Consider the following 64,043-nt stretch of genomic DNA (forward strand, 5'->3'; position numbering starts at 1 on the left):
GTGTGGTCCGGGACTTTACCAGGTTAAGCACACGAGGCAGTTGTGCTGCACTGCACTTCATGCTGAGGGACTTTGCTCTAGCAAGGAAACACACCTCCCGCTGGCCACCCTTCACTGTAGTTTTCAAACCCCACTTAATCAGTCACCGTCATGGCTGAAATTGGTAATTTACACTTGTTACCACTTAGCTCTTCACCAGTATCCTATGTGTGTGAACCTCAAAAATTCCTGGGAGATGGGAAGACTGGAAGTGCATTAAGGTAAAGAGAGGTTGAACAGCTAGTCAAGGGTCCTTCTAGCCCTCATAACCTCTCTGAAATGCCTCAAATCAATCCATTATAGAAGCATCCTCTAGAAGTTGGGAACATCTGATGTATAGGCAACCTGTCAGAAGCACAAGTGACAAGAAGACTTGCTATTGGCATCTGAAGTGGGGGGCTGGAGGCTGCCTTGTGGGACTGATCTCTTAACCTGTGGGATCTGATGCTATCTCTGGGTAGATAGTATAAGAATTGAGTTGAATTGTAGGACATGCAGCTGGTGTCAGAATTACTTGGTGAGGAAAGGACCCACACACTGTGATTGGGAGCATAATCCTAGTTGGTGTCAGAATATTATGGAGTCAGTGTTTAATGGGGACAGAGTTTTAGTTTGGGAAGATAAAAATTTCTGGAGATGGACAGTGGCAATGGTTGCACAACAATATGAATGTACTTAATACCACCTAACTGTATACCTAAGAATGGTTAAGGTGGTATTTTATCACAATTAAAAATAAAATAATAATAAAAGAAATTAAAAGACCTGCTTAAAGCAGCTGTCTCTCGGCAGTAAGTAAGAGAGTTATTAGAAACTGGCTGAAGAGCACTTTTCTACTTGCTGGATGGGATGCTGCCCGATTCATGAATCATTTAATAAATCCAATTAGGTCTTAAAAAAAAAAAAAGACAGAAAAAGACAAAAGAAACTGACTGAAATGTTGTTCATTTTCCTGGAGATTTAAAATGTCCTGGGACTCTCAGCTGGGCTCAAAGTGCAAGGCCATCTCATTGTTAACTAGAAAAAAATATTCACAGCTCAAAAAGACTACCCAAATATGCCTCTGTTTGCTATGATTAAAATCGGAAACTTCATGTTATATATCTTACCACAATTTAAAAAAACCTCAAGGCTGCCCTGTCCAATGGGCCTTTGAATGTCCCGTTTCCTTTATAAACCTCCACAGACTGAGTGTGGGACATGCAAAGTGTCTGAGGAAGGACTTCTGCTGCTGCAGAGGCCAGAGACCTCGGGGGCCCAGATGTGACTCATGCAGAATAAAAAGGCAATGATCATAATTACAGAGGAGGCTAGCTTTATGGTTCACATAAAAAAATCTTGAAAAGGATTTTAAGCTTTATTTCATTTTATTTTGCTTCAGACTAACCAGGTGTCCTTTCAAGGTCTCCTTGCTAGCAAGACTCCAGATAAGTTATTTGGATCAAGCTGGAATGAAAATATTTTCTTCAAGACTCAAACCATCAAAAGAGCCAAGATTCTGGCTTTCTGTCCCAGGTCAGCTGCTGATTTAGGAAGTCATTTAAGCTCTCAGTCTTCTTAGTTAACTTCTGTGAAATGGGTGTAATGCTGGCAATTAAATGTTGTTCACAACAGCTACGAAGCGGTTTCCAGTATATGGACAAGGCAAAGTACACTGAGCACCCTCCTTGCTTGGCACAGTGTGTGGGTTAAGTGCTCAGTAAATCATTGAAAATTCCCATGCCGTCAGTGCTCGGAAGTGCTCAGACTGAGGGACTATAGCTCCCACCTTCTGCCACTCCCTACTCATTTCTAATACCGTGCCATCATCAGGGAGGGGAAAATTTCCCCCCTACCCCTCCTGAGTTCTTGTGGCTGGACTAATAATTAAATTGACACAAGACAGTTTAACAGGAGAAAAGTAAACAAATTTTAATTTGTGCACACACAGATCTATAGAAATGGGACCTAAGAAGTGGCCAAAGCAGGCAGCTTTTAAACTTTTTAGACAAAGAAACAATACATTTGTGAGGAATTGACAGGATAAAGAAACTTAGGTTTTGGGTGCTCAATCAGTGAAGAATCTAAACAGAGTTGGGGCTTGTGGTAGTAAATGTTAAATGTAACAAGGCTTGTTTATAGAGGCTTCTCAGCACCAATTCCCTATCTCTGGCGATAAGGGTATTCTTTCACAGGGGAAATTTATTTCCTGCTTTTGGGGAGACAGAAAGGAGGGTCCATGTGTTCCTCTTGCACTGGCTGTGTACAGTCCTTAAGTTCTTAAGCAACTTTAATTCAAAATAATCAATACACCATTGAGGCATATTTTGGGGCAGCCTACTCTGGGCCCCACCACTGTAAAAGTAAAGTATAAAATTACAACAGAGCTAACTTGAGGAAATTGTACATCTAAAACAAATATTCTTTATTTGCAAAAAACATTCACAGAATTCCTAGAAGTATATTGTTGGCTAATGTGTTACAGATCATTAACTCTTCATAATTGGAATTCAACACCAAATGAAGGTCAGAATTTTCTTCCATGACCATCTACCTGTGAAGACTGACTCCTCTTTCACCTAGACACTGACACTTGCATCCACAGATCTCAGCAAATGGCACTTGGTATATTTACCCCTACGCTGAACTATATACCTCTTAAGAATATTGTTGAAACATCTTGACTCCATTTTATCCTTCCTTCCTTTCTTCTTTTTTTCCCCCTTCTTATGGAAGGGCTTCTAGACACCATGACTCATGACTCCAGTCAAATAATCCATACATCTCATTATAATGAAATATACAGTCATCCCTCAACATCCACGAGGGATTAGACCCAGGATCCCTGTGGATACCTAAATCCCCAGAGGCTAAAGTCCCTTACAAAAAAATGACACAGTATTTGCATATAACCCAAGCACATCCTCTCGTATACTTTAAAGCATCTCTGGATTACTTATGCTACCAAATAAAATGTAAATGCTATGTAAATAGTTGCCAAGGTGACAAATTCAAGTTTTGCATTTTGGAACTTTCTGGAATTATTTTTTTCCGAGTATTTTTGATCCTCGGTTGATTGCATCTGTGGATGTGAAACCCATGGATATGTAGAGCCAACTGTGTTGGTAATTCTTTTTTTTAGAAATCATAATAATTTGATAATTAGACTAAGGGTCTGGGAATCAAGTTTTTATTGCCTGTACCAGATTATTCATCCCTTTCACAAGAAAGGCCCTTAGATATTCCTGATGACACATCCATTACCTCACAAGGGAACTGTAGGGATCACACACTCCCAAAGCCCTTGGCTATCTGTACAGGGAATGCACCATCCTCAATATTTAGGCTCAGGCAGATTTTGAGGGGAGGGGGGCAAGATGGCTGGAAAGCAGGACCTCGGTCCTCATCTTCTTTGAAGAAAGAATTCAGCAAAGAGACAGAGATTGTGAAGCAAACAAAGCATTTATCAGAAGGAAAGTATGTGCGGAAGAGCACACAGACAAATTCTGAGTTACGTACAATAGGGGTGGCATAGATTGCTTATATGGGGGCAGTATTCTGGGTTGTCTCCAGCCAATCATCTTGTTTGTGCCCATATTTGGCCTGACTTAGGGTCCTTCCTGGTGGGAGCATGTGCATCTCTCAGCCAAAATAGATTCCAGCATGAAGGTTTCTGGGAGGTTGGCAGGACATGTTATGGACTGGCAGCCCCTCCCTCCTTTTGACCCCTTCCCTAGACTGAGGACCTTCCCAGTGCATGTGTGGGCTGGGAAATCCTCTTGACAACAAGAATGAGGAAAAATGTGGTCACTTTGTCTTTTACCTAGTCAGGGCCTGATGTTCCTGCTAGTGTCATACCTTGGAGCCTCAGCAGGAGACCTGTTGCAGTTGCTCAGCCTGGGGCTCATCTATCTCCTACCTCAAGGACTTTGTCCTTACCATCCTTATAATCATTATCAGGGAGAGGAAATTCCCCAGGAGGCGGCTCTCATCCTGATGACCTAACGTAGCTCCTGTCAAGATGGTGAATGCTCACAGGCAGGACAATATATAGAAGGCCAAACTAGCTGAAACCCAAATGCTGACACCCCCAACAATCTACCCACTGCTTCTGATGTTCTCCTCCGTGCCATGGGCTCCATTAAACATATCTTTCCTCTCTCTAAGACTAAATTAACACAACTACCCTCTTCTTTCATCCCGGTTCTGGGGTTTAGGACTGTTGGTAGCCAGCTGGTTTCTTCTACTCTGTTTTGATATAGTAGGAAAAGCTCTGGCCTGGGATTCAGGAAACTTGGTTTCTTTCTTTCTTTTTTTTTTTTTTTTAACATCTTTATTGGGGTATAATTGCTTTACAATGGTGTGTTAGTTTCTGCTTTATAACAAAGTGAATCAGTTATACATATACATATGTTCCCATATGTCTTCCCTCTTCCATCTCCCTCCCTCCCACCCTCCCTATCCCACCCCTCCAGGCTGTCACAAAGCACCGAGCCAATATCCCAGTGCCATGCGGCTGCTTCCCACTAGCTATCTACCTTACATTTGTTAGTGTGTATATGTCCATGACTCTCTCTCACCCTGTCACAGCTCACCCTTCCCCCTCCCCATATCCTCAAGTCTGTTCTCCAGTAGGTCTGCGTCTTTATTCCTGCCTTACCCCTAGGTTCTTCATGACATTTTTTTCCTTAAATTCCATATATATGTGTTAGCATACAGTATTTGTCTTTTTCTTTCTGATTTACTTCACTCTGTATGACAGACTCTAGGTCTATCCACCTCATTACAAATAGCTCAATTTCGTTTCTTTTTATGGCTGAGTAATATTCCATTGTATATATGTGCCACATCTTCTTTATCCATTCATCCCATGATGGGCACTTAGGTTGTTTCCATCTCCGGGCTATTGTAAATAGAGCTGCAATGAACATTTTGGTACATGAATCCTTTTGAATTTTGTATTTCTCAGGGTATATGCCCAGTAGTGGGATTGCTGGGTCATATGGTAGTTCTATTTTTAGATTTTTAAGGAACCTCCATACTGTTCTCCATAGTGGCTGAACCAATTCACATTCCCACCAGCAGTGCAAGAGGGTTCCCTTTTCTCCACACCCTCTCCAGCATTTATTGTTTCTGGATTTTTTGATGATGGCCATTCTGACTGGTGTGAGATGATATCTCATTGTAGTTTTGATTTGCATTTCTCTAATGATTAATGATGTTGAGCATTCTTTCATGTGTTTGTTGGCAGTCTGTGTATCTTCTTTGGAGAAATGTCTATTTAGGTCTTCTGCCCATTTTTGGATTGGGTTTTTTGTTTTTTTGTTATTGAGCTGCATGAGCTGCTTGTAAATTTTGGAGATTAATCCTTTGTCAGTTGCTTCATTTGCAAATATTTTCTCCCATTCTGAGGGTTGTCTTTTGGTCTTGTTTATGGTTTCTTTTGCTGTGCAAAAGCTTTTAATTTTCATTAGGTCCCATTTGTTTATTTTTGTTTTTATTTCCATTACTCTAGGAGGTGGGTCAGAAAGGATCTTTCTGTGATTTATGTCACAGAGTGTTCTGCCTATGTTTTCCTCTAAGAGTTTGATAGTTTCTGGCCTTACATTTAGGTCTTTAATCCATTTTGAGCTTATTTTTGTGTATGGTGTTAGGGAGTGATCTAATCTCATACTTTTACATGTACCTGTCCAGTTTTCCCAGCACCACTTATTGAAGAGGCTATCCTTTCTCTACTGTACATTCCTGCCACCTTTATCAAACATAAGGTGTCCATATGTGCGTGGGTTTATCTGTGGGCTTTCTATCCTGTTACATTGATCTATCTTTCTGTTTTTGTGCCAGTACCATACTGTCTTGATTACTATAGCTTTGTAGTATAGTCTGAAGTCAGGGAGCCTGATTCCTCCAGCTCCTTTTTTCGTTCTCAAGATTGCTTTGGCTATTCGGAGTCTTTTGTGTTTCCATACAAATTGTGAAATTTTTTGTTCTAGTTCTGTGAAAAATGCCAGTGGTAGTTTGATAGGGATTGCATTGAAGCTATAGATTGCTTTGGGTAGTAGAGTCATTTTCACATTGTTGATTCTTCCAATCCAAGAACATAGTATACCTCTCCATCTGTTTGTATCATTTAATTTCTTTCATCAGTGTCTTATAATTTTCTGCATACAGGTCTTTTGTCTCCTTAGGTAGGTTTATTCCTAGGTATTTTATTCTTTTTGTTGCAATGGTAAATGGGAGTGTTTTCTTGATTTCACTTTCAGATTTTTCATCCTTAGTGTATAGGAATGCCAGAGATTTCTGTGCATTAATTTTGTATCCTGCTACTTTACCAAATTCATTGATTAGCTCTAGTAGTTTTCTGGTAGCATCTTTAGGATTCTCTATGTATAGTATCATGTCATCTGCAAACACTGACAGCTTTACTTCTTCTTTTCCGATTTGGATTCCTTTTATTTCCTTTTCTTCTCTGATTGCTGTGGCTAAAACTTCCAAAACTATGTTGAATAAGAGTGGTGAGAGTGGGCAACCTTGTCTTGTTCCTGATCTTAGTGGAAATGCTTTCAGCTTTTCACCATTGAGGATGATGTTTGCTGTGGGCTTGTCATATATGGCCTTTATTATGTTGAGGGAGGTTCCCTCTATGCCTACTTTCTGCAGGGTTTTTATCATAAATGGGTGTTGAATTTGGTCAAAAGATTTCTCTGCATCTATTGAGATGATCATATGGTTTTTCTCCTTCAGTTTTTAAATATGGTTTACCACATTGATAGATTTGCATATATTGAAGAATCCTTTCATTCCTGTAATAAACCCCACTTGATCATGGTTTATGATCCTTTTAATGTGCTGTTGGATTCTGTTTGCTAGTATTTTGTTGAGGATTTTTGCATCTATGTTCATCAGTGATATTGGCCTGTAGTTTTCTTTCTTTGTGACATCCTTGTCTGGTTTTGGTATCAAGGTGATGGTGACCTCGTAGAAGGAATTTGGGGGTGTTCCTCCCTCTGCTATATTTTGGAAGAGTTTGAGAAGGATAGGTGTTAGCTCTTCTCTAAATGAGGAAACTTGGTTTCTGCTCGTAATTTGCTACAAATAGTTATCTGTCCATCTCAGTTTTCTCATTTGTAAACTAAGGGACTTGAAGCAAGTGATATTCAAAGTCTTCTTAACCTCAGTTGTGTATAAATTTTTCATTTCTTTTAGTTAGGGTTGCCAACTAGTTCTTGTGCCCACCTCAAACTCTCTCCTTCCACCCATAACTATATCACTGAAAAGTCATTTAAAACCCAGAGTTTATTAAAATGTACAGACTTACATCCAAAAATAACTATGTGATATGACCATATGACTATAGACTATGTTTTCAATTATTTGGGTAGCTTGGGCTAAGTGTTTATGCTTGACACACTGTTTCAATGGCAAAGATGTTGGTGATTGATGCCAAATTCTGGGTCACATCATCACGATGTGCCCAGCAAACAGAGCCTAGAGTGGCAGGATCCTGTGTGGTCCCAGGACTGTTGGGATTATGGAGAAGGTGGAAAGTGAGGGGTCTCTACCAGTTGTCAGGGCACAAGTTTAAGTGAGGTGCTGCAGGGGAGAGTGAAACAAGTGGTCAGAGTGAGGAATACAGGATTAGATCTGGAAATGGTGGAACAGTTCTGGGCAATAAGACTGATGAAGGCAAAAGTATTTGGGGCCAGCGTGGAGGGCGGCCAGCCAACTTTATGTCAAAAGTTTGGGCTGGCTACAGAGTTAGCTTATCATTATCACATTCATTTATTGAATCCTTACAGGCACTGGGAAAAGGATGGAGGCTAACATTTTTTGAGTACCTGTCATGTTCCCAGCTTAGTTTATAGATTGTGTTACTGTTGCTCAAATATTCATCCTTCCCTCCCTCCACATAGGGACTTATTTTGTACAATGGACTGGGCTGAAGTGACAACATGCTAGTACCAAGTCCAGGTTTCTGCTAACCCTCTTCTGCTCCTGTCCTCCATCATGAGACAAGCATATCCCATAAAGGAGCTGCTCCTTTAACCTTGGTCCCCAGATGAGAAGACATCTAGAACCCAACCATAACCTACCTGCAAAACTCTGAGAAATAAATGCTTGAGTTGTAAGCCACTAAAACTGGGGGATTATTATCACAGCAAAATCTGACTAATAGACACAGTGTTAATCACTTGACATGTATTTTCTCACTTTAGTCCTTTGAAAACAGGAAACAGAATCTCAGAAAGGTGAATATCAGAATCCCTCAGGTGCTGGGATTTAGGCCCAGGCATATTTGACCTCAAAAGCCATGCTTTCCAGGGAATTCCCTGGTTGTGCAGTGGTTACGACTCCATGCTCCCAATGCAGGGGGCCCGGGTTCAATCCCTGGTCAGGGAACTAAATCCCACATGCATGCCACAACTAAGAGTTCACATGCTACAACTAAGGAGCCTGGCTGCTGCAACTAAGGAAACCACGTGCCACAACTAAGACCTGCTGCAACCAAATACATAAATAAAATATATTAAAAAAAAACATGTTTTACAGTAAAACATAACAACTCTAGTCCTTGATGAGCAAAGTGCGCTAAGTTGACTTAGCATAGAACTGTGGTCTTAGAGAAAATGTTAACTGAACATGCCTCCAGTAACCCTAGGTACAAAAGTCTCAGACTCTTCCACTGAGCAGATGTCCTAATATGAGTTCTATATAAACAAAGCAGCCTCAGATGCTCAGATGCTGGCAGCCTCTTCTCTCCCTTCTCCCTATATGCCAAACATACATAATATAGTTAGGAATAGACCACAAAGTGGCATCACAGCTAACAGATGGTCAGACTGCTTCCAATACCTTTAGAGAGAATAAAAACAATATGACCCTACCTCACAGATCCTACATTCTTCTGTCAGAAAGCCATGGCTCTTTTGCTTTCATGAGTCATGCTTGCAGGTATTTGTGTGTGACTCTCAGGGGTGAAAAATGATGCTCTGGCATGGAGAAGAACTGCAGGGCTTACTAGTCCCTTACCAGTGGAAAGTAGGAAAAGGAAAACCATGTAACATGGAATGGAAAGGCTGTTTGGTAATTGGCTGGGGAAGGACAGCAGGATTTCATGGAGTCAACCAGAAAAGATATTTCAAGTATATTTTTCAAAGAGCCTGAGTAACTTTTCCAAATGTACTGTATCCAGGGTCAGACTTGCTCCAAGAGAAGTTGAATATGGCCCTGTGGTCTACTAAGAAACTTCTTTGTTAGTGTCTTTAGGGCTTAAAGGAAGGGTCTACTTCCCCTATCCTGCTGCTCTAATGTCTAGGAATTCACACAGCCTGTGCCTGGGTCAGAATCTATTTGTTCTTAGTTATGCAGAATTGGGAAGTTTCTTCTTTCTAGAACATGCTAAGTTCTTTCCTTTTCCTAGATGGCTCTTCAAGCACAGATGACTGCCTTCAGGCCTCAGCTTAAATTTCACATCCTCAAAGTCTTACCTGGCCATTCTGTGTAAGCAAGGCTCCTCAGGTACACCTAGGTTAGAGCACCTTTACCCCAACTGAGCTGTAGCTTAGCTGTTTATCCTGTGTCTTTCCCCATTAGAATTTGGGCTCTCTCACATTAGGGAGTAGATCCAGCTTGTTCATTGCTGAGGCCCTTATGCCTGGCACCTTATGAGCTTAATAATTAGGGACTTAAATGAATGATTGAGTGAATGAGTGCATCCTTGCATCAAATCTGAAAAGCAAGTATAATTTTTTTATTAACTGCTGAATTCTGTTAAAAAGATTAAAAAAAATGTTGCCTTAATTTTATCACATAAATAATATATAAATACTTAACACTACAGAAAATTCAAGTATTTTGAGGAAATGGAAGACAGAGGGAAAGTACCCCTTTCTTTATCCTCTACCTTTAGTCCCTCCCCCTCCCCCCAAGTAACGATTTACAAATGTTTGCTCTCTTTTCTATAAATGTGGTGATTTATAATAAGAAATATATATTTGGTCTTCAACCTCATTCCTGGCCCAGAGCCCCTAAAATCCTTAGAATTTCCTAAGAGATGAGAGTGACAAAGATATTTTTTGTTATATTAATGAAGTGACTTTTGAATCACATTGACAGATGGGGGCTAGTTGTCAAGAGAACCAACCAAGTGATTGGAGGGTTAAAACTTTCAGTCCCACCCCTGACCTCTGAGGAGGGGAGAGAGGCTGGAGCTTGAATCAATCACAAGTGGCCCATCATTATTTAATCAATCAAGCCTCTGTAATGAAGTCTCCATTAAAAACCCAAAAGGATGGGGTTCTGAGAGCTTCTGAGTTGGTGAAAATGTGGAGATTTGGAGAGTGATGCACTCGGAGAAGGCATGGAATCTCCCCACCCTTTCCCCCTAGCTTGCCCTGGGTGTCTCTTCCATCAGGCTGTTCCTGAGTTATATCTTTTTATAACAAACCAGCAATCTAGTAAGTAAAATGTTTTCCTGAGTTCTGTCAACCATTCTAGCAAATTAATTGAACCAGAAAGCTGGTTTTGGGAACCTCTGACTTATAGCCAGTTGTGTCAGAAGCAGAGTTAACAACCTGGGCTTGGAATTGGCATCTGAAGTGGGAGAGAGGCAGACTTGTAGAACTGAGCCCATAACCCATGGGATCTGATGTTATCTCCAGGCAGATAGTGTCATAACTGAGTTGAATTATAGGACACTAGGGTGGTGCCCAAGAATTGCTTATTGGTGGTGAAAATCCACCACACATTGGAATTGAATGATCAGAGACTTCACTAACCTTCTCGTTTAACACATTTATGTATCTCCGTGTCCATAGAGGTATCCTTTAATGTGAATTTTATTTTTCTTCAAGGATGACAGAGCCATCCTTTGTCCTATACGGTGCTTATTACATGTAACTTGTTCCATTTCCCTATCGACGGAAAAGTAGCAAATGGTAACCAAGTATTTGGGGACTATTTCTTTTTGATCTTTTGCAATTAGCTTTTTTTTTCGGTTGTGCTAGGTATTAGTTGCGGCAGGCAGGCTCCTTAGTTGCAACAGGCAGGCTCCTTAGTTGCAGCAGACGGGCTCCTTAGTTGTGGCATGTGAACTCTTAGTTGCGGCATGTATGTGGGATCTAGTTTCCCCGACCAGGGTTTGAACCCAGGCCCCCTGCATTGGGAACACCTAGCCTTAACCACTGCACCACCAGGGAAGTCCCTGCAATTAGCTTTTTTTTTCATCCAAAAGCAGAATTTACAAAGATTGGCTGTTTCCCTCAATAGTAGACAATGTAAACTGGTTTGCACTATCTGTAAACAAGTTACTTTTACTCTATAAATAATTATTTTGCAATTGCCTCTTGTAACAGGGAAGAACTAATCTGATTCCATATTGAATCTATTTTTTTAAAGCTCTAATCTTTGCACTCTATAGCTAATTACCTTGCTAATTCTGCACTCAGGCACATTAATTATAAAAGGATTGTGACCTATAGCTTGAAGTATAAATAATTGCCCCTTTCCTTCCAGAAACTCTGCCTCCTATGCTTAACCTTTAAAGGTAAAATGCCTTTGCTTAGCTCACAGGTATCCTAATTATTAGAAAGATAATTCTCCTTTGCTTATTGATCACGTATCCACATAGAGATAAGGAGTTACAGGACAGGAAAGAACATTTGTCTTAGGACAGGAAATAACACTTGTTGAAGACTTACAGGAGTATCATGACCAGGCCTCTGTTGAACACATGCAATATCAAAGAATTAACATGTCCCCTTCAAGGTCTGGCTGGCGCCAAGAATTCTGCAACCACCCTTCACCTCTTGATCTCATTCCCTCCTGTCTTCCCCTCTGCAGCATAAAAGAAGCTTGTATTCAAGCCCAAACAAAGTGGTTCTTTAAGATGTTAGTCTGCCATCTTCTCAGTTTGCTGGCTTTCCAAATAAAGCTGCTATTCCTTGCCTCAACACCTTGTCTCTCAACTTATTGACCTGTTGTGCTGCAAGCAGTATAAGCTTGGACTCAGTAACACTTTCAACAGAAACTCATGATTATGAGTAATTCAAAATTTTGCACAGCATTTAATCCTTATTATAAGGGAAATTCATATTAATAAAAGCTTACCTTAGTGCTTCTGTAGTTCCCATGTTTCATAAACACATTGACAAGTAGGTTTAGGGTCCTCGTTCTGTCTAGCCATTTTTCACACAAACTGAGTTGACTTGTGAAATAGCAGGAGGGAGGCCCAGGGATTGTAAAAAGCCATGCTTGATGTCTTCCCAATCCTGACTGTTCTTTTGGTCTGTAGACAGAGACCACTAAGCACGTGCAGACTCACTGCCTCTGCTGTAGGCAATGACCAATGGACTTGCCAAATCCAACACAAATCCTGAGACAGAGCAACAGGAGACATACATTGGAGCTTTTGTCTCTTCCTCTGACATTTCTTGAGATGTCTTTTGATTTAAGGATAGTTTGAAAATCTTATTCATCAAGTACTTCTTTTTCTACTCTAATGTCCTGGCCAGCACCAGTCTTAGATCCCTTCCTATAAATTTGCTTGATGGATTTCTAGGAGGGGCATTATAAAAAAAATACATATTTTTTCCTTGAGAGCCCTGTTCAAGTACAGTATTAAAATTTTCAGTCACCTTGTCTTCTGTGGATACTTTAATCCCAGTACCTGGCACACAGCAGGTTTCCCATTAAATAATAATTGAATGAATGAAGTGCTAAACCTGAAGTATTCAGATTTTCTGACTACATGATGGTATATTATTCTACTTTTACTAGTGGTTGTTTTATTTAAAAATTCTTTCCTTCTCCCCTCTAGTCACAGTTATGCAAACTTGACCACTCTAAAAAAATAATTAAGAATATAATTTTCCTTTCTTTTTTAAAAAAACTTCAAAAGATTATTTTTATTTAATAAACATTTATTGAAGCTGCTATATCTAAGGCCTCATGCTTAATCTAGTTCTTGTCAAAAGGAGCTCACTGTAGCTCATCAATAACTATACAATGGTTTTATGTTATATTCTTCTTAATTTTTTAATATATTTAGGGGTGTGTGTGTGTGTGTGTGTGTGTGTGTGTGTGTGTGTGTCCTAGGGTAAGTGTCCAGCAAGAGTGTTAAAGACTATGAATTTCTTTTGGAATTCTGTGCTAATAGTCTTCCCTGAAAGATTTTATCAAGTGACAGCATCATTAGCTGTATAGGATATCCCTGTAAACACATATGAGTTAAAAGATTAGTATCAGAATATATAATGAATTTCTACAAATCAATTAGAAAAATAAACAACCAAAAGAAAAATGGGAGAAAGACATGACTAGTGATTCTTAACTCTGGCTGCACATTAGAATCACTGAGGGGGCCTTCCCTGGTGGTCCAGTGATTAAGAATCCGCCTTCCAATGCAGGGGACATGGGTTCAATCCCTGGTTGGGGACCTAAGATCCCACATGCACAGGGCAACAAAACCCTCAGGCCACAACCAGAGAGCCTGTGTGCCACAACTGCTGAGCCCACGCGCTCTGGAGCCTGCATGCCACAACTAGAGAGAAGCCCACACGCCACAACAAAGACCTAGCACAGCCAAAAAGAAAAAAAAAAATCACTGAGGACTTTTAAAAAACAAAAATGCCTCCCATTGACTAATGACTGAAAAAAAATACACAACATGAGAGATGTGAGTTAAGTTTTATATGGGACAAAATGAGGACAATAGCTAGGGAGACAACATCTCAGATAGATCTGAGGAACTCGTCCAGAGAAGTAGGGGGGAAGGTCAGTATTATCATGTGATTTTGGTGAAGGGGGATACATAAAACTAAGCACACATTTAGGCAGAGGGTTGCTGCTAGTCATGAGGAGCAGATGTCACCATTAATGATTTAAGTGCTTTTCTAGATATGAGGAGATGCGAAAATTTGGGCTCATAAAATCTTCTCCTGAAAATATCTAGCTAACTGAAGGCCTATTCTTCCAGCTTTTCCCAGAGCACAGAGTGGCTCATTCCTGATCTCAACCCTGAACTCCTTTTAGAGTATGTTGAAATTCAATGGCTGCAGTGGCTAGTGACTTAATCCTTGTAGAGTCGGATGGCAAGTGACAATTTTCTGTTGGCAGCCCCAGATTCTGATTTAATTGGTTGGTTTGAGACCTCGAATCTGCATTTTTCTTAAGCTCTTTAGGTGATCCAGAATGCATTCAGCGTTGAGAAACACACAGATAGAAGATGTACCTGCATCTGGTCTTGAAATATCAGTAAATTCATATAAGAAGAAAAAAAGAGGAATAAAGTGTTTTGAAAGGGCATGGGAATATATGAACAGGAGTCCTATAAATCAGCAGGCAGAGATGGGGCGTACTCATGCAGAGGAAGGAAATCTTGTAATCTTAGAACTGGAAGGGGGACTTCTTTGGTGGTCCAGTGGGTGAGACTCCACTCTCCCAATGCAGGTGGCCTGGGTTCAATCCCTGGTCGGGGAACTAGATCGTGCTGCAACTAAGAGTTCACATGCCACAACTAAGTCCGCATGCCACAACTAAAGATCCCACGTGGTGCAACGAAGATCCTGCATGCCGCAACAAAGATCCCGCAAGCCACAACTAAGATCCAGTGCAGCCAAAATAAATAAATATTTTTTAAAAAGAACTGGAAGGAACATAACGACAACATAATTTCTGCTTATATCTCTCCTACTACTATGTTTATCACTACTGTTGCTACTACAAAAGTTGTTGTAAAAAATGTGTGTGTGTGTGTGTGTGTGTGTGTGTGTGTGTGTGTGTGTGTTGAAGGCAGCAGAAAGTGCTTCCCCAAAATATGCCTCCTTGGCATAAGAATTACTTTGAGATGATTATTTTGAGAGACTACAGACACAGAAGCAGCTATGAAAACAGAGTAGAAGTTACCCTTTTGCAAGGGAAATTTAGGACCTTGCCACAAAGGGAGCTATTACCAGAGACAACTTCTTCACCTGAGAGACTTACCTGCTTGGCAGGGCAACCTTTGTTTTCCAAATATGTCTTCCTCTCACCTTCCCATGAATTGCCTCCCCTACTTTGAAGCCCCAGATGCCTATCCCTTTCCTTAGCTCAGGATGCTATATAAGCTTCAATCATCTGGCCGCCTTTTGAGTCTCACATCTTTGTGCAGCTCCTGTACAAACATATGTACTCTCTTTTTTTAAAATTAATTAATTAATTATTTTGTCTGCGTTGGGTCTTCATTGCTGCATGTGGGATTTCTCTAGTTGCGACAAGGAAGGGCTACTCTTCTTTGTGGTGTGTGGGCTTCTTATTGCAGTGGTTTCTCCTGCTGAGGAGCATGGGATCTAGGCATGTGAGCTTCAGTAGTTACAGCACACGGGCTCAGTAGTTGTGGTTCGCAGGCTCTAGAGTGCAGGCTCAGTAGTTGTGGCGCTTGGGCTTAGTTGCTCCGCAGCATTTGGGATCAACTCAGAGCAGCGATTGAATCTGTGTCCCATGCACCGGCAGGCAGATTCTTAACCACGGCGCCAGTATGGATGTCCCATACTCTTTTTTTTTTTAATTTTTAATTTTTTGGCTGTGTTGCGTGGCATGTGGGATCTTAGTTCCCTGACCAGAGATTGAACCTGTACCCCTGCAGTGAAAGCTCAGAGTCCTAACCATTGGACCACCAGGGAAGTCCCAAAACATATGTACTCTTAAAAATAAGACAACAGGCCCAAAATGGAGTTATGTTAAGCCCCAGATCACCAAACCAAGACTTAATTAGTTGGCTCTCCCAGAAAGGTAATTTTAAATGGAATTTTAAACCAGTCAATCAGGAATCATCCGATCAGCAGATTAGTGGGGTAATCTGCCTGGTAGACCCCCTGCCATTCCTAAAGGAAAGTGACCTTACAATAACCGAGCTGCTTTTTTGCCTGGTATAACTTCCCTATTCCCACTCTCTTCTGCCTATAAAAGTTTTTCATTAGTTACAGCTCCTTTCTATCTGCTTGATTGGGTGCTGCTCAATTCTAATTGATTTTTGCTCACATAAACTGTTAACATTTTTATTTATTTTTTTTTTTATGGTACGCGGACCTCTCACTGTTGTGGCCTCTCCCGTTGCGGAGCACAGACTCCGGACGCACAGGCTCAGCGGCCATAGTTCACGGGTCTAGCCGCTCCGCGGCATGTGGGATGTTCCCGGACCGGGAACACGAACCCGTATCCCCTCGGACTCTCAACCACTGTGCCACCAGGGAAGCCCCTGTTAACGTTTTTAATGTGCCTCAATTTTTTTTTATTATTAATTTATTTATTTATTTTTGCTGTGTTGGGTCTTCGTTTCTGTGCGAGGGCTTTCTCTAGTTGTGGCAAGCGGGGGCCACTCTTCATCGTAGTGTGCGGGCCTCTCACTATTGCGGCCCCTCTTGTTGCGGAGCACAGGCTCCAGACGCTCAGGCTCGGTAGTTGTGGCTCACGGGCCTAGTTGCTCCGTGGCATGTGGGATCCTCCCAGACCAGGGCTCGAACCCGTGTCCCCTGCATTAGCAGGCAGATTCTCAACCACTGCGCCACCAGGGAAGCCCGATGTGCCTCAATTTATCTTTTAACAGTTTGTAATTAAATTTTTCTCCTCTAATTTGTCTTTTTACAGAGGGATCTCAGCCAAGAACAATGAAAAGTAGGAAAAAAAATATCTTTCCTCCCCTACACTATAAAATAAATATCTTTATTATGTATAATATGGTTATCATTTACATAATTTATTATATATAAACATTATTATATATATATGGTATTTATGATTTGTTGAGAACTTTGTTATTCGAGTTGCATAATTCTACAAGGTAATGAAAATCACTAACCCCACTTTATAGTTGAGAAAACTAAAGCCAGTGAACCGCCATGACTTTGGCAGCTGTTGTGGCAGGTCACAAAAGCGGGAGCCAGGAAAGAAATATAATTTGAGGGACTTCCATGTCAGGTAATGGGAACTGGGGGGTGTCTCGTTTATTCAGATCAGCATTCCCACTGAAAAGAGATGAAAATGCTGGAAGACATCTGAAGACTTCTTAAAGCATAGAAGGAGCATACTGAAATATAGTGAGGAATGCAGGCCAAAATCTAGGAGGAGGAAGAACAGAGAGGAGAACAGGAACTCCACAGTTGACTTTTGCCCTTTGGGCATTTGCTCGTCTAGATGAAAACAGCTGCTAAATTGACAGTGGGGAGAGGCTAACAGAGGTAAAAGCCAAAGGCACACTACAGAGAGGAAAGACTACAGATGTCTCCCTCAAAATCAGACAAAACAGCAGAAAGCCATTCCCCTTTCCCATCTTTCTAGAGTTGTAGCAAGAATTTTCTCATTGTTGGGAGAGATGGAGGAAGCATGGGTGAAAAATGTGTCTCTGAGAGTTTATAAACCTAATGCCCATCTTTCCTGGGAATTGTATTCCATTCATATCAGAATCAAATGGTGAATTTAAAGTGGTTGCAGACTGGTAATGCCCCAGGAATTTAAGAAATACAAATGTAAAACGTCAATAGAGGAATAAGCCTATGCTTCTAGGAACACCAGTAACTATTCCAGAGCTATCAGAAGCTTATCATCAAAGATAACTAAATTCATTTTGAATGGGAATCAGCTAAAACAATGGATGACATACACTGACCTCCGATGACTTTGACAATTTGAATGAAAAGACATAAATTATTCTAAAGGATGATTGTAGTGTTTAAAATATAAGACATACTGGGTTTCCTTGGTGGCACAGTGGTTGAGAATCCGCTTGCCAATGCAGGGGACACGGGTTCGAGCCCTGGTCCGGGAAGATCCCATATGCCGTGGAGCAACTAAGCCCGTGTGCCACAACTACTGAGCCTGTGCTCTAGAGCCCATGAGTCACAACTACTGAGCCCATGTGCCACAACTACTGAAGCCCACATGCCTAGAGCCCATGCTCTGCAATGAGAGAAGCCACTGCAATGAGAAGCCCACGCACTGCAACAAAGAGTAGCCCCCGCTCACTGCAACTAGAGAAAGCCCACACACAGCAATGAAGACCCAACACAGCCAAAAATAAACAAATAAAATTAAAAAAAATAAAAGACATACTAAAAATATCTGTGAGAAACAGAAAATTATAAATTGGATTCTAGCACATTTGAAAAAGAAAGAAAAAGGAACTTTTACAAAGGAAAAAATTTAATAACTAAAATTCAAAATTAATGTACTAAATGAGTTTGGAAAACAAGAGAAAGTTACAGATTTAGAAGATAAGTCAGAAGGAACAATGCCACACAGACAAAAAGATGGAAAATATGATAGTGAAACAGGAAGGAAGGGGGCAGGGCACAACCTTTGAAAGAATGACATAGCCTGAAGACTTGACATAAACGAATTAGAACCAAATGGGTCCAAGATGGTGGACAAGTCAACTTCTACTAGACCTTGAGCCTCAGTATACGCTCACTGTAACACATCAGCAAGCTAAATGACACACCCACAGGTGCCATGACACTTCTAAGGCAACCATAAGGATCAAAAAGCGGGCGGTGGCCCAATTCCTGGAAATCCCTGCCCCTTCCCGAAATAGCTGTAATACTCCTCCCACTCATTAGCCAATGAAATTATCCACCACTATAAAAACTGACAACCCCATACCCTGGTGCCTTTCTCACCTTCTGAGTTGACCCACCTTCTGTCTGTGGAGTGTGTTTCTCTCTAAATAAATCCACTTCTTACCTATCACTGTCTCTCACTGAATTCTTTCTGTGATGAGACATCAAGAACCTGAGCTTCATTAAGTCCTGATACCAGATGTGTGACCTCAGTTGGAAGATCGTGGGTTTTGGCTGGGTTTGAGTCCCGGCAGCATGGGTTCAGGTCCCAATCTGAGGTGCATGGTCTCAGCAGCAAGTATAAGAATTGTGAATGATGGAATAGATGATCTAATATACATTTAATTAAAGTCCCAATTTAATTGAGCGAAGAGAGAGAATTGACAAAGGCAATATATGGAGAAATAATGACAGTGACTTCTCCAGAACTGATAAAAGATTCAAGATTTCAATTCAAGAGCCCTCATAAATCCCTAGTTGAGTAAATTTTTTAAAAACAATACCTAGATATATCATAGTAAACCTGCAGAAAATAGAAGTTAATGGGAATATCTTAAAGCAGTCAAAGAAAAAGTAAAATATTATCTACAATCCTATATTGGATGAAATATCTTTCAAGAACATGAACAAAACAAAGACATTTTCAGAACAAATGAAAATTGAGAGTTCATCACCTGTAGACTCTCATCTGAAGGAAATTCTAAAGAAAGTGGTAAATATGTGGGAAAATCTAGACAGATGTCGACTTTGTCAAACAGAAAAATAATGTAATGGAGAGTTTTTTAAAAAGGGTAAAACTAAAAGACATGAAATAAAGAAGTAACCTATCATGGTAAATATGTGGGAAAATCTAGACAGATGTCGACTTTGTCAAACAGAAAAATAATGTAATGGAGAGTTTTTTAAAAAGGGTAAAACTAAAAGACATGAAATAAAGAAGTAACCTGAAGTGGTAAATGGAGTTAAAGTGTTCTAAATTTCTTTTATTATCTACAATGAGGTAAATAAATTAAATTTAGACATTAATGAATTAATAAAGCACATTGTAGTTTCTCATTCCACCACAAAAAGAACAGAAACACATAACTTCTAAGCTAATAAAGTGGAGAAAGGTAGATTAATAAAATATAATAGATGTCAAATAAACTATAAATGGAGACCAGAAAAAAAAACTGGAAAACAAAAAGCATAAGCCTTATGGTAAAACCCAAATGTGTCACTATTATGCAATAAAGAGAGATACATCTAAAGCATACATATAGACCGAGAGTAAAAGAGTAGAAAAATATACAGACACTGATTTCCCCAAATCTGTATAGCTATGTTAATATCAGACAAAATTGACCTTAAGACAAAAAACATTATAAGAGATAAAGGGAGATATGATAAAATGTTCTAATTGGCAGAGGATAAAACCATGATGAGTCTCTGAGCAAAGGAAGGCAGGGTTTTATAAAAGCAAATCTGGAGTCTATGGATTAGTGACCCTCTCCACCCAACCATATGGAATAGTAAATTAATTGTCTTATCAGTATCATCCAGGAACACACCTGCAGTTAAAGTTGAGTTTATTAATTCCTTACAACAAAGGAGAACTCACATCATGAAGAACTGTAGGGCATTCTAGTAGGAGGGGTTAGAAAAGACTTAAGGGTTTAGGCTTGTGTGAGGGGCTGCTCTTCTCTTTCTCCAGCTGAAAACTATCAAGCAGTAGAGGAGCATTGTTAGGGAAAGTAGTTCAGTTATTTATGTTTTCCAAGAAACCTTGTGATTTCAGCTGCGGAGTAGACTTGAGGTAGTCATCTCTGCTATAGTCCTGGCTTTGTCCTTCTCATTAGTTAAACCAGATCTACACCATTTCCTCATTGTAAACCCTCAGTTTTAGTTTTTTGGTTTTGCACAATCAATATAGTTTTTGAGAGGCAATTTTCCTTTAACCTTATCTTTTTATTCATGAGGTTAGAGACAAGTTTGATAAAACAGGAGGCTTAATCTTGGGGGCCCAAATGAGTTGCAAATATTTAATACCAGGGCCAACTCCCATGAAATATCTTTATTCATACATTCCATGTTCTCCATTAGCATGAATCACTGACTTGATTGCAATATTCATAAACTGGATGCAACTGCTCCCTGAACAAAGTGCTTTGTGTGAGTGAAGTGTTTTAATATCCTCTCATAAAAGACATATGCAAGAGTAAAATAAATTCCGAGTCTTTTCCCTTCTTTTTCAGCCAAAAGTTCTGTTCAAGATTTTGTGGCTGTAGCTTAATAGCTGTGACTAATTTTATTCTGTTACCAGAAATTCCCTCTGTTTTCTTCCCATGGTTTCCATTTCCCTCCTGGTGGTTTGAGCCTTCATCCCAGTCCCTGCCCCCACCAGTCACCTGGGCCACTCCCCGCCTTTGGGATGACCTCATTTGGGCCCCAGTTGCCATGGCAATGCCAGGAGTTGGGAGGACTGTGCTTTCTTTTATGAAGTTTTGTTACTTTCAAGGTCTCAGCTATTCTTTTCTCTGGATGACTAATTCAGGATCCTCTTGGTTAGTGTTTACATCAATGACACTCATTTAATTTTCCTAGCTACACTTCCCCCACATCTATATGTAATCAGGCCTCCCCCATGCCAGCCTTTCAGAGGACTCTCCTCTGAAATACACACCCACTAAGACATTTGAAATGGTTTGGATCTTTACATGTTTATTGGACAACAATCCAATGCTTCCCACACTTCTAGACGTTAAAAGCTAGATTGGTGCCAATTGGTAGTGGTGGTTGACACTAGCTTACTCATGGAGAAAATTCTGGGTTCTTGTAACAAGTTGGAACTTTCCAGATACCTACAGTGGTTCTAGAGAGAGAAGGGCTGGAAAACAGTGGGGACTCTAGGGCCCACCTCATCCTGATTCCAAAGACTGACTGCCTGCTCTTTTCCCCTCTGCCATACCATCCCTTTGTGTTCCCCTACAGCCTGACCAAGATAGGAATTTTAAGGACTTTAACCTGGATCCAGACATAATAATAATGAGGGTAAAAGTACCAATGAAGGCCTACATACCACATACTTAAATAGTTAATTGTTTAAATCAAACTAAAAATTTAAATAAAAATATGTTCTATTGAAACTGTACCCCATAGTATTAATAGAAACGGGAATTCTTGAGCTTGTGTCTTACAGAACAACAGGTAAGGGAACAGGTTGTTAAAAACCCCTCAGCTTATAATCTGCCTTCACTGCCCAAGCTCACCTTAAGTATTTTTTGAACTGCTGATGTATGACATTTTGACCTCAGAGGGCTGAAAACTCCACCCTTAGATCATGCTAAGTGCCTCCAGTTTTGAACATACATCCCATGAAGAAGCATGTAACTCAGGTATGCCCTTCCCCATGCCTAAGACCACCCTGCTTCTTTATCTTTTTGGGGAGGCGTACCTGAGATTTGTTCTCCTATCTTGCTTGGCTGCCTCGTGACTAAATCCTTTCTCTGCTGCAAACTTGGCGTCTCAGTGATTGGCTTGTTGTGTGTGGGCAAACAAACCTGGTTCTGGAATACCATCTTCCTACCTTGAACAATGTACCTTCATAAAACCTTGAAAGTCAGGTTCAAATTTGGAATTGTTTGACCCATTAGTAACCTGCATCGTGATGTGGTGGTGAGAGGGATGTGTGGGGGAGATACTGTCCCGGTTCACAGATTTGGTCTCTCTCCTCGCTCTAACCAATAACATGAGGTGCCTTACTTAGACAAGGAAGGGTCCAGGCAGGCCCTGGAAGTGGGCTGTACCAACTTGTGTAGGTAATTCTGGGGCCTCAGTATCCTAGCACTGTTCAGAAGGGTCAAGGGTTCCAGGTGGGCACCGTGGACTAGGACCCATGGGGAGGGCTGTGGCTAGAGAGGCTCAGAGCAGTATGCTTTAAGTCAGTGGCCAGGGAAAGGGCTTTACTGGCCCAGATCTAAAGGTGGGGCTGAGGACAGGGCTTGTCAGAGGGCAGAAGCCAATCTCAATTATGCCAAGTTTCAATTCAAATGATAGCTTGGAGATATGTGTCTCAGTGGATTCCCATGATTTTTGTTTCTTCCATTTTTACTTTCCCTACCTCCTTCTTATTATTTGGTCCCCACCCCCAGCACAATTTAGTCCATACCCCAGCATGAGTCAGAGAGCCATCCCTGAGCTCCAACTACAGGGAAAATCTGTGCACCTGAGGAGTGGGAGGTTCCCCAGCTGGAGACTTGGGCCTTGCACAGGAGCAGCCCCACGTGCAGAAGACCCTCAGGATCTGCGTTGACTTTAATCTGCTGCAGTGCTCAGATGTGAGTGATGCTGGAGGTGAGGGCAGTTCAGCTTACAGAGGAAGATGCAAGACAAAAGGGGAGGAAGGGCTCTCCCAAGCTCTGTACTCTTAAACCCAGCTGCTTAGGTGGGAGTCTCCCTTGGATGTTGTCGACATTTTAAACCTAGGAAGTCCAAAAAGAAGTGTTGGTTTTCTCTAAAATGTAGTCTTCCCACTGCCTCATCCTGCAGGTCTTTCTTCTGCAGTAAATGGCAGCAGTGTCCATCAATGTAGTACATCAGGCCTGACATTGAGCTTCACCCTGCATTTCTCTCTTTCCCCCAATCCCACACCCAGTGCCTCAGGAAGCCCTGACAGTTTAACCTCCAAATTAACCCTTGGATCTGTCACTGCTCTCCATTTTCCCAGCCACTCCCTTATCCAAACCACATGCTCTAGCCTTGGACCACCTACATCTACTCCTGCCTTCAATCCCTTCTCTGCACAGTCACAGAAGTGACCTTAAAGTGTCAATTGGATCATTTCACCCTGGTGCTTGCAACACTTTCATGACTTCTTACCATATTTAGAATAAAATCCTAAGAAAATAAAGGTTCTGCCCGATCTCTCCCCTGCCCACCTCTCCACCTCTTCTACTTTTCCCCTTCTTCCCTTTGCACCAACCTCCTGGACTTTCAGTTCTCAGAACAAAGGCAGCATATTCCTGTGGCTATAGGGGATAGGCAGGGAAGGCAGTGAGGGACTGGAGACTGAAGAGACTAGGCTGCTCCCTCCCTCATGCAAAATGTCCTCAAAAAGGAGAGCAAAATGGTGTATTTTTTCAGAGCCAATTGGGTCCCTCAAGGGAGATTTAAGAGAAGTGGTAACAATGTTCAGGTGATGGAACAGAGACCCAGAAAAACCCTTCTCTTCCTCTAAGATGGGATCATAAAGTAGAACCAAATTGTAAAATGTTTAAGGACAGAAAGTACAGGTGCTTTTATTAGATCTGATCTCATAAAAGCAAAAGAGGAAAAAGAAAATTCCACATGACTTTTAGAATAATTTATCAGAGAATAAAATCCAACACAGGAAAAGTGAAGGTCAGTATCTGAATAACCCAGTTAATTCCTTCAACTCTTGAGGATGTTTTCTCATGACCTATAAATTCTACAGTATTTGTGTGTTGTCTTTGATTATTCTCTGGCTTCCATGACTATGTCCCTTCCCTCAGAGTGCATTATAACCCTCTTGTGGAAGAGTGTTGGGAATAGTAAGTATGTGGGTAAGTATAAAAGACTACTTTTTCCTCCTCATTCCTTTAAAGTACATATGAGTATGTGGTGGGGTGTAGGATATATGCAGATATATACATATAACAATTACAAAATAAAGGAGAAAGGGGTGGGAACTGGTCCCGCACAGTTGCAGGGTTCTTATATTTTATGTGAAAGGGTGCATTATTAATTCTATGTAGACTGTGAAAAGTTAAGGGTCTATGTTTCAATATCCTTAGCAACCACTAAAAATAATAATAATAACACCAAGAGGTATAGCTAAAAGTCAATAAATAATTTAAAAAGAAATTCTAAATGATGCTTAATTAATCCAAAAGAAAGCAGGAAAGGAGAAGGAAGGGGAGGAGAACAGGACAACCAGAAAACAAATAACCTCTCTGAGTACAGAAATCTTTGATGTAAGGAGAGGAGGACAGACAGAATAAATATTGCTTAGCACACAGCAATATTTCCAGGAGAACTGCCGGGTGCTTTATGCCTGGTAGTTTATCTAATTTGACAGTAGCCTAAGAGAGTGAGTGGTGTTGCCTTGGAGGGGCCTTAGGATGCCCCATAGCCTGCCCAGGGAGCCTGGGATGGGTGGGGAGGGGCTGCTCCTGTGCCTGTCCTTGGATCAAGTGTCTGTGAGCTAAGTCAGAGCAGGACACCCAGAATCTATCGCTCACTGATGGGCTTACAACAGGCCAATGTGAAAACCATAACACAAAACAATGCACTAATTAAAGGCAAGTAAGTCATCAATGTGATCTGGACATTCTTTCCCTGCAGGCCTATTTACATGGGAAACCACTTCATAACAAGAAGATTCTTGCAAATTATGGGATTAGCACCTTCCAGTTATACTCTGGAGAGAAGCAGAATACTTAAGAAACCTTGGGAATGACATTGGAACTCCACTGATTTGTCACATTCTCTTTTACCCTTTTAGACCAATTATCAGCTATCTAACTCCCTTGCTACAACCTTGCATAATACTTGGTTTTGTATCTCTAGATCTTTTCAAATGTTTACACAAAAAGACATACATACATTTCAATCTTTTTATAGAAATGAGATTATTAATATATTGTTTTATGTAATTTTATTTCCACTTAATATATCACGCATACATTTCCAGATTTGTACCAGTAGGTCTTCTCACTTTTTTGCAGCTCCCTGTAATATTCCAGTGTACAGATGACACCAAGAAAGGACTCTTTTACCCCTTTATTAATGGTTATTTGTTGGTTATACTTCTCTTCCTGCTGAAGGGCCCTGAAGAGCCACTGTTTTCCCTCTGGGCCCTCTTTGCCCTTGTTGCCTTCACTGGATGACCTTCCTATAGAGGGAGCAAGCAGGTCCTCCTTTAGGTCTCTGCTTCAGTATCACTTCTTTAGCAAGGCCTTCCTTGTTCATCCACAGAATACCCTGCTCCCTATCTCATCATCCTTTAATCAAGAGCTGACTTTCTTTGTCTTAATATTACTTATAATTACCTGAAATCATGTCATCTGATTATCTCCTTTAAGGGAGTCTGTGAATCAGTGACTTCAGCTGACACTAAATAGATGTTCAACATAAATTTGATGAATAAATAAATGAATGAATATATTTTTACTACCTCTGCAAGTATTGTGTCTCCTTGGATTGGGATTGTTGGCATGAAATTTAGGTAAACGTTGCCATATTGTCCTCAAATGGTAAACACGTTTGTACTCCTCGTCAGCAATGCTCCAGAGTAACTATCCCCCACATCCTGGCTAATATAGAGTATTACCATTTAAAAAATTTTCCCCAGTGAGATGAGTAAAAAATAACCATCCCATAACTAATTTACTTTTCATTTCTTTAGTTATGTGGAATGCGAAACATCTTTTCAAATCTTTATTGGCCATTTGTATTCCTTTTTCTGTCAATTGTCTGTTTCTATGCAATCTTAGTCTGAAAGTTTCTTAAGAGGTCTACAACAATTGCTCTGTATGAACAGTATAATATTTAAACTAAAACACAGTTTCAGACAAAACAACTTTAAATACATAATAAGAAGAATATGAATAGCTTGCTAGGTGCTAAGCACTGTTTTAGGCACATTTCATATATTACCTCATTTAATCCTCTCCCAAATCCCACATGGTAAATATTTTTATTATCTACAACTTACAAGTGATGACCCTGAGGGCATCAGAGGCATTGTGATTTCCCAAGGTGGCACAGATGAAAAGGGCAGTCTGATCCTTCACACGTGGCATGCTAACAGAAGTTACCATCTGTCTCTGAAATGAGATATTATGAATCTTCTCATCTACAGATCATAGTAAGTACTCTGTGACAGCTGATCAATCTCACTTGCATGTGGCTCTTTTCACATTACCCTGATTGTTTAGACAGAACTGGCAGCATAATTTGCAGGGCCCAATGCAAAATGAAAATGCATGGCTCCTGTTAAAAAGTTATTAAGAGTTTCAAGATGGCAACAGCAGAGCATTAAACCAAGGGACCCATCTAAGTGCAAGTTCCTGTATGACAGATCATACGTCCATGAAGCAGTCCTAGGGTACAGTCCACAGTTATGACAGATAAAAAAATCAACACAGAGAGATGAAGTAACTGGACTGAGAACACAGAGGCAGGCCTAGCCTTTGAACCCAGGTTTGTCTGATTACAAGTCTTGGGTGGATTCTTTGCAAACCATTACACTGTTTCCTGGTATAATGTTGGGTTATGTACCTGTTCAAATTGTACCCGTGGAATTGATCCTACTTGAGCTGGAAGGAGCTTGGAAAGAGATGAGGTATAAATAGGACACTTTTTCCAAGAGATGAGAAGAAAAAGCGGAGTGGTCTTATCGCCCGTGACTCTAGACATTGTTAGGTCCCAGAGTAGGCTGCCCCCAAGTATGTAGCAATGGCATATTATTTTGAATTAAAGTTACTTAAGAAACAGCCAATGCAAGAGAGACACTCTGACCCTCCTTTCTGTCTCCTCAAAAGCAGAAAATAAATCTCCCTTGTGAAAGGTGTGCTCAATGATTTTTGATGTGGCTCAATGATTTTATATCATGTATTTCAATCTAAATAGAATATGGATTTAAAAAAATTCTCAAAGTGAAAATAAAATGGAATGCAAAGCCGTGAAATGTGGTCCCTCCCCATTATCACCCATGAGATAAAGTCTAAACCTAAATCCTTTCCCACCTTTCTATCTTAGCTCTCTCTGCTCTCCCATTTCCACCCCAACACCTAGGCCAAATACCACACTAGTGAAACCACTATTCTCCTTACATATCATACAGTTCCTTTATGCCTCTCCTTTGTTCCTTTTGCTCCCTCTACCAAGAAATTATCTCTAGATCCTTCATCATCTGCACTTTCCTCCTCACCTTTCAAGGTTCAGCTCAAGCTTCGTGTTCTGCATAAAAACTCATCTGCATACAACTCATCCTTGTTGTCCCTGCCCACCCCACTTGTGCTAGCACACATTTCCTCACAGTCAACATACAGTGTGCACTCATGAAAATGAGAAACAAACTCAGCTGTATATCTGAGTGCAACAGGACTTCAGCCTTACATAAATCATGAGTCACAGGTTCACCTCCTTTTGATCCTCATAGCACATCAGAGAAATTGCTGGTGTGCATCAGCAAGGGCCTTTCCACCGCTTCCAGTCTAATGTAGAAAGTTTCCTGACGCTCTCTGGAGGGAGAAGAAAGGACTAGTCTAGTGCAGGGAAGGACCATGGGACTTTTTAGAGACACAGCACTTTCTTTGGATTATACAGAATTGCCCAGCTCAGCAGAGAGATGTGTGCTTAAGGTGAAAAATAGGAAAATGAGAGGATTTCGGTCTCTGATTTTAGAAGGAAGAAGTTGACTTCATCTCCTTAAGGCTGGTTCTTCTCAAGCTAATCTTTCTCTGACCCTCTGCACTCTCTAAAGCTCAAATTATTTCCTTGGAAAATGTGTGTTGGAGTGTGATGGGAGGAGATGAATATGTAAGAAGAGTTTAACTGTATAATATAACTGCAGTGATGAACTGTGTATGAACCATAGTGTAATGTGGCAGAAAGTAGGGACAAAGGTGTTTTGCCAGTATGGTGGGGCTTGACCTCTTTTGAGATGTTGCTAAGAATGGGCAAGGGAGTTGAAGTTTACATATTCATAAATTAAAAAAATATATACTGTAGAGGGAGATCCAGATGGCAGAATAGAAGGACATGGAACTCACCTCCTACCACAAATATATCTGCATGTCTCACAGAATACCTACTGAACTCTGGCAGAAGATCTCAAACAACCAAAACTGTAAGAAAGAAAGATCACCATGTAACTAAGTTTAGATGAAAGAAAAGAAAAAAAAAAAAAAAAGGAATTGGAATGGGAACTGTGTCCCTGTGAAAGAGGAAAGGCTCCCTCACCCTGGGAACCCCTTCACCAGCTGGCAGATCAACTGTGACATATAGGGAGCTACACAGGCTCAGAGGAGAGTTCAGCCCCTGGCTTGTGGCAGGCAGAACAGAGAGAGACCAGCACAGACGATCCTGGCTACCTTGCTGCACTCCCTAGCCTGAGACGCATACCTACTGTTGCACAGGGGGGCTGGGTGCTGAAACTTGGGCTTCAGTGGACAGACCCAGGGAGAGGACTGGGGTTGGCTGCTCAGAGACAGCTCAAAGGGCCTGGAGTGTGGTCTGGAACACATCTGGGGGTGTGTGTAGGGTGGAGCCCAGGTCCACCACAGAAACCCCATTGTTAACCTGTGTGAAATTAGGGTTATGGCCCCACTATAGCAGCCTCATTCTCGGTGTGCTCACAGTGGCCGTGACTCCACACTACCATCTCTGGGAGCACACAGGCACCAGCAGGTTGCCCACACACAGAGGCAGGACTGAGATCTGAGCCAATTCCTGGTGGCTGTGTGAACTTATGCCACCAGCAGATTTGTGAGCACAGTGCGTGAGGGACATTCGAGCAGATTATTGGCACTCCCGTGGATGGGGTGGGTCCAGTATCAGCAGCTGCAGGCTTTGTGGGTGCATGCACATGGAGGCGGGGCTGGGGTCTGGACTAATTCCTTTAGCTCCCATGGCACGTTTGGGTGTCAGACTTTAGAAGACATGCTGACAGTTTTGTGAGCACAGTTTCTTTGGGACATCTGGGCTGATTGCCAGTGTGCCCACGGCTGAGAAAGGTCCAAGGGCAGGGTCAAAAACAGTGTATTCTGTTAGTACACACACGGGTGACAGGTGACAACATAGAGCACACTTCCTGGTGGACAGCTCCTGCAGAGGAATACTCAGTGGCTCCTTTAACAGCGGGAGCCCTCCCATTCTGCCTACCTCACACCGCAGCTTAGAACCAGATCTGAGGGCTTCTATACCAACAACTGGGGAGCAGACCCTGCCCCTGACAGGGCTGTGACAACCAAAGAAAAAAGAGGAGGCCCCAACCAATATCCAGCGCAGGCTCTTGTCACCACAACACCAATTACACCCCCTACCAAGGGGATAATGGCCAGCACACACTGAGGAAAGATGTGGTAGACATCCATACTAAAAAAAGACCTTGCACCAAAAATATTAGACTCACACAGGCTACACAGGGACACTCCCACATAAAAAGAGCCCTTCAAGACCACAGTAGATAACTGTTTCTCCTAATTCATAGGGTCAGAGAAATATAAGTAAAATGAAGAAGTAGAGGAACCACTCCCAATTAAAAGAACAAGATAATTCCCTTGAAAGGACAAACAAAGAAACAGATCTTTCCAGTCTCCTAGACCCTGAGTTCAAAAAGGAGATAAAAATATTGAAGGAATTAAGAAAGGCTATTGATAGAAATGCAGATCACTGTAACAAGGAACTAGAAACTCTAAAGAGGAGCCAATCAAAATTAGACAACTCAATTGTCAAGATGAAAACCAAGCTAAAGGCAATAAATAGCAAAGTAAATAACGCAGCAGAATGCCTAAGTGAGCTGGAAGATAGAATAATGTAAATCACCTAATCAGAACAGCAGACAGAGAGACAAATTAAAAAAAATTGAAAGCAATATACAAGACCTATGGGATAATATAAAGCAAGCCAATCTACCCATAATAGGGATCCCAGAAGCTGAAGAAAAAGGGGATCAAAAATGTATTTGAAGAATTTATGGCTGGAAACAGATGTCCAGGTACAGCAGCACAGAGGGTCCCAAACAAGATGAACTCAAACAAACCTACATCAAGATACATTAAAATTAAAATGGTAAAAGTAAAAGATAAAGAGAGGGTTCTAAAGGCAGCAAGAGAAAAACAAAGAGTTAGTTACAAGGGAACTCCCATAAGGCTATCAGCTGATTTCTCCACAGAAACTTTGCAGGCCAGAAAGGAGGGGCAAGATATATTCAAAGTCCTGAAAGGAAAAAACCTGCAACTTAGGACATTCTACCCACCAAGATTATCATTTAGAATAGAAGGAAAAATAAAGAATTTCTCAGACTAGCAAAAACTAAAAGAATATAACAATACTAAACCTATCCTAAAAGAAATATTGAAAGATCTTCCTAAATAGAAAAGAAGCAAGAACCTATAGGAAAGAGAAAATCACAATAGGATAAGCAAGTATATAAAAGGATTGAAGATCACTTAAGTAAACCAGTATAGATTAAAAGAAATTTTTTTTAATTTTGTGAAAGCAATTATAACTACAATGAAGAGCAAAAGGATAAACATGAAGATGTAAAAGAGGATATCAAAATCATAAAAAGTGGGGGAGGGTCATAAGAAAATGTAGTTTTTTTTAGAATGTATTTGAGTTTATGTGACTACAAGTCTAAAGCAAGTAGATATAGTAATGGGTTAATATACTTGAAAACCAAGGTAACCACAAATAAAAAACATACAATAGATTCACAAAAACAAAAAGAAGAGGACAGAAGCATAATACAAAATAAAATCATTAAATCACAAAAGGAAAAACAAAAAGTTAAAGAAGGAGCAAAGAAGAAATACAAAATCAACTGGAAAACAAGTTTAAAATAGCAATAAATACACATCTATCAATAATTACATTAAATGTCAATGGACTAAATGCTCTGATCAAAAGGAATAGAGAGGAAGATTGGATAACAAAACAAGAGCCTACAATATGCTGCCTACAAGAGATCTACTTTAGGGCAAAGGACACACATAGATTGAAAGTGAGGGGATGGAAAAAGATATTTCATGCAAATGGAAATGATGAGAAAGTGGGGGTAGCAATATCATATCAAACAAAAAAACTTCAAAACAAAGACCATAAAGATAAAGAAGGACACTATATAATAATAAAAGGATTAATAAAGAAGAGCATGTTACGCTTATTAACACATATGCACCCCATGTAGGAACACCTAAATACACAAACCAAATACTAAGAGTCTTGATGGGAATACAATGGAAGTAGGAGAATTTAACACCCCACTGGCATCAACAGAGATCTTCCAGACAGAAAATCAATAAGGCAACAGAGATCCTAAACATATCCTAAATAAAATAGATCCTAAATGTATCCTAAATACAATAGAACAGTTAGATTAATTGATATTTTCAGGACATTACATCCCAAAAACCCCAGAACACACATTCTTCTCAACGGCACATGGAACATTCTCTAGGATAGACAACATACTAGGGCACAAAGCAAGCCTCTAGAAATTTAAGAGGATGAAAATTATTTCAAGCATCTTTTCTGATCACAACAACATGAAACTAGAAATGAACCACAGAATGAGAAATAAGAAAAAATGATTACATGGAGATTAAGCAACATGTTATTAAAAAACCAATGGGTCAACATTGAAATCAAACAGAAAATTTTAAAATACCTTGAGACAAATGACAATGAAAACACATCCATACAAAATCTAAGGGATGCAGTAAAAGTAATACTAAGAGGGAAGTTCATAGTGATACAGGTCTTCCTCAAAAAACGAGAAAAATATCAAATAAACAACCTAACCTACCACCTAAAAGAAGTAGAAAAAAAACCCAAACAAAACCTAAAGTCGGCACAAGGAAGGAAATAATAAAGATCAGAGAGGAAATAAGTAAAGTAAAGATTAAAAATACAATAGAAAAAAAAATCAATAAAACCAAGAGCTGGTTTTTTGAAAGGATAAACAAAATCAACAAACCTCTGGCCAGGCTAAATAAGAAGAAAAGAGAGAGGACCCAAGTAAACAAGATAAGAAATGAAAGAGGAGAAATAACAACTGATACTGCAGAACTACAAATAACCATAAGATAATACAATGAACAATTATATGCCAAAACATTGGACAGCCTAGAAGAAATGGACAAGTTTCTGGAAACATCAGCCCACCAAAACTGAATCAAGAAGAAAGAGACAATTTGAACAGACTTACCACTAGAAGTAAAACAGAACCTGTAATTTTAAAATTCTGTGCAAACAAAAGTCCAGGACCGGATGGCTTTACTGGGGAATTCTACCAAACATACAAAGAAGAATTTATACCCATCCTTCTCAAACTCTTCCAAAAGATTGAAGAGGAGGGAACATTCCCACTGTCATTCTATGAAGCCTCCACTCTGATACCAAAACCAAACAAAGACACTACCAAAAAAGAAAATTACAGGCAAATATCTTTGATGAACATAGATGCAAAATCCTCAATAAAATATTAGCAAACCAAATCCGACAACGCATAGAAAAGATCATACACCATGATCAAGTTGGATTCATCCCAGGGGCACAAGGATGATTTGACATATACAAATCAATCAGTGTGATACATCAATAAAAGAAAAGACAAAAACCATATGATCATCTCAATAAATGCAGAAAAAACATTTGATAAAATTCAACATTGATTAATGATAAAAACTCTCACCAAAGTAGATATAGAGGGAACATATCTCAGCATAATAAAAACTATTTATGACAAATCCACAGCCAACATAATACTCAATGGTGAAAAGCTGAAAGCTTTCCCACTAAAATCTGGAACAAGACAAGGATGCCCACTCTCACCTCTTCTATTCAACGTGGTATTAGAAATTCTAGCCACAGAAATCAGACAAGAAAAAGAAAGAAAATGTATCCAAATTGGAAGGGAAGAGGTAAAATTGTCATTACAGGCAGATGACATGATACCATATATAGAAAATCCTAAAGACGCTACACAAAAACTATTAGAACTGCTAAATGAATTCAGCAAAGTAGCAGGGTGCAAGATTAATATACAGAAGTCTGTTCCATTTCTTTACACTAACAATGAAATATCAGAAACAGAAAGTAAAAAAAATCAATTCCTTTTAAAATTGCACCAAAAAAATAAAATACTTAGGAATAAACCTGACCAGGTTGGTGAAAGACTTATATGCTAAGACCTAATAAACTGTAATAAAGGAAATTGAAGATGATTCAAAGAAATGGAAAGATATACCATGCTCTTGGATTGGAAGAATTAATATAGTTTTTATGGCCATACTACCCAAAGTAATCTACAGATTTAAGGCAATCCTTATCAAATTATCCAAGACATTTTTCAGAGAATCCTAAAGTTTATATGGAACCATAAGAGACCCAGAATTGCCAAAGCAATCCTGAGGAAAAAGAACAAAGTTGGAGGCATAACCTTCCCAGACTTCAGATAATACTACAAAGCTACAGTAATCAAAATAGCATTGTATTGGCACAAAAACAGTTGTATGGATCAATGAAACAGAATAGAGAGCACAGAAATAAACCCTCACACAATTAATTAATTGGTCAATTAGTCTTTGACAAAGGAGGCAAGAATATACAATGGAGAAAACAGTCTCTTCAGCAATTGGTGTTGGGAAAGCTGGACAGCCGCATGGAACTCAATGAAGTTAGAACACTCTCTCACACCATATACAAAAATAAACTCAAAATGGCTTAAAGACTTAAATATAAGACATGATACTGTAAAACTCTTAAAAGAGAACATAGGCAAGACATTCTCTGACATAAGTCATAGCAATGTTTTCTTGGGTCAGTCTCCCAAAGCAAAAGAAATAAAAGCAAAAGCGAACAAATGGGACCTAATCACACTTATAAGTTTTTGCACAACAAAGGAAATCATAAACAAAATGAAAAGACAACCTACGGACTGGGAGAAAATATTTGCATACGATGTGACAGACAAGGGCTTAATTTCCAAAGTATACAAACAGCTCATACAGCTCAATATCAAAAAAACAAACAACCCAATCAAAAACTGGGTAGAAGACCTAAATAGACAATTCTTCAAAGAAGACGTACAGATGGCCAACAGGCACATGAAAAGATGCTCGACAATGCTAATTATTAGAGAAATGCAAATCAAAACTACAATGAGGTATCACTTCACACTGGTCAGAATGGCCATCATCAAAACGTCTACAAATAATAAATGCTAGAGAGGGTGTGGAGAAGAAAAGAGAACGCTCCTACACTGTTGATGGGAATGTAAATTGATACAGCCACTATGGAGAACAGTTTGGAGGTTCCTTAAAAACTAAAAATAGAGTTACCATATCATCCAGCAATGCAGCAATACACACACACACACACACACACACACACACACACACACACACACACACAATGGAATATTACTCAGCCATAAAAATGAAATAATATTTGCAGCAACATGGATGGACCTAGAGATTATCATGTTAAGTGAAGTAAATCAGACAGAGAATGACAAATATTGTGATAGCACTTACATGTGGAATCTAAAAATATGATACAAGTGAACTTATTTACAAAACAGAAACAGACTCACAGGCATAGAAAATAAACTTATGGTTACCAAATGGGAAGTGGTGGAGGGATCAATTAGCAGTTTCAGATTAGGAGATACACACTACTATATATAAAATAGATAAACAAGATCTTACTGTATAGCACTGGGAACCATATTCAATATCTTGTAATAAACTATAATGGAAAAGAATCTGAAAATGAACATATATATATATATATATATATATATATATGTATATATCTGAATCAGTTTGCTATACACCAGAAAACTAACACAACAATGTAAATCAACTATACTTGTATTCTAAAAAATCACTGTAAAACTATTGACTTTAGCTATAAAAATACCCTGCTATATAGCTTTTTGGGCTCCTCTGACTCTGGATTTTGTAGGTATGGGCTCTGATCAAAATGACCTATGTCTCTTATCCCACCTAGCAACATTATTCTATTCTATTTATTTAATTATATTCTGGAATAAAATATTTCCTTTGATCTGTCAGAATGTTAAGTATTTTCATTTGCTTTCACTTAAAATTCTCAAACAACACAAATTATTACATTAGATCAGGGCCATCCTTGAGGTGTGCGAGCACTAGCAAATATTTTTTGTGTGGTTTTGTCTATGTAAACAACTTGGCAAAAAAATGTCAGAAAATGGATAGGTGAGAACAAGTGCCTGGGCTGCACAGGAACCAAGCTCAAGGCTCAGGGGTGAATTTTTTTTTTTTTTAACAGTCTCTTTAAAAATTAATTATTTAACTTATTTATTTATTTATTTGGCTGTGCCAGGTCTTAGTTGCAGCATGCAGGACCTTTAGTTGTGGCATGTGAGATCTTTAGTTGTGGCATGAAAGATCTTTAGTTGCAGCATTTGAACTCTTAGTTGTGGCATGTGCGATCTAGTTCCCTCACCAGGGATCGAACCCAGGCCTCCTGCATTGGGAGTGCAGAATCTTAGACACTGGATCACCAGGGAAGTCCCTCAGGGGTGAATTCTTAATAGTCAAGCCCTGAACTTACACTTTACCCTGTCAGACTTGCATAAGAGTCACTCAAAAGCAAGGTATAAGCATCAGCTGGTGACCATCTCACACAATTCCACAAAATTGGCTGGTATTCCACAATACCAGCCAATAGAAACTATCTATTCTCATGTCATCCTCCTGGAACCAGAGCCCAACCCTGGGCCAGTCTGGGATGACTCATATACACAAATCCTGGAGTTCCTTGGGGCATCTGGTCAACCCCAAGGGGAGAGCAGTTGAGGGTTGGAGAGCACCTTGGAATTTGGTCTGCATCTGTGGCACCTTGTTACAATGGCACTGCCAGCTCCAGCTGGTCCCAGCCAACAGAGGGGAGTCAGAAATTAAGGAGGACACTTCAAAGTACAGGGCTTCTTGAGGTGTGGGTCCTATAATGCAGGGCAGGGGTCCCACTTGCCTGGGTTTAAGGATTATACTCTGAGTCTTTACTTCCCACTTAAAAATTCTATTTCTGATTTTTAAAATAATTACCTGTATATCAAGGAATATTTACAAATTACAAAATATTTCCAGGAATCCCACCACTAAATATTAATCATTCATATTCATTTGATTATTAAGTGGCTACTCTATGCCAGGCACTGTGCTGGGAGCTGTGAATAGAACTGCATACAAGATAGACACAGTCCCTATCTCCATGAAGCTTATACTCTAGCATGTTGGTCGTATTTTTAATTGCTAATTAAATTTTTTTCAATTAGATAATTCATTTACATGGTTCAGATTCAAGAGGTACAAAAGAGTAGACAACAAAATATTCCTTTTTAGGGCAATGAAAATACTTTGTATGACATTATACTGAATATATTCTTTATACATTTGTTCAAACCCATAGAATGTACAACACTTGTATCTATGTGAGAAAATGGATTTTAGCTGAAATTATTGTTGTAATCATTTCACAATATATATAAATCAAACCATCTTGCTGTATGCCTTAAACTTATATAGTGATGTATGTCAGTTATTTCTCAATAAAACTGGGAAAAAAAAGAATGTACAATACCAAGAGTGAACCCCAAGGTAAACTATGGACTTTTGGTAATTAAAATGTGCCAATGCAATTCATCCATGGTTTAAAAAAAAAAAAAAAGTACCTGTTGGATGAGTGAGTATATGGGAAATCTTTATACTTTCAATTTTGTTGTAAATCTAAAACTTCTTTAAAAAAATAGTCTTAAAAAAATTTCCTGTCTTCACTCATTTTTTCTCCCTGAAGTCCATCAAAATTATATGTATATAATAAAGTACAACCCAAAGTATGCATATTCCTTCTCACCACTTTTATTTAAAGCAAAGAGTAGCATAGAAAATACAAACCACTTAATACATATGTATCTAGGTTTTTTCATGTAAAATATACCTTCAAGATTATTCTATATGAATTCCTAAGGAGTTTTCCCTTTCTATCTTATAGTTGCATAATACTGAGCCAAATATTGTAATTATTTAACAAGTTATCCCTGATGGATGTTTTAATTTATTTTCCACACTATGCTGCATTAGTTAACTTACACATATTGCAAATCTGTGAGCATACCACAAAATACCCTTACAAATGGAATTGTTGCATCAAAAGGTATGTGAATTTATAATTTTGATAGGTATTGCCAAATTGTTTTCCATGGAGTTTGTACCAAATAACATTCCAGCCAGCAATGGATGAGAGTCTTGATGGCTGGTGACACTGATGTATTCCCTTTCAGGCTTAGTTTTCTTAACCACCTTCAGATCATATGGCACACACAGTTTGATTTTTTTCCTTTGTAAAACTATTTTATTCTCCAAGTAGAAAGAAGTGATCTGTTCTTTCCAAAAAAGTGATCTACTATTTCCATCATACTCTTTTCCATGTTTCATGCATAGTTGACACCACCCAAGGTTATAAAAAGCTGAGCCATATTATAGTTTCCTTTTATATTTTATTTTCCTGTTTCTAGAACTTAGTAAGTCCAAATATTTAGTAAGCAGGATTTAGCCAGGTAACCAATCATATTTACACTGGAAACAATGAGGCCATGTTCAGAGCCAGGCCACTTATCTTTGCATTAGATGGAGGGAAATAGCAGAAGTCAGCAGCAGGGCAACAGCAAAACATTGAGGGATAGTGCTTCTGCTTGTGCTGGACAGATCATTTCCCATGATTACGGTGATCTAGGATGTGAAGTGTGAGAAAAGAGAGATGTTTAAAATGCAGTGATAAGCACTTTTTACTTAGCTTTGTTCAAATCTGCTCACACACACACATTCTAAGAAAACAAAGCTGCTTTCATTTTATTTTTTAAATACAAAATATTCAAGAATACCACTCATCCATAAATACTTTCCTAAATTTTAAAAATTGTGTACTGTTTGTAATTTACTTTTCCTCATCTAATGTATCAAAATAATTTTATCATGCCATTAAATAGTCTTCTCCAGCATTTTTAATAACTGCAATGTATCCATCATAGGGTGAACACATATTTATTTAACCAATCCTCTAACATTTTAATGTTTGGAGTAGGGTTTTGTTTTTTATTTTAGAAGCTGTGATATCAGCATATTACCTGGGACAAATGGGTCATTTTCCTACTCATATTCCCCATAACAATATCTTATGAAAATAATTTTAGGTTTCTTATTATTTGCAAGGGACAGCTTTATATGCATTACGGGAAGCAGAGCTAAACCATTCATAAAAGAATTGTATTCTGTTTAGAAATCCAGATTATTTACAAATTTAACAAGATAATTAACATACAAGGCAGTGTGGGCTCTGTCCCAATGAATGATACAGTCAATAAGAGAAAGGATTAAGAAGGAGAGATTACTGGATTACTAGGTTTCAGTGTGTCAGGAAAGGCTATATGTAGACAGTGATACTCAACCTGTACTGTGACTCATCTGGGCCTCACCCCCAGAGATTCTGATTACACTGGCCTGGGTGGGGTTCACACATATGCATTTTAATAGCCATCATGAGGACCACTGGTGTAGAAGATGTACCTGTAAGAATCTTGAAGGATAGGTAGATTCACATAGAAAAAAATAGGGTGCTGGATATTATAAATGGGCAGAGAAGGTTGTGAAGATCTATATAAACAACGGACAGAGATGAGAAATATTCATGCAGAAATATAGACTCTTGGAATTTAGAACTGGGAGGAACACAAAGACAGTCAAATCACTCTGCTCACATACCTTTCTAGTTCCCTTTAGATGACCCAATAGTTCACAGGAACTTTTACCTACAGAATCTTATCTGACTTTCATCCTTACTCTGTGGGGTAGGAAGAGATGATTAACCCTGTGTTACAGTTGAGGAAACCCCAACAATTCTTGGCCAAAGACTAATATTGGACTCTGCACAGACTTAGTAGAAGTGAGAAAAAGAGTAGAAAGATAATTAGGGGAATTTCCATTTTCCATGATGGCAGGCTATGTTATTTGGGCCATATTTCTACTGAAGCCAACTTAAAATGATATAGTATGAAAAAAACTTAAAAGTTATTGAAGAGATAACTTTTTCAAAATTATTGAAGAGATAACTTCTTAAAAGTTATTGAAAAGAAAGCTCAAAATTAAGAAGTCAAGAAACAAGAAGGAGGTGGCAGGCCACAGTTCACTCTTGCCTGGGGTATTTGCAGATCTGGCTGGAAACAGTGGAGAAATTGAGCTGAGACTCAAAAGGGAAGACTGAACCAGAGTATACCTGCTTTCCTTATTTTTTTTTTGCTTCCCTTTTCTTAGTTCCCTTCAAGTGGGAGGAGTTTGGGGTGGAGTGGGGAAAGAGAACTTGAGTTTGGAAAATGAATGCTGACCTTATGAACACTTGCAGCTCAAGTTAACACTATCAGGCACTAAAATATATTTACTTTTAAATGGTTACAGATTCTTGGTATACAGGTGCTTGGCATTTGCAAATGTGAAGCCTCTCTGGAGGAAAGAATTCTTATCCTCAGCCTCTGGAAAATTTCACAAATAAACTTTCAAGGGAAAAATGTAGCACAAAGATAAATTAGCACAACAAGGAAATAAAGTGCAATGAACTAATAGAAAAACCAGCATAAACTAGCCCCCAAAGACCTCAAATGCTAGAAAGAGATTTTTAATGATAATTATGTATAAAAATTTTGACAAGCTTAAAAATATCTTCAGGGAACAGGAAACTGTAACAAGTGGAATAATAGATTTGTAAAAGAACCAAATAAAGCTTCTACACATGAAAAAATAAAATAACCCAAATTAACATTTCAGTAAAGTGGGTTTTAGAGTAGATTGAACACAGAAGAGAAAATGATAGACCTGGAAGATAGGTCAGAAGATTTTATATAGAATGAGAGAGAGAGAAATATAGAAACTAAGGAAGAGAGGATAAGAGACTTCAGGGCAGAGTAAGAAGGTTCCAGAAGGAGAGAGAGCATTGGCAGAGGCTATATTTGAAAGGATTATGTTTGAGAGTTCTCCAGAAAGGTGAACCGTATCAATCTACAGATTCAAGAAGCTTAATGAACTCCAAGGAAGATAAACAAAAAGAAAACCATAACTAAACACATCACAGTAAAACTGCAGATAATCAAAGAGAAAGAGAATATTTTAAAAACATACACCCAGAGAGAGAGAGAGAGATTACCTTCAAAGTAGCCAAAGTCAGATTGATAGTCAACTTCATTAGCAAAAAATAGAAACCAAAAGAATATGGAAGGACTTCATTAATTCATTGAAAGAAAATAATTGCAAACCTAAAATTCTATGCTGAATAGAAACATGTATAAAGAATGAAGATAAAATAAACACATTTTCAGATCAAGAAAAAAAAAGAGTTCATCACCAGCAAACATCAATAAATTAAATGATAAAAAGAAGTGATACACATATGGATAAGAATGAATTCTGCATCAGGCAGCAAAATTTGTCCTCTAGTTACCCCTCCTCTGTTTTTCTCTTCCTGCTTTTCAACATCCTATAAAACAATGTCTTGTGTAAAACATCTGTGCTTGTAATATCTAGAGGGGTTCCTGTTTTCTGCTCTGCTTCATGATTTTCTGCTGTTCTTTCTCGGTTCTTCTCCATGTGCCACTTCCTGGACCAGCTTGGCTTCCTCAGGCTCCAGGCCCTTCAGCTACATCTTCAGTCTCTCCCTCTCATTCTCACTCTTCCACTCCCTGATCTCCAAACAGTGTTTGCAGTTCTGACTCTCATACTCTGTGACACAGAGGAGTGTCCGGTCACTCTAAAAGGTCACTGGTGTCCTCCTCACACAGTGGACGAGCCAGGTATTTTTGGACTGAGAGGATATAAAAAAATGTCCCTAGTGATCTTTGGTTTTCCCTAAAACAAACCTTATTCAGCATAAAGCTATTGGGACATTCTGCAGGTATTATCCCCAATTTGGGGGCATGGTCTGTGAGAGATACCACCCAGTAGCTAGTTGGCACCTTGCCTCCCTCTCAGGCCTGAGCTGTGGCGAACGATGGAACTACTATGTTTGGGGTGGTGCCAGAGTCCAGTGACTCCATGAACTCGTCCATTTTTGGAGTCTGACTAATGTACTGCCTTCCAATGAAGCACACAGAGCTCCCTGATGTCAGCAGCACTCTCATCTCCATTCCAAACCTTCTCCATCCCCCCAGCTTCTCATCTCTTTATGCCCTCTTAGAAGCTTCTTCTAGAACATCATACCTCTAGGATACAAGTCTAACTTTGTCACTCTCTTCCTTAAAATCTTTCATTTACCTAGATGGGATTAGTATCTTTAGTAACTTCAGGACATTAACCTTTATATAAAGGATATTAAAAACTTCCAATAACTTTCTTTCTTAGGCAGAGTGAGCTTTCTAACATGGAACCTGAACCATGGCACTCCAGATCTTAGAAGCATATACCATCCCTTCCAGTTCTTCTCAGGATAAAATTCACTCTTCTTAACTGTCCCTCAAGGCCCTCACCTCCTATCTAGCCTCATATGGCACTGTTCCTTACGTGTTCCACTCGCTCTCAAAGTTCCAGCCACACTGGAATGATTTTAGTTCTTCAAATATTCCATCCTGTTTTCTGTACCTAGAATATCTCTCCTTCTCTTCTTGGTCTAATTCTTTCTCACTATATAATTGCTTCAACATCACATCCTCCAGGAATTATTCCTGGACTCCAAATTTGACTGGATGCTATAGGTACTTATCTAGAGCACCGTATCCCCTTATCACACTGCACTGTAATGTGCTGACCCATTGTGAGCATACAATAGAAACCTGTTTCATGAAATAAAGTTTAATATATGTATTTTACTATGCACCTATCATATGTCACTCTCTAGCACTGACATGACAACATCAAGCTTTTACAAGGCACCATTTATATATGTATATATATGTATATATAATATATATTAGCTAATACGTGTGTACATATTTGTACACACGTATTAGCTAATATCTATATCTATCTATCTATCTACCTATCTATCTATGCAGCTTAGTTAAGCACTATATTTGGCAGATACTTACTCTAAAGCAGAGAGACTTTCTGGGTTATGGTATACCATATTGGGGTATAGATCACAAGAGCAAGGACCAAACCTCTGTGCACTTCATAAGGAAACAGGTAATTATTTCAGCCCAAATACCCATACTGACCAAGTGGCTACAGTAAAGGTGGAGAGCCACAAGGCCATTCTCCCTCGAGTCCAGCAGGAGACAGAGTGAAGCTGGAAGGCTAGAGCCAGCCACAATCACCACTGGCCCAGGGAGGCAGAGGGCCAAAGGCAGGCAGAGAAGAAAGGGTGAACAGTGAAGAAACATGCATTTATTGGTGAAAAATAAATCACAGAAAACATAGGATGTTGTTGGTGGAGGAGTAGGCTAGGTGTGCTTTTAAAAAGTATGTGGTTGATGAAATATGGCCACAGATTCTGAATTGAAGTATTTTCCGTCAAGAGGTGCTCTTTCCTCCGCCGCCTTAATCTGGGCTTTACCAAAGAATGTGGCAGAAATGACTCTAGGCAGGTGTCCAGAGCCAGAGCTACAAGAGGACTTGCATTTTCCCCTTTGCCCCCTTGGAATGCAGCCCTGAAGCCCCCATTTGAGGAGCTGACCTAGCTTTCTGAGGATAAGAGGCAAAGTGAGTGGTCCAAGCCACCAGCAAATAGCCAGAACCAAAGGCTGGGCCTGGTGACAGCGGAGGGCAACTCTTCTCAGAACTTCCAGCTTCGGATCCTCCAGCTGAGTGAGTGAGCCCAGGTGAAAACAGCAGAGGAACCTCCAACCAATCCACAGAATCATGGGAATTTCCATGATTTCTCCATGGAAATAATAAAGCCTTGTTTTATGTCACTGAAACTTAAAGTGGTTTGTCATGCAGCAATAGTGAACAACAAAGTTGTGTTTTGTGTCCTTTTTCTTCTTGGTGGTAAAGGCCTGAATGGAAAATAAAACAGAAGAAATTGACAGGAGGGAACATCAAAAACAGGCTGAGTACAGAAGAAATAGTTCCTGAGGAATCTTGTCTTGAACCTTCCTACTTCTACCCTCTGTATTCCCACCCCTCTAGTCATTTCTACTTCCATTCTGGTGGCTAATGGATACTTTTCATTGTTGTTATTTTTAGTTTAATTGAATGTAATGTAATCATCTAAAATAATAGTTCAGTTTAATTTGGTTTAATGTTACAGTGTTCATTGTTCAAGAGAAATTGGCCCAGATAATTCTGTGGGGGTGGTAAAGAAATGGTCAAATGAAATAACTTAAGACTGGGTATAAATGAAAGCAAGACTCATTAGAGACTCCAGGGTCTAGAGAAAGGACTAAAAGAAAGTAGCTACCAATAAATTATTTGGTGAACCTTTATTATGTGCCCATTGTAAATAGAGCCACTGAAAACATCCTGCTCCAAACAGAAAAGCCAAAACATGTAGGGAAGAAGCATCAGTAAAAATACTGGAAATCAAAACATCACAGCTCACTTTCCTGCAAAGTGTACAAGCTCTCCCCCACATCTATGCAGGGCTCGCTCCTTCTCCTGTGGACTCATTTCAATTGTCACTCCTCAGCAAGGTCTCCCTGACCACCAAGGTAAGGTATCTCCCCATCTCAGTCCCAGGACCCTGTCTCCTGGCCTTCATACCACTTATAATGCTTCTCTGTGTTTTCTTTCTTCCCTCACTGGAGAGAGCTGCATGAGGCTGAGCCCTTATTTGTCTTGTTTGCTGCTGTAGCTCCAGCTCTTTGAAGCGCCTGGCACACAAGAGATGCTTAATCAATGTTTACTCACCATAAGTGAATAAAAAACAAAAAAAACAAATTAATAAAGGGAAACTTCACTAAAATGGAGTCAGGAGGCCAGAGGGGGAGCTCTCACTCAATGTCAATACAGATTCCAACAGAAAGAGATGGTATCTTGCATCTCCTGCAGGAAGTGACACTACTGTCACCAGCAAGATTTTCTTCTCGCAACAGCTCAGCCAATGAAAGACGGTCACAACTCAGACAATATTTGTTCATAACAACCCCTCCTAACTTCCCCTTCTCCTCTATAAAAGACTTCCCTCTCCTTTGTTTTACCAGACTTGCATGTGGTTTGCCATAGTTGCACGTCCCAAACTACAATTCTTTGCTGCTCAGGAATAAACCCATTTTGCTGTTAAAAAAAAAAATTATCCTTTTTCATGAAATTACTTTTTCCTTCTCCAAACCCAGTTCAGACTGCACTCCCCTGGAAGCTCTCCCTCCTTCGGGCTCCCCCACGCTCCCCGTTAACTATTTTTATGTGACCAAGCTCCTCCGCAGTTCTGTGTTCACAACCCTGTCTCCCATGCGGGGTAGTAAGCAAGTGTAACTCAGCTTCAATTCAAGCACTACTAGGTCCTCACCAAGTGAAGAAAGGAAGACTGGTAGAGGGGATAAGCCAGTCTACGCCAGTCTGCCTGATTTCAAAACCTGGTTTTGCTACTTGCTAGTTGTTAGGTGAGTTTCTTGACCTTTCTCTGACCCAATTTCCTCATCCTTAAAATGGGAGTAATAATACTTAACAGATAAAATGATTATGAGGACTTAATACATGTAGAGTGCATTGAACAATGCCTGGCCCATAATAAGGATTTTTTTTTAACATCATTAACTTGGAATTTTTATTCTTGATGATTTTGTAATAGGCTTATCCTTAGCTTGGTTAAGCAAACTCTCATTTGGCTATGAGAACTCATTCAAATTTGCTAGAGAAACTATGATGATAAAATTATACAGCAAACTGGGAAAAATACCCATGAAATAACACAACTTTTTGTAAAACTGTCAGGTTTCAATTCCAGTAACCCATAAGACAGGGCTTAAAGCCTGTTCATAATCACATCATTCCAAAATGAGGAGCTATTGCCAGAAACGTTTTATGGGGTGGGAAAAGGAATAAAAGATGGTCAGTGCTGATAAATACTGGTTTAATGATACAGTGCTCTTCACAGACGGCTACAGAGACTGTAAACTATTATCCAGAAACATACAACCATACAACACAGACCACTTAGCCAGACCTAAATTAAACTGGCTTCTTGTAACTACCCTGTAAACACTACAGCCCTTCCTCCATCCAAAAATGACCCTAATCTCACATGAAAACAGTTACTGTAGGGGAATCAGAAACCCAGCTTTGTGGCCAAAAGTAAAAACCAAAGGAAAAATAGCAATTCAGTGGTTAGCTGGTGAAAGCGGGAAACCTGGTGCCCTTCACTGCGCTGCTTTGCTCTTCTTACTCTGGCTCTTTTTCAGCCCATCCATGTTAGCTCTCAATAGGTTTGAACAAGCCATCTGAAACATATTCACTTCTTTGGAGCTCACCACAGTGCTGATCTTTTTCCCATCAGTAGCTCTTAACAGACACTTGTTTTCTGAGGGCTCAAAGCCCTCCACAGAACCCTTCCTTGGAATGGATTTAGTTCGACCATCATACTTCTTCAGGTGATGCACACGCTGCCCGACAACCGGCGCTTCTGGTAGAGCCTGGTCAGCTCCATCAGGAACTGCTCTCTCTCCAGAAGCACCATCCTGGCGCTGCTGGCTCCACTCTGTCAGCATAAGCCCCAAGCCCCATAATAAGGATTTAAACACAATTCATTATTTAAAAAATTCTATTGCAAGGAAAACTAATCATTTAAATTATTTGAAACTGAGCAGTAACAATTTTGGCATAAATCTGTGTGGCATAGACAGACTAAAAGAATATAAGGGGAAATAACCGAGTCAAGTGAATGCTGTGGAAATAACAATAATCTCTTTAATGACACAGATAAGACCACTTCCCCTCTGTGCCCATCCCCCCACCATCCCCACCATGAGGCAGTTCACACTGGTTGCATTAAGCTCCACGGAGACTATCCACACATCTCAGTTTCTCCATGCCCGAGCATACACGTGACTCCTGCACACAACAGGGAGATCAAACCCCTCAAGGGACTCTAGCCTGGCTTCCACCAGAGGAGACGCTTAAAATACCTCCCCAGCTCATTGCACAAGTTAACCACTTAGAAAAGACTTACTATTTACAAAATTCTCAAGAGCCACCAAAGAGCACGAGCACAAAAAGCAAACAGGGCAGGCATTGCCTCACTGTCATGGTCGGTGCTGATCACTGCAGGGCGTCCTTGCCCCCTGGACCATCACTGCACACACAGGAAGAGGTCCGTGTCTCCTGCATTGGTGAATGCATTGGTTAGAGGATACGTATTATAGAGGATAGCAGGGCCTGCCCCCAAGGTTGCTCTCATCCTTGGGGGCTGCTGACCCCAAGCAGCCAAATATCTGGGAGGCATAGGTCATGTACACGAAGCCATCCTCATCCTTGTAGTCCCTGTAGATCTCTGCCATGGTCACATTCATACTTCCGAAGTTCTTGTCGTTCACCAGCAAGTAAAAGGATTCAGTGGCCCCAAGGACCATGCGGCTCCTGGGTTGCGGAAGAGGGTGTGTGTGGGGGGGGGGCAGGAAGGGAAAAAGTTAACCTGGAAGGGAATGACCCCTGATCCATAGCCTTTCTTACCTCTGTCTGGCTAGTGTCTGGCCGTATCGACCCAAGATGCCTCCACCTCCCCACTCTAGCCCAGTCATCCTCAAACTTTAGACTGTTTTGATAGCAGAGCAAGCTGAATCTGTTGGTAATGGCTAGCCCTATCTAACCACCCTCAGACCATACGTTAGAGGCACAGCCAGTACACCCCCAGTCTCAGCTAGGAGGGGCTAAATTTATGTTGTGGGTGGGAGAGGAAATAGTTTCAGAACGTGGTTAAACAACACTGGATAATCCAAAGCCCTGCCACAAAGGGGAAAATATTTAGAGGTAAAATGCTGTCACTGGGCTTTTAAAATCTTGAAAACAGAGGGCTTTGGACCATTTTCCAAAGATTCCTTTGAAAAATTCTTAGAGAAATTTGAAGACAGAAATTAAAACACAGTACCACTAAAATGTTGAAGCAAAAGAAAATATAGCTGGTACATCAAAATTGGGAGCTCTCACTTATTTTAGTGTTGTAGCAAGGTAATGGACATCTTTTTAAAATTGGTTGATCATGAGATCATCCTTTTTAAAGGCAGAGTTGAAGAGAAAAGGTGAAGCACAAATCCTTCTCCTTGTCTCTCTGCCATATCCCATCTCTCATTGTTCCAAAAAGCCCAGGGCCACACAGCACACACCCCCATGAGCACTTTGTTACCTACCGGATGACACTGAGGAACTGGGTCATGGTCAGCTCCTGTGTGACCAGGAACTTGGTCTTGTCCAGTGAGGGCAAGAGCTTCTCCCTGGGATAGCGCTCCACTGTCACCTGTCAAGAGTGTCGACCTTCATCTCTTCTGAAGAAACTGCCAAAGAATATGCCTCAGTTCTCTATGTCTTAGGAACTTGGAATAGAGAGAAGGAAGTCATTGGCTGGGTTCTTTTTTTGTGAAATTTTGAATTCTATTTAATTTATTTTTTTATACAGCAGGTTCTTATTAGTTATCTATTTTATACATATTAGTGTATACATGTCAATCCCAATCTCCCAATTCATCACACCACCATCAACCCCCGCCCCCGCCACTTTCCCCCATTGGTGTCCATACGTTTGTTTTCTACATCTGTGTTTCTATTTCTGCCCTGCAAACCAATTCATCTGTACCATTTTTCTGGTTCCATATATATGCGTTAATATACGATATTTGCTTTTCTCTTTCTGATTTACTTCACTCTGTATGACAGTCTCTAGATACATCCAAGTCTCTATAAATGACCCAATTTCATTCCTTTTTATGGTTGTGTAATATTCCATTGTGTATATGTAACACATCTTTTTCTTTAAAACATCCTTCTTGAAGTATAATTGCTTTACAATGGTGTGTTAGTTTCTGCTTTATAACAAAGTGAATCAGCTATACATATACATGTATCCCCATATCTCCTCCCTCTTGCATCTCCCTCCCACCCTCCCTGTCCCACCCCTCTAGGTGGTCACAAAGCACTGAGCTTATCTCCCTGTCTTATGTGGTTGCTTCTGACCAGCTATCTACTGTACATTTGGTAGCATATATAAGTCCATGCCACTCTCTCACTTCGTCTCAGCTTACCCTTCCCACTCCCCGTGTCCTCAAGTCCAATTTCTACATCTGAGTCTTTATTCCTTTCTTGCCCCTAGGTTCTTCAGAAACTTTTTTTTTTTTAGATTCCATATATATGTGTCAGCATACGGTATTTGTATACTCTTTCTGACTTACTTCACTCTGTATGACAGACTCTAGGTCCATCCACCTCACTACAAATAACTCAGTTTCATTTCTTTTTATGGCTGAGTAATATTCCATTGTATATAGGTGCCACATCTTCTTTATCCATTCATCTGTCGAAGGACACTTAGGTTGCTTCCATGTCTTGGCTATTGTAAACAGAGCTGCAATGAACATTGAGGTACATGACTTTTTGAATTATGGTTTTCTCAGGGTATATGCCCAGTAGTGGGATTGCTGGATCGTATGGTAGTTCTATTTTTAGTTTTTTAAGGAACCTCCATACTGTTCTCCATAGTGGCTGTATCAATTTACATTCCCACCAACAGTGCAAGATGGTTCCCTTTTCTCCACACCCTCTCCAGCATTTATTGTCTGTAGATTTTCTGATGATGGCCATTCTGACTGCTGTGAAGTGATACCTCATTGTAGTTTTGATTTGCATTTCTCTAATGATTAGTGATGTTGAGCATCCATTCATGTGTTTATAATAATATAAGATATAAGAATATTCTTATATCTGCTTCTGTGTTTGATCTGTTATGAAATGTTGCTTTGGTTGAGTTATATGAAGAAAATCTGGCCCCACATGTATTTGTAATTGGAAAATGCATTTTAGCATAATAGCATTTTTATTTAATTGATATTTTTCTTCTTTTATTTTACACCAAATTTCAACAAGTGGTAGTTTCTTAAAAGTTAGTTGTAATGCAGAATATGAAACCATATAAATTGACTTTTTATACTCTGTGTAACATTACAGTCCATTGGTCCATATTGTACTTTGTATGCATCTTTTACTCATGCATGATTTTATAACATTGGCATTGATTATTTGGAAAATGTGGGTTTATTGAGTTGTGCTTATCTTGTGATTTTGTCTGTATAGCTTTGCTTTTACCATTTGTCCTATGGTTCTTCTGTCCACTTTTTTTGTTTTAATACAGTGTTTAGCGCTTGATATCATTGGTGGATTTGTTTGCTGGTGTGGTTGCTCTCTTCTTTCATTCTGTTTAAAAATTTTTTTTATATTTCTTATTTTAATAACTTCATTTTATGTTATTTTAGTTTTTTCTTTCCTTCTTTCTTTTTTTGTCCCTTTTCTTCTGAGCTGGGTGGCTGACAGGGTCTTCGTGCTCCAGCCTGGTGTCAGGCCTGTGCCTCTGAGGTGGGAGAGCCGAGTTCAGGACATTGCTTCAGCAGAGACCTCCCGATTCCATGTAATATCAAATGGCGAAAGCTCACCCAGAGACTGTCATCTCAACGCTAAGCCCCAGCTCCACTCAATGACCAGCAAGTTACAATGCTGGAAACCCTATGCCAAACAACTAGCAAGACGTGAATACAACCCCACCCATTAGCAGAGAAGCTGCCTAAAATCATCCTAAGTTCACAGACACCCCAAAACACACTGGTGGATGTGGCCCTGCCCACCAGGAAGACAGGACCCAGACCCACCTACCAGAACAGTCACCACTTCCCTCCACCAGGAAGCCTACACAACCCACTGAATCAACCTTAGCCACTAGGGGCAGACACCAAAAACAATGGGAACTACGAACCTGCAGCCTGTGAAAAGGAGACCCCAAACACAGTAAGTTAAGCAAAATGAGAAGACAGAGAAACACACAGGAGATGAAGGAGCAAGGTAAAAACGCACCAGACCAAACAAAAGAAGAGGAAATAGGCACTCTACCTGAAAAAGAATTCAGAGTAATGATAGTAAACATGATTCAAAATCTTGGAAATAGAATGGAGAAAATACAAAAAAACGTTTAACAAGGACATAGAAGAACTAAAGAGCAAACATAAAATGATGAACAACACAATAAATGAAATTAAAAATTCTCTAGAAGGAATCAATAGCAGAATAACTGAGGCAGAAGAATGGATAAGTGACCTGGAAGATAAAATATTGGAAATAACTACCGTAGAGCAGAATAAAGAAAAAAGAATGAAAAGAATTGAGGACAGTCTCAGAGACCTCTGAAACAACAGTAAATGCACCAACTTTCGAATTATAAGGGTCCCAGAAGAAGAGAAAAAGAAAGGGACTGATAAGATATTTGAAGAAATTATAGTTGAAAACTTCCCTAATATGGGAAAGGAAAGAGTCAATCAAGTCCAGGAAGTGCAGAGAGTCCCATACATGATAAATCCAAGGAGAAACACACCAAGACAGATATTAATCAAACTATGAAAAACTAAATACAATGAAAAACTATTAAAACCAGCAAGTGAAAAACAGGAAATAATGTACTAGGGAATCCCCATAAGGTTAACAACTGATTTTTTCAGCAAAACTCTGCAAGCCAGAAGGGAGTGGCAGGACATATTTAAAGTGATGAAAGGGAAAAACCTACAACCAAGATTACTCTACCCAGCAAGGATCACATTCAGATTTGATGGAGAAATTAACACATTTACAAACAAGCAAAAGCTAAGAGAATTCTGCACCACCAAACCAGCTTTACAACAAATGCTAAGGGAACTTCTCTAGGCGGGAAGCACAAGAGAAGGAAAAGACCCACAATAACAAACCCAAAACAATTAAGAAAATGGTAATAGGAAAATACATATCAATAATTACCTTGGGCTTCCCTGGTGGCGCAGTGGTTGAGAGTCCGCCTGCTGATGCAGGGGACACGGGTTTGTGCCCCAGTCCGGGAAGATCCCACATGCCGCAGAGCGGCTGGGCCCATGAACCATGGCCATTGAGCCTGTGCATCCGGAGCCTGTGCTCTGCAACGGGAGAGGCCACAGCAGTGACAGGTCCACGTACCGCAAAAAAAAAAAAAAAAAAAAAAAATTACCTTAAAGGTAAATGGATTAAATGCTCCAACCAAAAGACATAGACTGGCTGAATGGATACAAAAACAAGACCCATATATATGTTGTCTACAAAAGACCCAGTTTAGACCCAGGGACACATACAAACTGAAAGTGAGGGGTTGGAAGAAGATATTCCATGCAAACGGAAAACAAAAGAAAGCTGGAGTAGCAATTCTCATATCAGACAAAATAGACTTTAAAATAAAGACTATTAAAATAGACAAAGAAGGATACTACAAAATGCTCAACAGATCAATCCAAGAAGAAGATATAACAATTGTAAATATTAATGCACCCAACATAGGAGCATCTCAATACATAAGGCAAATGCTAACAGCCATAAAAGGGGAAATCGACAGTAATCCAATCATAGTAGGGGACTTTAACACCCCACTTTCACCAATGGACAGATCATCCAAAATAAAAATAAAGAAAGAAACACAAGCTTTAAATGACACATTAAACAAGAAGGACTTAATTGATACCTACAGGACATTCCATCCAAAAACAAGAGGATACACTTTCTTCTCCAGTGATCATAGAACATTCTCCAGAATAGATCATATCTTCTTGATCACAAATCAACCTTTGGTAAATTTAAGAAAACTGAAACCATATCAAGTATCTTTTCCGACAAGAGTGCTATGAGACTAGATATCAATAACAGGAAAAAATCTGTAAAAAATACAAATACATGGAGGTTAAAGAATACACTACTGAATAACCAAAAGACCACTGAGGAAATCAAAGAGGAAAGCAAAAAATACCTAGAAACAAATGACAATGAAAACACAATGACCCAATACCCATAGGATGAAGCAAAAGCAGTTCTAAGAGGGAATTTTATAGCAATAAAATCCTACCTCAAGAAACAAGAAACACCTCAAATAAACAACCTAACCTTACACCTAAAGCAATTAGAGAAAGAAGAACAAAAAACCCACAAAGTTAGAAGAAGGAAAGATATCATAAAGATCAGATCAGAAATAAATGAAAAATAAATGAAGGAAACAATAGCTAAAATCAATAACACTAAAAGCTGGTTCTTTGAGAAGATAAACAAAATTGATAAACCATTAGCCAGACTCATCAAGAATAAAAGGGAGAAGACTCAAATCAATAGAATTAGAAATGAAAAAGGAGAAATAACAACTGACACTGCAGAAATCCAAAGATCGTGAGAGATTACTACCAGCAACTATATGCCAATGGACAACCTGGAAGAAATGGACAAATTCTTAGAAAAGCACAACTTTCTGAGACTGAACCAGGAAGAAATAGAAAATATAAACAGACCAATCTGTAGCACTAAAATTGAGACTATGATTAAAAATATTCCAACAAACAAAAGCCCATGACCAGATGACTTCACAGGCGAATTCGATCAAACATAAAGAAGTGCTAACATCTATCCTTCTCAAACTCTTCCAAAATATAGCAGAGGGAGGACCATTCCCAAACTCATTCTACAAGGCCACCATTACCCTGATACCAAAACCAGACAAAGATGACACAAAGAAAGAAAACTACAGGGTAATATCACTGATGAACATAGATGCAAAAATACTCAACAAAATACTAGCAAACAGAATCAAACAGCACACTGAAAGGATCATACATCATGATCAACTGGGGTGTATCCCAGGAATGTAAGGATTCTTCAATATATACAAATCAATCAATGTGATACACCATATTAACAAACTGAAGGATAAAAACCATGTGATCATTTCAATACATGCAGAAAAAGCATTTGACAAAATTCAACACCCATTTATAATAAAAACCCTCCAGAATGTAGGCATAGAGGGAATTTACCTCAACATAATAAAGGCCATATATGACAAACCCACAGCCAACATCATTCTCAATGGTGAAAAACTGAAAGCATTTCCTCTAAGATCAGGGTCAAGACAACGTTGTCCATTCTCATCACTATTATTCAACATAGTTTTGGAAGTTTTAGCCACAGCAATCAGAGAATAAAAAGAAATAAAAGGAATCCAAATCGGAAAAGAAGTAAAGCTGTCACTGTTTGCAGATGACATGAGAACCCTAAAGATGCTACCAGAAAACTACTAGAGCTAATCAATGAACTTGGTAAAGTAGTAGGATACAAAATTAATTCACCGAAATCTCTTTCATTCTTATACACTAATGATGAAAAATGTGAAAGAGAAATTAAGGAAACACTCCCATTTACCACCGCAACAAAAAGAATAAAACACCTAGGAATAAACCTACCTAAGGAGAAAAAAGACTTGTATGCAGAAAACTATAAGACACTCATGAAAGAAATTAAAGATGATACAAACAGATGGAGAGATATACCATGTTCTTGGATTGGATGAATCAACATTGTGAAAATGACTATACTACCCAAAACCATCTATAGATTCAATGCAATTCCTATCAAACTACAAATGGCATACTTCAGAGAACTCAAACAAAATATTTCACAATTTGTAGGGAAACACCAAAGATCCTGAATAGCCAAAGCAATCTTGAGAAAGAAAAACAGAGCTCTAGGACCATGCTCCTGGACTTCAGCTACAGTAATCAAGACAGTATGGTACTGGCACAAAAACAGAAATATAGATCAATGGAACAAGATAGAAGCCTAGAGATAAACCCGTGCACATATGGTCACCTTACTTTTGATATACAATGGAGAAAAGACAGGCTCTGCAATAAGTGGTGCTTGGAAAATTGGACAGCTACATGTAAAAGAATGAAATTAGAACACTCCCTAACACCATACACAAAAATAAACTCAAAGTGGATTAGAGACCTGAATGTAAGGCCAGACACTATAAAACTCTTAGAGGAAAACATAGGCAGACCACTCTATGACATAAATCATAGCAAGATCCTTTTTGACGCACCTCCTAGAAAAATGGAAATAAAAACAAAAATAAATGAGTGGGACCTAATGAAACTTAAAATCTTTTGCACAGCAAAGGAAAACATAAACAAGATGAAAAGACAACCCTAAGAATTGGAGAAAATATTTGCAAATGAAGCCACTGACAAAGGATTAATCTCCAAAATTTACAAGCAGCTCATGCAGCTCAATATCAAAAAAACAAATAACACAATCCAAAAATGGGCAGAAGATCTAAATAGACATTTCTCCAAAAAAGATATACAGATTGCCAAAAAGCACATGAAAGGATGCTCAACATCACTAGTCAATAGAGAAATGCAAATCAAAATTATAATGAGGTATCACCGCACACCAGTTAGAATGGCATCATCAGAAAATCTACAAACAACAAATGCTGGAGAGGGTGTGGAAAAAAGGGAAGCCTCTTACACTGTTGGTGGGAATGTAAATTGATACAGCCACAATGGATAACAGTATGGAGGTTCCTTAAAAAACTAAAAATAGAACTACCATCCGACCCAGCAATCCCACTACTGGGCATTTGCCCTGAGAAAACCATAATTTTAAAGAGTCATGTACCACAATGTTCATTGCAGCTCTATTTACAATAGCCAGGACATGGAAGCAACCTAAGTGTCCATTGACAGATGAATGGATAAATATGTGGAATATTACATATTATACATTGGAATATTACTCAGCCATAAAAAGAAACGAAAATGAGTTATTTGTAGTGAGGTAGATGGACCTAAAGTCTGTCATACAGAGTGAAGTAAGCCAGAAAGAGAAAAACAAATTACGTATGGTAACACATATACATGGAATCTAAAAACTAAATAAATAAGTTTCTGAAGATCCTATGGACAGGACAGGAATAAAGACGCAGACATAGAGAATGGAGTTGAGGATATAGGGAGGGGGATGGGTAAACTGAGAGAAAGTGAGAGAGTGACATGGACATATATACCCTACCAAATGTAAAATTGATAGCTAGTGGGAAGTAGCCACATAGCTCAGGGAGATCAGCTTGGTGCTTTTTGAGCACCTAGAGGGGTGGGAGGAAGAGAGATGCAAAAGGGAAGGGATATGGGGATATATGTATATGTATAGCTGATTCACTTTGTCATACAGCAGAAGCTAACACACCATTGTAAAGCAATTATACTCCAACAAAGATATTTAAAAACCAAAAAACAAATCCACCAACGATAAGAAGAGCTAAAAACTATACTAAAAAAACCCAAAAAACAGACAGACAGCATCCTAGGACAAATGGTAAAAGCAAAGCTATACACACAAAACCACACAAAGAAGCATACACATACTCACAAAAAGAGAAAAGGAAAAAATATATATCGTTGCTCCCAAAGTCCACCATCTCAGTTTTGGGATGATTCGTTGTCTATTCAGGTATTCCGGTGTTGCTGGGTACATCAAGTTGATTGTAGAGATTTAATCTGCTGCTCCTGAGGCTGCTGGGAGAGATTTCCCTTTCTCTTCTTTGTTCGCACAGCTGCTGGGGTTCAGCTTTGGATTTGGCCCTGCCTGTGCGTGTAGGTCACCTGAGGGCATCTGTTCTTTGTTCAGACAGGACGGGATTAAAGTAGCTGCTGATTTGGGGGCTCTGGCTCAGTCAGGTGGGGGTGTGGGAGGGGTACGGATGCGGGGCGAGCCTGCGGCGGCAGAGGCCGGCGTGACGTTGCAATAGCCTGAGGCACGCCATTTGTTCTCCCAGGGAAGTTGTCCCTGGATCACGGGACCCTGGCAGTGGCAGGCTGCACAGGCTCCCGGGAGGGGAGGTGTGGAAAGTGACCTGTGCTCATACACAGGCTTCTTGGTGGCTGCAGCAGCAGCCTTAGCGTTTCATGCCCGTCTCTGGGGTCTCCGCTGATAGCCGCAGCTCACGCCTGTCTCTGAAGCTCATTTAGGCAGTGCTCTGAATCCCCTCTCCCCGCGTACCCCGAAACAATGGTCTCTTGCTTCTTAGGCAGTTCCAGACTTTTCCCTGGACTCCCTCCCGGCTAGCTGTGGCGCACTAGCCCCCTTCAGGCTGTGTCCACGCAGACAACCCCAGTCCTCTCCCTGGGATCTGACTTCTGAAGCCTGAGCCTCAGCTGCAGTCCCTGCCCGCCCCGGCGGGTGAGCAGACAAGCCTCTTGGGCTGGTGAGTGCTGGTCGGCACCGATCCTCTGTGCGGGAATATCTCTGCTTTGCCCTCTGCACCCCTGTTGCTGCGCTCTCCTCCATGGCTCCAAAGCTTCCCCCCATCTCCTCCAGTGAAGGGGCTTCCTAGTGTGTGGAAACCTTTCCTCCTTCACAGTTCCCTCCCACTGGTGCAGGTCCCATCCCTATTCTTTTGTCTCTGCTTTTTCTTTTTTCTTTTGCCCTACCCAGGTACGTGGGGAAGTTTCTTGCCTTTGGGAAGTCTGAGGTCTTCTGTCATTGTTCAGTAGGTGTTCTGTAGGAGTTGTTCCACATGTGGATGTATTTCTGATGTATTTGTGGGGAGGAAGGTGATCTCCATGTCTTACTCTTCTGCCAACTTGAAGGTCTCTCCCTGGGTTTTGCTTTCTCAAAGAACAGGATATCACAGGCGTCCCCTGAGGCGTTCAATGTCTTACCGGGATCTTGCCAGGGAACTTCACTAGGATTCCAGCAACTTCCTCCCTTCTGGTTGCTGTGAACATTTAAGATTAAATGAACACGTCAGCATGGAACAGAAGCCTGTATCTTCTTGTCTCCCTGTCTCAAGGGCCAAAACCCAGCTATTCTGAGAACTTTACCTGAGCTCTTTCTTTGCTTGAAAGGTCTGAGGCTTGGTCTTCTCTGTGGAGTCTGCATTTTGCTCAATAGCTGTGTCTGTGTGTGATTTAAAAAAAAAAAAAATCTCACAACCAGGACCTAACTCATTCTTCCAGCTGCTTCCAAACTGCCTGTAGGATCCCAAAGGAGGCTTTTATGTAGGGCTGTGTGACATCAGCCTTCTCCATCCCTCCCTTTTCCAGATTCCCCCTCCCTGGGCAGGAGCAGGTCAGTTCTGTGAATGGGAATGGAACAGCCACCTTCTTCTGGTTAAAGAAAGTCACTTCGCTCACTGCCATTTAAAAATTTGTCTTTGCTAAAGAAATTAAGATTTACAATGTAGTGCATTGGTCGTCACTATAAATGGTCCTGTGAGCTAAGGAGTTATGGATAGAAACAGTCTTGTGTCAGGACATTTTAATACTATAGTAATGAAGTAAGTTGAAGATCAATTCACCTTACCCTGAAATATGCTGCTATTTTTCACAGTAAGAAATAGGTATTCCAGAACGGTTGAGTAATTTGTCCAGATAAAAAGATATAAAGCCAGAGTTAAAATCCAGGTGTGTATCAAAGTAATATTATACTCTGAAGCTTACCAACATATTTTGTCATATTTTTTACATGGTCTAGGTAAACGTGTGTAGGTCTAGGAATGTGTGTAGAACACTTATCATACTCAGGATCTTGCATTTAAAAGATGATGAAACTGAGATCCATGGAAATTGACTCACTGGCCTAGGGTCAAATGGACAGAGACAGACCCAGTTCTCCTTGTTCTCAGACTAGGGTGTTCCACACCATCGTGCTTCTTTTCTGCATTAATTATGGTTTTAGTGATTCAGCTTCCCCATTTGATGCTGACTACCTCCTTACCTCACATCCAGGAGCACAGTGGTCCCTCTGCATTATTCAGAGCCATCCATGTTCTGAGAATAAATAGGACCATTTGGATCTTCTCCACTGTCTCTGAAGGTACCATGATCTTCACGGGTCGTCCCTGGTTCCATTCCATGCAGGACAGTGGACATTAAAAATTCTTCAGCCTAATGATGATGACATAGAGAAAAGTGACCGAACGTTCTCCAGGTTTGTTGAGGGACAGAAAGAAAAGTAGGTTATTCTGCTCTTTACATAACTACTTTAAAACTTCTTTTTTTTTTATTTTGCTTTTCCCTGCCTAGGAAACTAGTACAGTAGTTGCTGGACTCACTCTGAGTCCTTTAGTCCAGAGGGAGGAGAGGGAACTTGGCTTCAGTAGTTAGAAGGGTGTCTTAGAAGGCCTCCAGAACCTAGAGCCACTCCTCCACGGACAGCATCCTTCCCTGACCCTACACAGGCCCAGTGGAGTAAGTTGGGGCAATGACTTGAGGTGCTAGAATCCAGTTATGGTCTGACAGTCTTCCACAAAGACATGATTGCCTTGGGACCATTTTCTGTTCCCTTGCTTGAACTCCCCCTTCCTCCCCATCTCCCCCAATATCATCTAACCAATCCCTTAAGCTCTGGGCTTTCAAAATGTCTTTTCCGTTGCTCAAGAAGAAAGACTCCTACATATTTCATATTAACTTTATAATATTTTCCTTTCATAGCCACTTATATTTTATTTGAGAAAAGTAATCATTATTACCATTAAATGGTTCTATAGTTAGGATAGGCTATGCAGTAAGAAATATGCCCCTAAATTTAATAGCTAAACATAAAAAGGTTCATTCTCACCCACATTACAGTCCAGTACATGTAGGAGGCTCCCCGTCTGGCACTGTTCCAGAAGAAATTCAGGTGTGTATGCTGCTTTACACTTGCAATTCTGTCATCTCAAAGTCCTTTGTTTCCACAAGGTCAGATGAGAAAAATAGGTGGAAAAGACACACTTACACTTAGCCTTCTCAGACTTAACGTGCTTAAAGTGGTACCTATTGAGTGTTCATTCACCTTCCATTGATGAACATTAATCATATGACCCTAGCTATAGAGAGGCATCTAACATTATCACTACTTTTTCCACCACAATGATTATATTCCAAGCAACTCCTATGTTCTTTATTAATTTTATATTTTAATATTCCACAAGAAAAGTGTGCTCTGGGAGTTATATCACTTGGGGCTGAACTCTGGATCTATCACCTACTGGCTGTGTGACCTTGTGCCAATTGATAAACCTCTTTGTCTGCCTCAGTTACCCTGTGCGTAAAATAAAAATAAAATCTACCTTGTGGGACTGTGAGCATCAAATGAATTAGTTAATATATGCAAACACTTAGAACAATGGCTTGTACATACAACTCAATAAGCATAAATTAATGTTTTCACCATTTGGTTGATGAACAGCCTGAGGATCAGAGGGGTAACACAGTCTATGAAAAAGACAAGGTCAGTCTGGACAACAGACTTGGCTTATCAACATCACGAATGTCTTCATCATCACTATTATCCTTCATTGGAATAGGGAGGAAGCACACTTATTGTGTTTGACACTGTGCTTGCTAAACACTACCTATATTTTCTCAATTATTTCTTCTGAAAAAAGAGAACTGAAGCTCAGAGAAACAGAATAACACGCTCTGGATTGCACAGCTGGTGGGATTTGAACAACACAAAAACCATGCTCCTTATGTGTTCTGGAATTTTAAATTAAAAACTTGGGAGTAGAAAATCTTGTGGTCTTAGGGGAAATATTTTCTGAAACATTTCTCTAGCAGCCTCCTCATCCCAGCAGTTCTTAAATGGCCAGCCTGTCACCCCACTGTATAGATCTTTGAAGTTCAGATCAAAATGAAGAATGCATCCTCTATTCCCCCAAATGCAAAGACTATTTCTTCTGTACTCCCCAAACACCATCATAGATGGTCGCTTCAGAAATCAAAAGATGGCATCCCAGAACAAAGGTGAGTAGGCTGCCTTCAGGTCCTTTGGATGTCAGGGTAAATGATTTAAAGGCCTGCCCCACAGCTCCAAAAATCCAGCCATATTCCTTGGTCTCCTTTCATGAGTCAACTTGGCAGGTGTTTGTGTCTTATGGAAAAAAAGCTGTTCTGACATCAAAGCATCCCTTGGACATAGGAGAGTAGAAGGGGGAAAATAAGCCTAATATGGGTTTGGAACACAATTTGGAAACCAGATTGGGGAAGGTGGCAGGCCTTGATGGAATCAGCCACGGAGGGAGTTGCAAGCCCATTTTTCTAAGATCCTAGGCAAATTCTTGCTTTCTGCACCTCATTATTTATTGTAATGTATTCCTGAAGACACCTGGCCATTGGCCCTGTGGCCTCCTAAGAAACCTCCAGTTTTAGAATGGTCTGGTTTAGCTAGTTTCACTTTTCTGTAAACATATTCTGTGCATCCCTTTCTCTAAGCTTTGGTCATGGAAAGCATCCCCCTCATCCCAACTGCCTCTTATCTATCTTCATTTCATACACCCCATTCAAGCACAGTCAGGTTCCAAATTCTAAAAAGGTCCCAAAGAAGATATATCTATTTCTCCGGGAATATTTGCTATAGGTACAACTCATATCCAATTAATATGACCAAGCATGTGTATATTTAACTTTTCTTGTGTACATGACATATAAATGGCTCTGGCTCATTCCCATCAAAATTTCCTTCAAAGTGTAGAAGATATAGAGGTAATCAAGACACAGAACCTACCCTCACTGAGTGGCCACACTTGAACATCCCTTTCTTGTCTCTGTTCTGCATTAATTGGGCCATTTGTTGCCTAGGTCTAATCTTATCTAAGACAAGAATGTACCTGTGAAACACCCTAATAGGAATGGTATCCAGAATGATTTATATCATGAAATGGAGTAAACCTTCCAAGGAAGGCTGTCAAGTGTTTCTCCCTCTTCTAGCCCCTTTTCTGTAAACTGACTTTATATATCTTTGTGGCTAATAAAATTACTAAAACATTCTTCTTTTGGTTTAATAAATTAGCTTTAAAATCTTAATTACCATGAAACCAAGAGTTTCTTCACTTTTCCCCAAAATGCAGTATTGAAATATTTGATGCAACATTGTTTAAATACTGAAAACATTATCTAAATATTAAGAAATAAGTAAATTATGACATGCATTTTATGGAGTTAAAGAGAGTAATTAGTGGTAAACTAATCTATGTATATTAACAGGAAGAGATGTTCAAATCCTATGTGGATTAAAAAGAAGTTAGTTTCAGAAACTATGTTTTAAAGAAGTCACAGACCCAGCAATCCCACTACTGGGCATGTACCCTAAGAAAACCGTAATTCAAAAACATACATGTACTGCAATGTTCATTGCAGCACTATTTACAATAGCCAGGACACGGAAGCAGCCTAAATGTCCATCGACAGAGGAATGGATAAAGAAGATGTGGTACATATATACAATGGAATATTACTCAGCCATAAAAAAGAATGAAACTGAGTTATTTGTAATGAGGTGGATGGACCTAGAGTCTGTCATGCAGAGCAAAGTCAGTCAGAAAGAGAAAAACAAATACCGTATGCTAACACATATATGGAATCTAAAAAAACCAGCACTGATGAACCTAGTGGCAGGGCAGGAATAAAGATGCAGATGTAAAGAATGGACTTGAGGACACAAAGGGGGAAGGGGAAGCTCAGACAAAGTGAGAGAGTAGCATTGACATATATACATTACCAAATGTAAAATGGATGGCTAGTGGGAAGCTGCTGCATAGCACAGGGAGATCAGCTCGGTGCTTTGTGACCACCTAGAGGGGTGGGATAGGGAGGGTGGTAGAGAGACGCAAGAGGGAGGGGATATGGGGATATATGTATACATATAGCTGATTCATTTTGTTGTAGAGCAGAAACTAACACAACATTGTAAAGCAATTATACTCCAATAAAGATATTTAAAAAATAAAAGGCCTTGATATATAAAAATAAATAGATAAATAAATTAAAAATAAAGGAAGTCACAGAAAACAAAGCTTCAGAAAAAAATACCCACCAATCGGACAATAGGTAAGATTAGGATTGGGGGTATTAATCAAAAGAGACTTGAAGTTGGTCTGTAATGTTGGAATTTTTATAACAATATATTTTGTGCCCTACTTGTATAATTAAAAGAAACAAAAGTAAAACATTGTTTACGAGGGTGAGTTTTTAAATAGACTTAAAAGCATGTGGAATTCTCTTCAGACCTTAAGCAATGTGGAGGAGCTGCCCTCTTGTGGAGCTTTTGGAAGTCTTTAAACAGTTACTCATAAATCAAAGAATTTACTGTTTGGTTCACAGAATTTTGGAGTTGTAATTTCTGAGTTAGAGGTCAACCCTTCATGTTTGTCCTGTGAGAAAAAAGAACACAACAAAGGTTCAGTGGTTTATCCAAGGTCACTTCGAGTTTTCGGCAAGTCAGAATTATAAACCAAATCTTCTGATCCCTATCTGGAATTCAGTTATTCTTCTGCCTCCCCTAAACCATGAGTCAACAGGTGTTAAACACTGACATTGTGTTTAGAGAGACTTCAGGTGCTATACAATATACAGTGCCTGGTAGCCGTAAGTCATTTAATAAGAATGTGGAATGCTGACCATATTGCCAGGAACTTGCTGGGGGTTGAGAAACAAAGGTGGATAACACTTTCTGTAATGGATTGTAAAGTCAAATATAATTGACATAGTTTTACATTACCCTCAGCCTGCATCAGGTCATTAAACAAGCAACAAGTAACAAGCAACAACAGTCTATTGCTGCAGAGGGGTGAGGGGTTGGAGATAGACCCCTTATGAGGCACAAGTGCATGAGGAAGGCTAAAAACTGAGGATAGAGCAGGAACACTGAAAAACAAACAAAACTAAAAACGCTAGCACCACGCTAGAGGAATTTGAAGTCAGTGGTGCACTTGTCATAGCAATAACAAACCCAAACCAGTTAAACTCCTGATGAGAGTTTACAATGTCACACTCTAACCCCTAGTGGAAGAGGCATGCCCATTTCCAGGCATATCATTTACTTCAGTCACTACTGTTCTATATCAACATATGGCATGCAAATCAATCAAAAAATATGAGACACACACACACACAAAACAAGGAAAAAGAAAACAATGTCAAGACACAAGATACAGAACCAGACTCAGAGATGACCCAGATATTAGAAATACCAGAAAAGGTATTTAAAATAACTATAGGTAATATGCCTTGTGTAAAATACAGATAATACGTGCATTAGCAGATTGGGGGAATGTCAGTAGAGAAATGGAAACTGTAAATTAGAAATGCTAGAAATAAAAACAAAAAGCTCAAGGAAAGAGTTGGTTAACTAGAAAATGGGTTCATAGAAATTACCCGAACTGAAATACAAAAACAGAGTAGAAAGTAATCATAACAGCACTAATAGCTGTGGGACAATTTTGAGCAGTCTAACATGTGCAATTGGAATCCCAAAAGAGAGAATGGGAACTACATAGGGAAGTGGGACTGGGAATCGTACTGCTCAGTTTATTTTCACTTTATCCCTTCTTTTCAGCATTGAACCTCACCTTTCCCTCAGCTGTGCTTCATGTCTTTTAAGATCAGAGGCTGTCTGGTGCCAATTGCCCAGAGTTAACTTTGGGAAATAAGGATTGTTGCTTGATTTTGTGCACGAGGGACAGGATATGTGGCATCGAATTGCTGCCGTTCCTGTATCCTAAGGTACCCATTTTAACATTTTTGAGAATAGTGTGTACCTTAAAGTTGATGGAGTTTTTTTCCAATGGTACATAAAATAATGATGCATCTTACAATCAATTACATTTTCAATTTGATGGAATACTAATACTATTAAAAATTACTGTAAAACAGAAAATATGAAAGACCACACAAAACAAGTAAATGGCTTAATAAAT

At 39.7% G+C, this 64,043-nt stretch overlaps 1 protein-coding gene and 1 pseudogene across 2 annotated transcripts; both read right to left on the bottom strand.

Annotated features, from left to right (window-relative positions):
- Window positions 1-45,657: 45,657 nt before the first annotated feature.
- LOC309835070 (signal recognition particle 14 kDa protein-like) lies at window positions 45,658-45,974 on the bottom strand (annotated as a pseudogene). Its single transcript has one exon. The product of its transcript is annotated as a signal recognition particle 14 kDa protein-like (transcript).
- Window positions 45,975-46,653: 679 nt separating this feature from the next.
- MAP1LC3C (microtubule associated protein 1 light chain 3 gamma) lies at window positions 46,654-57,244 on the bottom strand (the record flags this gene model as incomplete). The annotated part of the gene is made up of 4 exons (XM_082677985.1): window positions 46,654-46,873; window positions 47,641-47,747; window positions 57,025-57,080; window positions 57,187-57,244. The coding sequence occupies 4 exons, from the start codon at window positions 57,242-57,244 to the stop codon at window positions 46,654-46,656; spliced, it is 441 nt and encodes a 146-aa protein (XP_082534111.1).
- Between the last annotated feature and the right edge of the window lie 6,799 nt (window positions 57,245-64,043).

The sequence above is a fragment of the Grampus griseus genome, assembly GCF_964374135.1.
Source record: "Grampus griseus genome assembly, chromosome: 1".
In the NCBI taxonomy this organism is placed as follows: Eukaryota; Metazoa; Chordata; class Mammalia; order Artiodactyla; family Delphinidae; genus Grampus; species Grampus griseus.